This window comes from Neoarius graeffei, chromosome 9 (genome assembly GCF_027579695.1).
Source record: "Neoarius graeffei isolate fNeoGra1 chromosome 9, fNeoGra1.pri, whole genome shotgun sequence".
In the NCBI taxonomy this organism is placed as follows: Eukaryota; Metazoa; Chordata; class Actinopteri; order Siluriformes; family Ariidae; genus Neoarius; species Neoarius graeffei.
This window is the reverse complement of record NC_083577.1, coordinates 89,548,457-89,620,545: the sequence shown is the minus strand read 5'-3', so window position 1 is coordinate 89,620,545 and position 72,089 is coordinate 89,548,457. Positions and strand designations below refer to the sequence as shown.

At 43.2% G+C, this 72,089-nt stretch overlaps 1 protein-coding gene across 1 annotated transcript; it reads right to left on the bottom strand.

The window, feature by feature from the left end:
• Nucleotides 1-15,751: 15,751 nt before the first annotated feature.
• Nucleotides 15,752-63,938, bottom strand: wnt6b (wingless-type MMTV integration site family, member 6b). The gene is made up of 4 exons (XM_060930437.1): nt 63,441-63,938; nt 42,068-42,288; nt 19,986-20,293; nt 15,752-16,672 (listed from the first exon to the last, which is right to left on the bottom strand). Exons 1-4 carry the CDS (start codon nt 63,509-63,511, stop codon nt 16,211-16,213), a joined length of 1,062 nt encoding a protein of 353 aa, XP_060786420.1. The 5' UTR covers nt 63,512-63,938; the 3' UTR covers nt 15,752-16,210.
• Between the last annotated feature and the right edge of the window lie 8,151 nt (nt 63,939-72,089).

Here is a 72,089-nt window from a genome sequence, read left to right as displayed (position 1 = left end):
ATCTGGTGGGTTCGACTTGGTGAGCTTCCCCCAAGACCTTTTGCATATCCATGCAAGCCCTTGTCCTACCTGTAGCCAAATACTGTGCCCCTGCCTGGAGCAGAAGTCCACACATGAACAAGGTAGATACTGCCATCAACAGCGCCCTCTGGCTAGTAACTGGTTGTCTGAAACCCACCCATGTCCCACCTGCCAGTCCTTGCTGGAATCGCCCTGACCAGTCTCCGATGGGATGCAGCTACCCTCACCCTGGCAAGAAAAGCCTGGAAGTACGACTGGCACATCCTGCACAAAGCTACAATAACACCGGCTCCACCAGGCAGGCTCAAGTCTCACCATCCCTACAACAAGGCAGCACAAGAGATGCTACAGTCTATCCCTGAGGACTTGTCCAGAGACGCCTGGCTGGCAGCATCCTGGAAACAGATGTGAATGAATGAATGAACCCTTTATTATCACTGTACCAGCAAAATTGACCATCAACCTGTCCTTACATACATACACATATTTGACAGAGGGGGAGTAGACAGGACAGGAAGACAGGGATAAAAGAAAATTACAGAGTAACATGAGGAGATGGGAGAAGAAAAAAAGCAACCCCCACACTATGCTCCTCAAGGAGTACAGTGTGGGAACATTAAAAAAACCTCAGCACATCACATCACACACATCACATTATCTCTAGCCGCTTTATCCTTCTACAGGGTCGCAGGCAAGCTGGAGCCTATCCCAGCTGACTACGGGCGAAAGGCGGGGTACACCCTGGACAAGTCGCCAGGTCATCACAGGGCTGACACATAGACACAGACAACCATTCACACTCACATTCACACCTACGGTCAATTTAGAGTCACCAGTTAACCTAACCTGCATGTCTTTGGACTGTGGAGGAAACCGGAGCACCCGGAGGAAACCCACGCGGACACGGGGAGAACATGCAAACTCCGCACAGAAAGGCCCTCGCCGGCCCCGGGGCTCGAACCCAGGACCTTCTTGCTGTGAGGCGACAGTGCTAACCACTACACCACCGTGCCGCCCAAACCTCAGCACATAAGCACAAAATAACACAAGTACACTTTACAACATGAAAACTCGGGACTTGGGGGGAAGGGGGGGCGATCAGGGGTGGGGGTAACCCAGCACAAGTAAGCAGCCATCTGCTCCTGCAGCCATGATGGCGCTGGTCACACACCTGCTTGTCACTCTGGGGGTGAAGCAGCGACCACGGGAAGAGGGGGGAGGAATACGAGAGAGTCTAACAGCAGTGTTCTCCAGGGGAATTGTTGTCCCAGCAATGGCCAAGGCCAGTGCTGGCTAAGGGAGCCAAAAATAGATAAGATTGGAATTTGTTTGGTCTTAGCAAGCAGATGCATTCTTTTTTGCATGCCTACTCTGTATGTCCATTTTGTCCATTTTGGTCTCCAAAACGACCCAATTTCCATTGCAAAGCCGAAAGCTTCTCCATGATGTTATCCACGTTGCGGTTCAAGTTCTGAATAGCCACAGTCTGAGTGCCGACAGCTCTGCCCACTGCTTCAATCATGTTGGCCAACTTTATGGGGCTTTGAACAGCTGTCACCGTTTTCTGATTTCCTCGATGAACCAGGGCAATGCCTAATCCAATCAGCAAATGTCCTGTAATCATGGTTCCGAATAGGTAGATGTCTTCAATGTCCTCCACAGAAAGAACCGCCAGGCACACAACCCGCCACCGCTCCCACACATCCATCGTGTAGCCGGCTGCAAATGTTCTGGCGGGACAGGCTGGTTCCCCTGAACCCAGGCTTCTCGTCGAGAAGATTGTATCAATTGCGTGAAGAAACCAGTTTATCAATTCCATGTTTTTTTAGTTCGGAGAGCAGTGTGGAAAGAGTCTCTCAAAAATATAGACACTAGACAGATGAGACAGCAGAAGCAGGAAAGATAAGGGAAGGGAGAGGGAGAGAATGCGACCACCATCCGTGAGAGCATGGAGAGAAAAAAAATGTGGGCTGGGCCCTCCCACATCCAATGATATATCAGGGACCCAGGAGGCGGTGTAAAAGGAGAAGACCTGCCACGCCACCTGTGGACCTCGCTGAACTGTCTCCTCACTGGGGTCGGCCGCTTCAAGTCATCTCTGAAGAAGGGCCTATCGGACAGTGCAGCATGCGAGTGTGGTGAACCTGAACAGACTGCCGAGCACATAATCACCGGCTGCCCCCTATACAGCCCACCCTCAGAAGCTGGCCTCTTCGACTTAGGACCAGAGATGAGGCCGTGGCTGCACGACACTGAGTTGGCAATCTGATGATATACAAAAGAGAGAGAGAATGCATATTTTGACATTTTTGCGACATTTTTGGCCACTCATGAGGTAGAGACACACCAAAAATCAACCCGCGGAATTCAGAGAACAATCACTGTTCATCGCATGATTGGTGGTGATGCTACCAATTTTTCATCACCAAGTATTTACTAAACCATTGTGAGTTGTAGTGTGACCAGGGCCTTAATTATGTGCAACCCAAACCAACTAGCAAGCGAACCAAAATAATTCATTTTTCTCTCAGTATTATCAGGTATTATCTTTTAATACCTGATAATACTGAGGTACTGAGGTACAGAGGACCGGAAGATTTTAATTATCTTCCGGTCCTCTGCTGACGGTGTCTACATTCATACTCGTCATGATGGCAAGCTATTCAACCTGACCCACTTACGTGCAAAAACCAAGACAATCCGTGTCCTCCTCAGGGAGCTCCTCTTTGCTGATGACACAGCTCTGGCTAGCCACTCAGAACAAGGCCTTCAGCATCTCCTGGACTGCTTTTCAAGTGCATGCCATGAGTTCTCACTAACCATCAGTATAAAGAAAACTGTGGTTATGGCCCAGAATGCTCCATGTCCCCCTCTCATAACAGTCAACAGCTCCAGGCTTGTTGTAGTGGACAGGTTTACCTACCTTGGATCGACGGTCACCCACAACCTGTCCCTTGACATAGAAATCAACACCAGAATAGGCAGAGTGGCCTCTGTCATGACCAAACTCAAACTTAGAGTATGGGAAAACAAAAATCTGTCCATACAAACAAAGCTCAGGGTGTACGAGGCTTGTGTCCTTGGCGCTCTTCTTTATGGAAGCGAAAGTTGAACAACTTATGTGGTACAAGAAGCCAAACTCAATGCTTTCCACATGAGATGCCTACGAAGGATCCTGGGCATTACCTGGATGGACAGGATCACAAACTCAGAGGTCCTCAGGAGGTCAGGATCTTGGACTATGTATGCAATTCTCAGCGAGCGTCGTCTGAGATGGCTAGGCCATGTGCACCGCATGGACCGAGACCGCATACCAAAGGACTTGCTGTATGGCCAACTTGAGTGCGGAACCCGGCAAAAAGGCCGCCCACATCTACGATACAAGGACGTCTGTAAGAGGGACCTCAGGGCAGCACATATTGACATTGAGTCTTGGGAGAACATCGCTCTAAACCGCACCTTGTGGAGGTCCACCATCAAAACCGGGGTGAGAAGGGCAGAGGAGGATCGCGACAGACTGCGAAAGGAAAAGAGAGAAAAGCAAAAAACACAAACAGCTCAACATACTCAGACGTTTATCTGTGAGGGCTGCAGCAAGGATTGCAACTCGAGAATTGGACTGTACAGTCACCGGAGAACCTGCTGCAGGAGGGGGCGCGTGCCATCGTCTGTTCAGATGGAGGGAGGCCAATGATGATATCTTTTAATATGCATTGTCACATTAATTAAGCTATATGGATGGCTAAATATTTTATGACATAATGCAATCAAATGGCGATTGGAAAATTATTTACTGGAGATGTTAGCCAGGATTTTTCAGAGTTTTAAATAAGTATCCAAAATGAAACTACAGATCCAAACTCCAACTTCTCCCGTCATTCCACTGAACCCACCTACCTCCATGAAAACCTGTGCCTAAGGATTACTCCAAGGATTTTACCAAAGCTATTGTGGAAAATATAAACAATCTTAAACATCATTTGATGTGCAGTAGGTTCTGTGGATTTTTTTTTTTTGTGATTGAAGGATCATACTTCAGTCATCAAGGTTTTCAAGGTTGTGCTCATATCAGAAGGTTCATCACATAATTCTGGGTTATTTGGGTATTTTATGGCTCAGATCGGATCTGTTGGATCATTGTTGGAATTTTGATGGTTCACATTCACAATGGTAATTGACTCTGAATGATCTATTTTAATGTGAATTCATCTAGAACCTGAAATGCCCTACATGTACACATCAGTTTCTCATGCAGTTTCTTTTGAATGTTACTCAGTTTCAATTCCCTCCAGTTTTGATTGATTAAATTCTACAAATATGACGTAAATCACCAATTTCTACACTTTCTCTCTAATTACTGTTGATAGTGGATAATGACACTGACGGTGATATAGTGGCTGTGTTCCAAACAGAAGGTTGCCTCACTGCTGTGTTACACCTAGATAATAAGGCTGCCAGCACCTTTGATCTAAAGGTGGGGCTATTAAATATTAGATCTCTTACATCAGGGTTGTCCAAACTGATCCATAAAGGGCCGTGTGGCTGCAGGTTTTCATTCCAGCCATGCAGCAGCACACCTGACTTGGCTCATTCAATCAACTGAACTGTCTTCACATAGTCAAATACTTGCAGCCACACCCACCCTTGATTAAAGGGTGGGTGTGTCAGTTGATTGAATAAGCCAAATCAGGTGTGCTGCTGCATGGCTGGAATGAAAACCTGCAGCCACACGGCCCTTTATGGATCAGTTTGGACACCCCTGTCTTACATCGAAAGCGCTAATGGTTAATGAACTCATTACTGATCAGGAGTTTAATGTACTTTGTTTAACTGAAACATGGATTAAGCCAAATGAATATATAGCATTAAATGAAGTGAGTTCTCCTGGATACAGTTATATACACCAGCCTCGTCTAACTGGCAAAGGAGGAGGTGTCGCGGTTATTTATAATGATTATCGAGATGTAACACAAAAACCTGATTATAAATTTAATACATTTGAAGTTCTTCATGCTCATATAATGTATGAAGCCTCGAAAAATAAGTCTACCCAGTTAATTCCATTACTTATTATTTACAGGCCCCTGGGGCCATATTCTGAGTTTCTTTCTGAATTTGCAGATTTTATCTCAGATCTGGTTATTTCCTTAGACAAAGCTTTAGTTGTCAGAGATTTTAATATTCACTTCAATAACCCAGAAGACCCTTGAAAACAGCGTTTGTGTCCATTTTAGATTCAGTAGGGATTAATCAGAATGTCATAGGACCGACCCATAATTGTGGTCACACCCTCGATCTAATACTAACATTCGGATTAAAAATAGAAAATATAGTTACACTTCCACAGTCTGAAGTTACAGTGGGGCAAAAAAGTATTTAGTCAGTCACCAATTGTGCAAGTTCTCCCACTTAAAAAGATGAGAGAGGCCTGTAATTTTCATCATAGGTACACCTCAACTATGAGAGACAAAATGAGAAAAAAAATCCAGGAAATCACATTGTAGGATTTTTAAAGAATTTATTTGCAAATTATGGTGGAAAATAAGTATTTGGTCAATAACAAAAGTTCATCTCAATACTTTGTTATATACCCTTTGTTGGCAATGACAGAGGTCAAACATTTTCTGTAAGTCTTCACAAGGTTTTCACACACTGTTGCTGGTATTTTGGCCCATTCCTCCATGCATTAATTCTTTGCTTTACACAGATCAGTCGTCCTGGTCCCTTTGCAGAAAAACAGCCCCAAAGCATGATGTTTCCACCCCCATGCTTCACAGTAGGTATGGTGTTCTTTGGATGCAACTCAGTATTCTTTCTCCTCCAAACACGACAAGTTGAGTTTTTACCCAAAAGTTCTATTTTGGCTTCATCTGACCATATGACATTCTCCCAATCCTCTTCTGGATCATCCAAATGCTCTCTAGCAAACTTCAGACGGGCCTGGACATGTACTGGCTTAAGCAGGGGGACACATCTGGCACTGCAGGATTTGAGTCCCTGGCGGTGTAGTGTGTTACTGATGGTAGCCTTTGTTACTTTGGTTCCAGCTCTCTGCAGGTCATTCACTAGGTCCCCCCATGTGGTTCTGGGATTTTTGCTCACCGTTCTTGTGATCATTTTGACCCCACGGGGTGAGATCTTGCGTGGAGCCCCAGATCGAGGGAGATTATCAGTGGTCTTGTATGTCTTCCATTTTCTAATAATTGCTCCCACAGTTGATTTCTTCACACCAAGCTGCTTACCTATTGCAGATTCAGTCTTCCCAGCCTGGTGCAGGTCTACAATTTTGTTTCTGGTGTCCTTTGACAGCTCTTTGGTCTTGGCCATAGTGGAGTTTGGAGTGTGACTGTTTGAGGTTGTGGACAGGTGTCTTTTATACTGATAACGAGTTCAAACAGGTGCCATTAATACAGGTAACGAGTGGAGGACAGAGGAGCCTCTTAAAGAAGAAGTTACAGGTCTGTGAGAGCCAGAAATCTTGCTTGTTTGTAGGTGACCAAATACTTATTTTACCAAGGAATTTACCAATTAATTCATTAAAAATCCTACAATGTGATTTCCTGGATTCTTTCCCCCATTCTGTCTCTCATAGTTGAAGTGTACCTATAATGAAAATTACAAGCCTCTCTCATCTTTTAAAGTGGGAGAACTTGCACAATTGGTGGCTGACTAAATACTTTTTTGCCCCACTGTATCTCAGATCATTATCTCATCTCATTCAAAATATGTCTGAGTAATAATATATGCACCTCACCACACTACTGTATTAAGCGTACATTCAAGTCAACTATTGCACAGAGCTTTATAAATGATCTCCCAGAGTTATCAACTTTGATTGGGTCACTGTCAGCCCCTGCAGAATTTGATCAGGCAACTGAATGCTTAGAGTCAACATTCCGCCATACCTTACATAATATAGCTCCTCTTAAAAGGAAAATGGTCAGACACAAAAAAATTAACACCCTGGTATCATGATGAAACTCACACATTAAAACAGACCACTTGAAAATTGGAACGTAAATGGTGTCAAACAAAGTTGGTAGTGTTCAAATTAGCATGGAAGGAGAGCTTCCTGAAGTATAGAAAAGCTCTTAGTGCTGTGAGATCAACATATCTCTCCTCCCTAATAGAAGATAACAAAAATAATCCTAGATGCCTATTTAATACTGTAGCAAAATTAACCAGGAATAAGTCCACTATAGACACATGCATACCTGTAGTATGTAGTAGCAACGATTTCATGAATTTTTTTAATGACAAAATTGAAAATATCTGACAAAAAATTCAAACTACTAATGTAAGGTCAGACAATGTAAGTGACCCTGTAGTTAACAATATAACTGTGTCAGATCATCAATTAGAATGTTTTACTCCCCTAAAAGAAATTGAATTACTTTCATTAAAGTGCTGATGACACGAACATGACTCTATGCAATTTCTTAAATAAACTATACAACATGGCAAACATGTTAGATTTCTGTTATAATTATGTGAAAAGAAGCTGTTGTTATGCGAATATCCAACTTTTAATTGCACAGCGCAAGAAAACTGGGTCCGTGGCTCGCGGCCATGTTGTGACATCAGCGGAAGAACACGCTGCGGTTCACTGGCTGTTCTACTCTGGTTCTACTCAATGGAAATGGCGCATGAAAATGCTGGTGAACTCTCTAGTGCTAGCTCTTCCTCTTCTGGGAGTCTAGAATTGTGTTGATCTCTTCCGAATAGAATCTATGATAGCCTACCCTACCCTTTGCCTCTTGTTGCTAGGCAGCAGTTACATGAAAGCCGCAAGCTTTCACAAGCAAATACATGACTGATATCACGCCGACTTTATGATTACATTTATGATTATCATGTAGAATCTATAGCTCTATGTACCTTTATCTTATGTCATTTCACAAGACATGTTCTGACAGGAGGACTGTCTTTGGATCCGGCATAGCTACTAGTAGACCCCCTCCAGAATACTGGCAGTGTTGCCAGATTGGGAGGTTTCCCGCCCAGTTGGGCGGTTTCAAGTGCATTTTGGTGGGTTTTGAACATATTTTGGGCTGGAAAACTTCAGCAGTATCTGGCAACAGATACTGTTGATGTTTTCCAGCCCAAAATATGTTCAAAACCCACCAAAAAATGCACTTGAAACCGCCCAACTGGGCGGGAAACCTCCCAATCTGGCAACACTGTGTAGGCACTGCTGATGGTAGTAACACACGTTTGTGCTGAACTGAACACCCAAGAGATTCTTTTAAGCTGGGAAGGGTGTCAAAACAATCCAAATCGAAGTGTTCAGAGCACAGGACGGATGTTGGTGAGGGCTCCCACTTGTCACGAGTGCGCCTGACTTGCTTCACCCACTTCGCATGCAGCTCGGGATCTCTGGGAAACTTGAATAAACTTACCACATCCTTGTGGGTTTTGGAGCAAAAGCCGGCAACACAACACGAAGGCATAATAACTATATATACAGTGGGGCAAAAAAGTATTTAGTCAGCCACCAATTGTGCAAGTTCTCCCACTTAAAAAGATGAGAGAGGCCTGTAATTTTCATCATAGGTACACTTCAACTATAAGAGACAGAATGGGGGGAAAGAATCCAGGAAATCACATTGTAGGATTTTTAATGAATTAATTGGTAAATTCCTCGGTAAAATAAGTATTTGGTCACCTACAAACAAGCAAGATTTCTGGCTCTCACAGACCTGTAACTTCTTCTTTAAGAGGCTCCTCTGTCCTCCACTCGTTACCTGTATTAATGGCACCTGTTTGAACTCATTATCAGTATAAAAGACACCTGTCCACAACCTCAAACAGTCACACTCCAAACTCCACTATGGCCAAGACCAAAGAGCTGTCAAAGGACACCAGAAACAAAATTGTAGACCTGCACCAGGCTGAGAAGACTGAATCTGCAATAGGTAAGCAGCTTGGTGTGAAGAAATCAACTGTGGGAGCAATTATTAGAAAATGGAAGACATACAAGACCACTGATAATTTCCCTCGATCTGGGGCTCCACGCAAGATCTCATCCTGTGGGGTCAAAATGATCACAAGAACGGTGAGCAAAAATCCCAGAACCACACGGGGGGACCTAGTGAATGACCTGCAGAGAGCTGGGACCAAAGTAACAAAGGCTACCATCAGTAACACACTACGCCGCCAGGGACTCAAATCCTGCAGTGCCAGACGTGTCCCCTGCTTAAGCCAGTACATGTCCAGGCCCGTCTGAAGTTTGCTAGAGAGCATTTGGATGATCCAGAAGAGGATTGGGAGAATGTCATATGGTCAGATGAAACCAAAATAGAACTTTTTGGTAAAAACTCAACTTGTCGTGTTTGGAGGAGAAAGAATGCTGAATTGCATCCAAAGAACACCATACCTACTGTGAATCATGGGGGTGGAAATGTCATGCTTTGGGCTGTTTTTCTGCAAAGGGACCAGGACGACTGATCCGTGTAAAGGAAAGAATGAATGGGGCCATGTATCGTGAGATTTTGAGTGAAAACCTCCTTCCATCAGCAAGGGCATTGAAGATGAAACATGGCTGGGTCTTTCAGCATGACAATGATCCCAAACACACCGCCCAGGCAACGAAGGAGTGGCTTCATAAGAAGCATTTCAAGGTCCTGGAGTGGCCTAGCCAGTCTCCAGATCTCAACCCCATAGAAAATCTTTGGAGGGAGTTGAAAGTCCGTGTTGCCCAGCGACAGCCCCAAAACATCACTGCTCTAGAGGAGATCTACATGGAGGAATGGGCCAAAATACCAGCAACAGTGTGTGAAAACCTTGTGAAGACTTACAGAAAACGTTTGACCTCTGTCATTGCCAACAAAGGGTATATAACAAAGTATTGAGATGAACTTTTGTTATTGACCAAATACTTATTTTCCACCATAATTTGCAAATAAATTCTTTAAAAATCAGACAGTGAGATTTTCTGGATTTTTTTTTCTCATTTTGTCTCTCATAGTTGAAGTGTACCTATGATGAAAATTACAGGCCTCTCTCATCTTTTTAAGTGGGAGAACTTGCACAATTGGTGACTGACTAAATACTTTTTTGCCCCACTGTATAATAATGTATAATAATGTCTAATAAAAATACTAATAATGATAAACTGAACACCTGTCGCATCAACAACAAACTGGTAAGTTAGGAGGAAGGTTCTTTTGCTGACGTCATATAGCTCCTACTCCTCCTTCATCTCCTGGGTGCTGCAGCCCAGTCAAATTTGCCCAAATAGCCGCGTTTTTTATCATAACTTGTAAAATAGGCGCCTTCATGAAATAATATATGGATCATCGGGAATTACTTTTTATGTTATAAAACATTGCCAAAGATGTCAAAAACGTGTCATCAGCACTTTAATCTCGGCATCAAAAGCCTCAAATTGTGTACTAGATCCCTTACCTACACGTCTATTCAAACAGATAATACCTGAAGTAATTGAACCACTTCTAAAAATAATTAATTTTTCTCTTACGATTGGCTATGTACCCAAATCCTTTAGACTAGCAATTATCAAACCCCTGATTAAAAAACCTGACCTTGATCCCTGTCAGCTGTCCAATTATCGGCCAATATCAAACCTCCCCTTTATCTCCAAGGTCCTTGAAAGAGCTGTGGCACAGCAGTTATGCTCATATTTACATAGGAATAACATCCATGAAATGTATCAGTCAGGCTTTAGACCTCATCATAGCACAGAGACAGCTCTGGTTAAAGTAGTAAACGACCTACTGTTGGCGTCTGATCAGGGCTGTGTCTCGCTGCTTGTGTTGCTTGACCTTAGTGCAGCATTTGATACCATTGATCATTCCATTCTTCTGGATAGACTAGAAAACGTTGTGGGATTTAAGGGAACGGCCCTCTCCTGGCTCAGCTCTTATTTAACTGATCATTATCAGTATGTTGATATAAATGGTGATATTTCTAGACAGACCGAGGTAAAGTTTGGTGTTCCACAAGGTTCTGTCTTGGGTCCACTGCTTTTTTCTTTATATATGTTACCTCTGGGTGATATTATTCATTAACATTGTATTAGTTTCCACTGTTATGCTGATGACACACAGTTGTATGTTTCTGCAAAACCAGATGAGAGACACCAGCTTAATAGAATTGAGGAATGTGTAAAGGACATTAGACACTGGATGCTTATTAATTATCTTCTGCTTAACTCTGACAAGACTGAAGTACTTGTACTCAGACCACATGCAGCTAGAAGTAAGTTTTCTGATTCCACAGTAACTCTGGATGGCCTTTCTGTTTCTTCACGTGCAGCAGTAAAAGACCTCGGAGTGATTATTGACCCCAGTCTTTCATTCAAAACTCACATTGATAACATTACCTGGATAGCTTTCTTTCATCTCAGAAATATTGCTGAGATAAGAAATTTAATGTCACTACATGACGCGGAAAAGCTAGTTCATGCTTTTGTTACCTCCAGGTTGGATTATTGTAATGCCTTACTGTCTGGATGTTCCAATAAGTGCATAAACAAGCTCCAGTTAGTTCAAAATGCAGCAGCAAGAGTCCTTACTAGAACTAGAAAATATGACCACATCACCCCTGTCCTATCCACACTGCATTGGCTCCCAATCAAATTTCATATTGATTATAAAATACTATTATTGACCTTTAAAATACTGAATGGTCTCGCACCACAGTACCTGAGTGAACGACTGCTCCTCTATGACCCGCCACGCCTACTTAGATCAAAAGGTGCAGGCTATCTGCTGGTACCTCATATAGTGAAGGCTACATCAGGGGGCAGAGCCTTTTCTTACAAAGCCCCACAGTTATGGAACAGCCTTCCAAGTAGTGTCTGGGAATCAGACACAGTCTCAATGTTTAAGTCTCGGCTGAAAACATATCTGTTTAGTCAAGCCTTTTGTTAATAGTGTTTATGAGGTAAAGGTGTAGATCTGGAGGGTCCTCAGACATAGAGTGTTTTGGTAAACTGGGATGTATGGATGCTGTCAGTCCCCACTCACTTGCTCACTCAAGTTTGTTGATGGTGTAGTGGCTGGCTGCTTTATGTCCCGGGGCTCCCTCATGCCTGTGTTACCTTCTGGCTCTCCCCTTTTAGTTATGCTGTCATAGTTAGTTGCCGGAGTCCCTGCTTGTACTCAGTGCAATATGTATACTGTTCCTACTTATTCAGGTGACATTGGGCATACCTAACAACCTGTGGTTTCTCCCTCTTCTCTCCTCCCCTCCCCCCAAATCTGTCCCTCTGAGTTACATGCCGATCCTGGGATCAAGATGCTGACCTCTTCTGTTCCTCGGACCTGCCTGATCCATCCTGGTGCCCTGTGTCTGGTTGGAGTCTCATTGCATCGCTCCTGTGGAGGGCAGCCCCATGTGGACAGTTGGGGGTCGCACCTGGAGGATGCTCTGGACTCTTGTAGTGGTGCTTTTGTGGCTGGGGACTGCAGTTGACTTGCTGACTTTGGGACTGCAGTTGTCGTGAACGGTTTTGCGCTCGGGTTTCCGTCGGTCAGGGGTTTATAGCATCAATGAAGCTGACTTTGTTACTGTAGGACTGTTAATGTTCTAGTCATGTTGTCTGTTGTTGCCCGGATGGGGATGGGTTCCCTTTTGAGTCTGGTTCCTCTCAAGGTTTCTTCCTCATGTCGTCTGAGGGAGTTTTTCCTTGCCACCATCGCCACAGGCTTGCTCGTTGTGGATAGATTAGGGATAAAATTAGCTCATATTTTAAGTCATTCAAATTCTGTAAAGCTGCTTTGCGAGAATGTTTATTGTTAAAAGCGCTATACAAATGACTTGACTTGACTGCAATAGACAGGTGTCTCATAAGGCAGGATTTTCAACTGAAGGCATCTTCTAAGGACATTGGTTTTGATCAACATTTTAGGATCACATTTACAGAAACATGTAACATCAGCATGCTGTGTTTACATGGTTACAGTCACAGGGTTAAAAGATAATCCATCCATTCATTATCCATAACCGCTTATCCTGTGCAGGGTCGTGGGCAAGCTGGAGCCTATACCAGCTGACTATGGGCGAGAGGCGGGGTACACCCTGGACAGGTCACCAGATCATCACAGGTGATATGATAGTATAATGTTTATTTCTCCATTACTTGAAAAAGCCCCCAAAACTTATCTTTGTATATGAAATCACTTTTTTTATGAAGTTTGGTCCACCATCATTTTTTAAAAATGTTTTTCCATTGCTTAATGGAGCTGCTGCACAGATCTATGGGTAATACACAGAATTGAAGATACATTGATGTTGCCTTCAACTGGGGACAGTTTGAAGGCATCTTAGAAGACAAGAAACAAGAGTTCGAACAGTTTCAAATGGTCTTTGATGCTTCACTGTCCTGAGACAGCAGAAAGAAAGAAGAAATTAGACCTGTATCATGTGGCTTTTTCCCTTGCAATATTGCTACAATTTCCTCAAGAGAAGGATGAATTTTTTTTGTCTTTCTGATCTTCTCAAATCACTCCTGAGCTGCTTTTGTACATGGTCCTAGATTGGCCACATGGCCGATATGTGGTTATGTGACATGAAGGAAAATGGTCAGCTTGGGATTCATGTGCCATGGCTTAAAGGTTAGAGAAGCAGCTTTGGAACCAAAAGGTCACTGGTTTGATTCCCTGGACCATTAGGAATGGCTGAAGTACCCTTGAGCAAGGCACCTACCCCCAACTGCTCCCTGGACTGCTGTGGGGATGTCAGGGTCCTGTTGTACTAAATGCCTGTAATGTAACATTAAATGAGACAATCAGATTCATGTCACTTCAACTTAGTAATTTAAGCAAAGATTCTCTTGCACTCAACATTGTTTTGACTTTATGAGATACAGTTTCCTTTTCTTGAGGAAATTGTAGCAATGACTTTGTTGGACTGAATACAATAAATGTTATATCAATTTTTAAACACTAATTTTTAAGTATGTATGACATTAAACAGGAGCTCATGGGAATTCTTCCACATAGGGAATTGTGGTTCTGGATATCAAAATGCAACATTTACACTTCAATGTTCTTCTATTTGTAGCAACAACATACATAATAGTGTGAGTAGTGTCAGATTTGCTTAAGTGACATGAATGTGATCTCAAATATATCATAAAAATGGATAAAGGTTTGAAAAGAAAGCTGCTGTAATGACAATGCATAATAAAAGCTCTATGTATTAAATAACTGAATATAACAGTAATTTAAAAAATGATAAAAATAAAGTGGTGTTTACATATTGCTGTTTTAAAGAAGAAAAATATTAAACACGAGAGTACAATATGTTTAGTTCTCATATTCAAAGTGCTTTGGACAGAATATTCCAGAGACATCTCATTCTGTTAGTAGTCGCCGTGTTATTGTGTATAAATAGAAGTCTTTGTTCTTTGTCTTGTCGCTGCACATTCTTCACACTGCCACAACAAATGTTTTCTCATCATGTCTCTTGATGTTTGTTTTTATTCCACAGAACATGCATGAAGAAACCTATGCATAATTTTTAATGTCTGGCAGAACCAATGCTGCATTCTGCATCATCACTGATGGCTCTAGAACTGGATGTGGACTGCAAGGGTTTATCTGTTTGATTAACTATCAAACAGATAAACATTGGTGTTTCAAAGGTCTTTCTTAGGAGAACAGTGCAGTGTTACTGTTGAAGTATTAAAAAGTCTATTTACTCCCAGTTCTACTGCAGAACATTCTAGAAAAAAATCAGGTTCTGCATTGAAGTCAGTGAGCTAGAATTTTAACAGTATAGGTTCTTGTGTTCCACTTTGAATGTCAGTCAGCACTGGAAATTCTCCATCTGGTAAATCAGACTTTGAGAATTTTAAGATAATTTTTTCTAGATTTCCATCTAGATAAGTTAGGTTGGTAATGCTCCATTAGAAGATTCTGGGTTCAAGAGATCAGTCAGCTGAGTCTGTGTTTTAGAACTTGAGCAGAAGATGTTTCAGCGTGATCTAGAACTTAAAGTGAAGAGTCCATCTTTGGTCATCCCTCTGCAGAAGTCACATTCTGTAATAATAGTTCACTTCTAGATTCTCCACCTACTGAGTCATTGTTATTGAATATCCATTAGGTAAGACAACACTCTAGAAATTATTCAGAAGAGTGTGCATTTCAGATGATTCTGCAAGTATTGCGGAACATCATCTCAGCGATCTTGATTCAGTGCCCTTGGAGTTCTTTAACAAAGCTAAATGGTTTCTTCCAGCCCAGTCAGTGACCTGGAACTTCAACAGTCCATAGTTGAGATCTTTGTAAATCATATTCACAAAAGTGAGTCAGCATTCAGAAAACATCCACCAGCTGAGTGAGTGTGGACAAGCTCCATCAGAACATGCAGTGTCATAGAATGTTGAAAGGTGAGTCTAGAACGTGAGCAGAATTGTCTGGATTTGAATGTTACTCTACCACAAGCCAGCCTATATATCTATGTTCCAGATTCTCCAGGGCGGCATGGTGGTGTAGTGGTTAGCGTCGCCTCACAGCAAGAAGGTCTGGGTTTGAGCCCCGTGGCCGGCGAGGGCCTTTCTGTGCGGAGTTTGCATGTTCTCCCCGTGTCCGCGTGGGTTTCCTCCGGGTGCTCCGGTTTCCCCCACAGTCCAAAGACATGCAGGTTAGGTTAACTGGTGACTCTAAATTGAGCGTAGGTGTGAATGTGAGTGTGAATGGTTGTCTGTGTCTATGTGTCAGCCCTGTGATGACCTGGCGACTTGTCCAGGGTGTACCCCGCCTTTCGCCCGTAGTCAGCTGGGATAGGCTCCAGCTTGCCTGCGACCCTGTAGAACAGGATAAAGCGGCTAGAGATAATGAGATGAGATGAGATGAGATTCTCCAGTTGATCAGTTAGTAAAATGGAACTTTTTCAAGACAGCATATGTTCCAACAATGTCCTCAGTGTTCTAGATTCCCCTACAATAGAATGGTTTATCTAGACCCATCAATGGAACAGTTCACATTTCATGAATCCTCTGCAGGCTAATCATGTTCTGGAACAGTCCATGTTTTTGATTCTCCAACTGATGAGGCAGTAATCTGGAACTCCATCAGGAGGGTATACAATTGAAGTTCTATAGCAAGGCAGTCAGTGTTCTCGAGTCAGTGATCCAGCCCACAAGCACACAAGCCAGGTGATCTGGGACTGCAAACACCAACAGGATGGTGTAGTTTTAGAATGTCCACCGGATAAAAACTTAGTGACAGAGGCTGAGCTCCTTGCGGACTGAACACTTTTTACACTGGACAACGCAACACCAGTGGAATCGACAGAGGCAGTTCTCCTCCAGAACAACAACTTCATCTCGATACCCTCGCTCACAGCACAGCAGGTCACACCCACTCACGTCCAAAGCTGTGCTGTTGCAGGTTCTCCCCCTGGTTCCTGGAGAACCTGTCTTCCTGTTTGGAAGACAGAAGTCAGGTGACTCAGCCGAATAGATCAGATCCTGTTTATCTGGAGCTTTTATGTTCTGGCCAACAGGGATCAGTGTCTTTCCATCATTGCCTCCCATCACCTTTGATGCACCATTGAAACGCTCGAGAAGACGGTTGCCCACTTCCCGGAACCGAGGCAACTTCTTCCAGCAGGTACGCAGTGTGCAGGAACCCGACAGCCCATGGCATTTGCATTCAGTCCTCATGTAGTTCTTCACTGCCTGCAGTTAAACACACACACACGCACAAAGATTAAAGTGATAAAAGACGATGCACTTCAGAAGGAATTTGCCCTCCTGTACCCTCCTGCTCTGTAGCCTTGAGCTACTCAAGGGCTTAAAGAACCTGACAGCAGGGTTCAGTCCTGAATGTCCCTCAGGTAATTAACCAACCATTAATGCCAACACAACATTTTCATCCTTGACGATTAATGACTCCTTTACTGTACAGTTGAAAAAGAATGCCATTACATATAATTATCATCTCAAAAAAGGCTGAAACCTGCTGCACATCTCTGCCTGCTCTTTCCACACCCACCTGTCTATCTCATTCTGAAGGAGCTCAAGGTCACACACTCATACACACATGTCATTTTAAAAGAATTATCTGTAGTGTCTGTGTCGATTAGCAAGCTTTTGTTGCCTTTACTCTACCTTTAGTTCTAACAGGATCTGTCTGCAGATAGCAGAAGGTGATGTCAGTGAATTCATATCTGAAAAAAAAATTGTCTCTCATTGGGACTACACAACCATCAAACTGATTTTATTTCTTTTTTCATAACTGAGACCTGATGTTACTGTAATCACAATCTGGTTGGAATGAATGCAATCTACAAGCACACACTTTTGGCCCTTTACTGCAGTCTTCAATTTTCCTTTTTCTCCTCCTCCTTCTCTTCTTCTTTTTCTTCTTTTGACAGTTCCCATTAGGAGTCTCCACAGTGGATAACATCCCTCCATCTCCTCCTGTCTTCCATATCTTCTTCTGTCACATCAACCATCCTCATGTTTTCCTTCACCACATCCATAAATCTCATCTTTGATCTTCCTCTTTTCCTTCTACTTGGCAACTCCATCTCTAAACCATCGTGTCCAAACCATCTCAATCTCGCCTCTCTCACTTTGTCTCCAAGCCATCCTACATGTCCTGTCCCTCTAATATACTAATTTCTCATCCTGTCCAAATTTGTCACTCCCAATGAGAATCTCAGCATCTTCAGCTCTGCTATCTCCAGTTCAGCCTCCTGTCTTTTTGTCTCCAAACCATACATCACTGCTCTTACTACTGTCTTGTCCACTTTCCCTTTCACTCTTGCTGGTACCCTTCTGTCACAAATCACTCCTGATGCTCTCCTCCATCCATTCCAACCTGCTTGCAATCACTTCTCTTCCACACTCACCACTACTTTGTACAGTTGACCTCACATTTTACTTTTTGAAAGCAATAATAAAACTATGTTCCCTTGCCAAATGTCCTTCTGAGCTCTACTATCCACTTCACCCTTTCAGATTCTGTTTGTGAAGTCTACAAGCTGTTGATACTATCCTGATCCTACTTTTGAGGTCAGCAAGCTTGTTCTACCATTCTATTTACACTCTTGAAATCTGCATACCCTTGCTCCTGGCTGGATTCTGCATCTGTGATTACAGCTCCTACTACATTTTGAATGCTGCTACTGACAAGGCAACACGTGCCAACATTTTGCTTTTGAAGACGTGCAAGCTCTTCATCCCTTCTAGATCCTGCTTCTAAGGTCTACAAGCTTCCCTTTGAAGGTCTGCAAGCTCCTCATCTCTTCTTGTGCCTGCTTCTGAGGTCTACAACCCCCATTTTGCAGGTCTGCAAGCTCCTTATCCATTCCAAATCCTACTTCTGAGGTCTACAACCCCCGTTCTGGAAGTCTGCAAGTTCCTCATCCCTTCTAGATCCTGGTTCTGAGGTCTACAAGCCCCCTTCTCCTGCCTGGATCTTACCCCTGAGGTCTACACAAGTATGGTGCTCTGATGTGCCTGTTCCTGAGGTCTAGAAATACCTTCTGATATCTTGATCACACTCTTGAGGTCTGCCAAGCCACTCCTGTGATCCTGTCCCTGTGGTCTACATGTGCCTGCTTCTGGCCAGATGTTGTCTGAGGTCTAAAGCACCTGCTACCATCCCATGACACCATCCCACCTCCACCCCCAAGGTGTACAAGCCCCTGTTGCTCCTCTTAATGTCTGCAAGCCACAGTACCCTGCAGATTCTGGTTCTGAGGTCAACAAGCTCCTCATTCAGGACAGATAATGCATCTGAGGTCTGTAAGCATAGACTACCACTCTACTCCTACTCCTAAAGGCTACCCCCCCCCCCCCCCAAGTCCTCCTGATTCTGGCCATGCAGGAGTGGATGGGGCCGTGCTTCTGGCTGGATGTTGCGCCTGTGGTTCTTGCCAAGGATCCTTCATCCTCAGCTCCACTTTAGAGGCATTTACCCTGGAATCCTTGTCTTTTATCTTGGGCAGTGGTATTTTATTCTACTGTTAAAAAAACAGTTTTTGAGGTGTGGATGCTCCTCAGAAATATTAGAAGGATAATGCCTATAACTGAACCCAATGACATGTGATCTCCTTAATGAGATTAGTTTGGCTTCAGCTCAGTGCAGGATTGATTTTTTTTTTTTTGTTTGCTGTTGAAGGCTGCTAACTGCTCATTTAATCCTGCCCATCACTGATCTCTCTCTCTCTCTCTCTCTCTCTCTCTCTCTCTCTCACACACACACACACACACACACACACCCTTCAACTGAATGTGTGTTTAAACAGATATCACATCTCATGTTGTTCTTCACCATATCTAACACATCACATCTCTCTTCTAACTAAAAACACCTGAAACCTAATCTGATCATCTGATCTTTAACTCTTATCTCACACACACACACACACACACACACACACACACACACACGCACCATGTGTATACAACACAAAGCATCTGATCTAACAATAGTACATGCTGTAATTCTACAGATACTGTGTGTGTGTGTGTGTGTGTGAGAGAGAGAGAGAGAGAGAGAGAGACAGGAAGAGGATGCTGGTAATAGATTTATATCTACAGGTTATTATTATTATTGGGTGGCACGGTGGTGTAGTGGTTAGCGCTATCGCCTCACAGCAAGAAGGTCTGGGTTCAAGCACAGTCCAAAGACATGCAGGTTAGGTTAACTGGTGACTCTAAATTGAGTGTAGGTGTGAATGTGAGTGTGAATGGTTGTCTGTGTCTATGTGTCAGCCCTGTGATGACCTGGCGACTTGTCCAGGGTGAACCCCGCCTTTCGCCCGTAGTCAGCTGGGATAGGCTCCAGCTCGCCTGCGACCCTGTAGAACAGGATAAAGCGGCCAGAGATAATGAGATTATTATTAGTAGTAATAGTAGTAGTAGTTAGTATTAAAAAGAAGAAAGAATATAAATGAAATATAGTAAAATAAAATTAATAAATATAAATAAAAAGTATGTTAAATTATAATATTTCAGTATTGTGAATAATAATATTTACCAGGCGTCCGGCCTCATTGTTGTGCAGGTCGATAAGAGTGCGGATATCACTCTTGCCCTTCTTGCGCTTGGCGTCCATAAACTGTTTCGATTTGTCGTACCCGAACTCCACGTCATCTCCACAACCGCCCCACTCCCAGGCCCCACCCCCATCCCATGCCCCATCGACAATGGGTGGAACTTCAGCCCGGCGAGGAGGAGGAGCCTCACAGCCACACTGCAGCAGCTCCCCCATGCTGCAGGCTTGAGTTACTGCATGAGTCACTCCAGCCGCCGTGATGGCGTACACGAAAGCTGTCTCCCGGATATCTGTCTCACACACACACACACACACACACACACACACACACACACATATATATACATAATATATTAATTCCAGTTGCATGTTTGCATATCCAGTGCCAACTGTCAATGCCAAGCTCGTTATCAGATTTCTTTCTTTCTTTCTTTCTTTCTTTCTTTCTTTCTTTCTTTCTTTCTTTCTTTCACTAGCTCCACAGACTCATGCTCTGTTAAATTGAGTATTAAAACTATTTGCAAATTCTGCTCGACATGCTTGTGTGTGTAGTGAATTTATCAGAATATTCATATCAGTACTTATGTTATCTACAGGTCAGAGTGAATCAGTTGTAAAATGTGAAATACTGAACAGAAACCAGAAAGTTAAACACAGTTGGTTTTGTGATTTGTGCATTAAATGCTTGTCTTCAAATTATCTTTGTTCTCAGGTTATATTAACAAAGTGAGCTAACTGTCCTAGCTACTTACACTCATGAGAAACACCAACGATCTCTGTATAATGAAATGGGAACTTGACAGGAACTAGAGCTATAAGTGGGGAACTGAGAAAGCATCGGACCACACACGCCATCGGACTGGTCCCAGGAATAACCAGGGACAGTTGTTTGGCTTTGTTACTTCTTTACTGTATCATAGCTAATTTCTATAGGATTGAGAAAATGGCAGTTGAAATGTCTCTTGTTGCTGAAATTGTGGCTCTGACTTTTCCTTGACTTTTCTCTGACTTGACCTCAAAGTCCTCAGGGATATTTTCAGTTTTATTTTCTTACTAATCTTCCACACCTCCTACTGTAATCCCACTGTACTGTAGAAATAAAACTGAAGTAGCAGGCAACACAATACATGTTACATAGCTATCATTTCTGAGTTGTTATAAGCACTCAATTACAGCTCCGAGAGAGCAAAAGAGAAAATCTTGGCATTGTGAGGCTAGTGCCTCGGGCCGAGGCCGTGTCGGTGCTGTTTGGCATGTTTGAATAGTGCAGGAAAACAGCTGGCGGTTATTTGTGCAGGAGCAGAAATATGCAAGTCTCCATTGTGCACCCAGGTACCTTCTGTAACAGGAAGTGGACCTGCCTCGGCAGAGCCGCTTGCACTCTTAATGGCCGTGTCTCACTGTAATTATGGCAAATGTTTCAAAACACAAGAGCACTTATAGACATGAATCCTCGCCTGTAGACATGGAGGAATTTATGATTAATTTCCATTTGGAGAGGCAGTCAGTCAGTCTCGCGCCGTGGGGAGTCGAGTTGCAGCCCATGTGCAAACACGTCAGTTCACCACAGGCAAAACTCATCAATCCTGTTGCAGATCATGGAGATGACATGGCTGACTCCCTGCACACTGAAACCCTAATGGAGTGGTCTCAATACAAACAGGACATCCAAATTCTGTCCATCAACTGGCCACTGGGTCTCTGCAAACTGATACTGAGGGCATGAGATTACATAGTCTGCCCTCTACTGGCAAGAACACTCACTGACACAATTTGAAACACCATCGAGCACTGCTGCTCTAACGATGCTAGAAAAATGAAAGTCGGAAATGGTAATGCCCTGGTTCGAGAAGGATGTCAGAAGTTTATTATACTGTATCATCATGCACTAAAAGTTCATAGTAAAGAGAAATGCTAGCATGACTGACAACAGGTTTCATATATCAATAATTTTGTGCAGTTTACAAATATTTTTCTAGCCCTAACTCAACTAAACATGACACAGGTAATTTATACTGAGCCACACCCACAAAGTGCCATATAAGGCAAAGCTCACAGAGAGCTGAAAACAAGAAACTGGTGACCAAATTGTGAAAGAGTGCCTGCGAAGCATGGCATGTGCTAAATTTACCAGTAAAACAGCACAGCCATTGCAGCACATCAGCTACCGTAGATTAAGACCAACTCTTCCTTCTTTTAGAGGGTGCAATTACTTTAATTGAATCACAAGTTTTATTTGTCTTCATTTATTGATTTGTTTTGGAATCACATTCTTTCAAATCACTGATATAAAGCTATGGAGTTTTACAAAATGTTCATTTAATTGGTTTGTCAGTAAGTGAAGTGAATAAATAAACATCCATATATATATATATATATATATATATATATATATATATATATATATAAACAAATAAATAATCTTTGTTTAAATGATTCTTGATTAAAAATGAATTAATTTGTATTTAGTTTGATGAATGAGTACCAACAAATGGAAATTATTAGGTCAATGAGGATCACATATCTATCTATCTATCTATCTATCTATCTATCTATCTATCTATCTATCTATCTATCTATCTATCTATCTATCTATCTATCTATCTATCTAATCTATCTATCTATCTATCTATCTATTGGGGGAAAAATGCCAGCACAGTGAATAGCAAATGGAAATTCTTATCTATGGATCTTATGTTTTTTACAAATATTCACATTCTGAGACAGAAGTGATTCAGGACTTGAACCCTTTATGTTCCTTAAAACCTGGTCCTGAGATTGGATTGCATTCAGGCATGATATCATCACACGTGTAAGGTAAACAGAAGTACATAAACATTTCTGCTCGCTCCTGCTGGAACAGTCTCATTCAAGAACCTACTGTACTTCTAGAAAGGTTGACAAAAACAGTCTCACAGCTGGTAATTTTTACATGCGCAGCATTTTTTTGTTTGTTTGTTTTTGTGAAAGAAGATAAATGTTTCTAAAAGTGTACAGAAAAAGGTCTTGGAATGGATTGTGGTCTGTGGTAAAATCCTAGGTATACTGCAAAGAGGTCTTTGAGTGAACATAAGGACATGCTGTGAGGCGATCTCTCAGGTTTAAAGACGTTCCAAGTGAAGTTTATGCAACAGGAGGGAATGAGCTCGAGCTCAGTGACAGCAGCCGGAAAGAGCAGCAGTCATGTGTAGTGTTTACAGACAGCAGTGATTACAGAAGGTTTATTAACGTCTTCAAATATCTGAACAATCTGAAACTCACACTCACACTCTCTCTCTCTCACACACACACACACACACACACACACACACACACACACAGCCAACCTTGTTCACATGTCCATACTGACCACACATCTTCAGCACAGAGGACTGTACAGAGTATTACCTACAGTGCATTAGCAGGTGAACATCAACCAGGAATTTTATGAATCAGTTTATATTCATTTATGTTGATGCGAGCTACTAAAAGCACAGATTCATCCTCAGACAAAAAACAGCAACACAGCCACACACTCTTGTCACACACCATCACACAGCACCACACTCCCATCACACACCATCACACAGCAACACACTCTCATCAAACACCATCACACAGGACCACACTCTCATCAAACACCATCACACTCTCATCAAACACCATCACACAGCACCACACTCTCATCAAACACCATCACACAGCACCACACCCTCATCAAACACCATCACACAGGACAACACTCTCATAACACAGCACCACACTCTCATCAAACACCATCACACAGCACCACACTCTCATCACACAGCACCACACTCTCATCAAACACCATCACACAGCACCACACTCTCATCAAACACCATCACACAGGACCACACTCTCATCACACACCATCACACTCGCATCAAACACCATCACACAGCACCACACTCCCAGCAAACACCATCACACTCTCATCAAACACCATCACACAGCACCACACTCTCATCAAACACCATCACACAGCATCACACCCTCATCAAACACCATCACACAGGACAACACTCTCATCACACAGCACCACACTCTCATCAAACACCATCACACAGCACCACACTCTCATCAAACACCATCACACAGGACCACACTCTCATCACACAGCACCACAGTCTCATCAGAGAGCACCACACTCTCATCACACACCATCACACACCAACACACTCTCATCAAACACCATCACACAGCACCACAGTCTCATCACAGAGCACCACACTCTCATCACACACCATCACACTCTCATCAAACACCATCACACACCAACATACTCTCATCAAACACCATCACACAGGACCACACTCTCATCACACAGCACCACACTCTCATCAAACACCATCACACAGCACCACACTCTCATCACACAGCACCACACTCTCATCAAACACCATCACACAGGACCACACTCTCATCACACAGCACCACACTCTCATCGCACACCATCACACAGCACTACATTCTCATCACACACCAACATACTCTAATCAAAAACCATCACACAGGACCACACTCTCATCACACAGCACCACACTCTCATCGCACACCATCACACAGCACTACATTCTCATCGCACACCATCACACAGGACCACACTCTCATCAAACACCATCACAAAGCACCACACTCTCATCACACGGCACCACACTCTCATCACACAGCACCACACTCTCATCACTCGGCATCACACTCTCATCGCACACCATCACACACCAACACACTCTCATCAAACACCATCACACAGCACCACACTCCCATCAAACACCATCACACAGCACCAAAATCTCATCACACACCATCACACACCAACACACTCTCATCAAACACCATCACACACCAACACACTCTCATCAAAAACCATCACACAGCACCACACTCTCATCAAACACCTTCACACAGGACCACACTCTCATCACACGGCACCACACTCTCATCACACAGCACCACACACTCATCGCACACCAACACATTCTCATCAAACACCATCACACAGCACCACAATCTCATCACACACCAACACACTCTCATCAAACACCATCACACAGCACCAAACTCTCATCAAACACCATCACACAGCACCACACTGTCATCAAACACCATCACACAGCACCACACTGTCATCAAACACCATCACACAGCACCACACTCTCATCAAACACCATCACACTGTCATCAAACACCATCACACAGCACCACACTCTCATCAAACACCATCACACAGGACCACACTCTCATCACACTGCACCACACTCTCATCACACAGCACCACACTCTCATCGCACACCATCACACACCAACACACTCTCATCAAACACCATCACACAGCACCACATTCTCATCACACACCATCACACAGCACCACACTCTCATCAAACACCATCACGCACAACACACTTTCATCAAACACCATCACACAGCACCACACTCCCAGCAAACACCATCACACTCTCATCAAACACCATCACACAGCACCACACACTCATCAAACACCATCACACAGGACCAGACTCTCATCACACAGCACCACAGTCTCATCACACAGCACCACACCCTCATCAAACACCATCACAAACCATCACACTCTCATCAAACACCATCACACAGCACCACACTCGCATCAAACACCATCACACAGGACCAGACTCTCATCACACAGCACCACAGTCTCATCACAGAGCACCACACTCTCATCACACACCATCACACACCAACATACTCTCATCAAACACCATCACACAGCACCACACTCTCATCAAACACCATCACACAGGACCACACTCTCATCACACAGCACCACACTCCCAGCAAACACCATCACACTCTCATCAAACACCATCACACAGCACCACACTCTCATCAAACACCATCACACAGCACCACACCCTCATCAAACACCATCACACAGGACAACACTCTCATCACACAGCACCACACTCTCATCAAACACCATCACACAGCACCACACTCTCATCAAACACCATCACACAGCACCACACTCTCATCAAACACCATCACACAGGACCACACTCTCATCACACAGCACCACAGTCTCATCACAGAGCACCACACTCTCATCACACACCATCACACACCAACATACTCTCATCAAACACCATCACACAGCACCACACTCTCATCAAACACCATCACACAGGACCACACTCTCATCACACAGCACCACACTCTCATTGCACACCATCACACAGCACTACATTCTCATCACACACTAACATACTCTAATCAAAAACCATCACACAGCACTACATTCTCATCGCACACCATCACACAGGACCACACTCTCATCAAACACCATCACACAGCACCACACTCTCATCACATGGCACCACACTCTCATCACACAGCACCACACTCTCATCACTCGGCATCACACTCTCATCGCACACCAACACACTCTCATCAAACACCATCACACAGCACCACACTCCCATCAAACACCATCACACAGCACCACAATCTCATCACACACCATCACACACCAACACACTCTCATCAAACACCATCACACACCAATACACTCTCATCAAAAACCATCACACAGCACCACACTCTCATCAAACACCATCACACAGGACCACACTCTCATCACACGGCACCACACTCTCATCACACAGCACCACACACTCATCGCACACCATCACACACCAACACATTCTCATCAAACACCATCACACAGCACCACAATCTCATCACACACCATCACACACCAACACACTCTCATCAAACACCATCACACAGCACCAAACTCTAATCAAACACCATCACACAGCACCACACTCTCATCAAACACCATCACACACCAACACACTCTCATCAAACACCATCACACAGGACCACACTCTCATCACACTGCACCACACTCTCATCACACAGCACCACACTCTCCTCAAACACCATCACACAGCACCACATTCTCATCACACACCATCACACAGCACCACACTCTCATCAAACACCATCACACACCAACACACTCTCATCAAACACCATCACGCACAACACACTTTCATCAAACACCATCACACAGCACCACACTCCCAGCAAACACCATCACACTCTCATCAAACACCATCACACAGCACCACACTCTCATCAAACACCATCACACAGGACCAGACTCTCATCACACAGCACCACAGTCTCATCACACAGCACCACACCCTCATCAAACACCATCACAAACCATCACACTCTCATCAAACACCATCACACAGCACCACACTCGCATCAAACACCATCACACAGGACCAGACTCTCATCACACAGCACCACAGTCTCATCACAGAGCACCACACTCTCATCACACACCATCACACACCAACATACTCTCATCAAACACCATCACACAGGATCACACTCTCATCACACAGCACCACACTCCCAGCAAACACCATCACACTCTCATCAAACATCATCACACAGCACCACACTCTCATCAAACACCATCACACAGCACCACACCCTCATCAAACACCATCACACAGGACAACACTCTCATCACACAGCACCACACTCTCATCAAACACCATCACACAGCACCACACTCTCATCAAACAGCATCACACAGGACCACACTCTCATCACACAGCACCACAGTCTCATCACAGAGCACCACACTCTCATCACACACCATCACACACCAACATACTCTCATCAAACACCATCACACAGCACCACACTCTCATGAAACACCATCACACAGGACCACACTCTCATCACACAGCACCACAGTCTCATCGCACACCATCACACAGCACTGCATTCTCATCACACACCAACATACTCTAATCAAACACCATCACACAGGACCACACTCTCATCACACAGCACCACACTCTCATCGCACACCATCACACATCACTACATTCTCATCGCACACCATCACACAGGACCACACTCTCATCAAACACCATCACACTGCACCACACTCTCATCACACAGCACCACACTCTCATCGCACACCATCACACACCAACACACTCTCATCAAACACCTTCACACAGCACCACAATCTCATCACACACCATCACACACCAACACACTCTCATCAAACACCATCACACACCAACACACTCTCATCAAAAACCATCACACAGCACCACACTCTCATCAAACACCTTCACACAGGACCACACTCTCATCACACGGCACCACACTCTCATCACATAGCACCACACACTCATCGCACACCATCACACACCAACACATTCTCATCAAACACCATCACACAGCACCACAATCTCATCACACACCATCACACACCAACACACTCTCATCAAACACCATCACACAGCACCAAAATCTCATCAAACACCATCACACAGCACCAAAATCTCATCAAACACCATCACACACCAACACACTCTCATCAAACACCATCACACACCAACACACTCTCATCAAACACCATCACACAGCACCACACTCTCATCAAACACCATCACACACCAACACACTCTCATCAAACACCATCACACAGCACCACACTCTCATCAAACACCATCACACACCAACACACTCTCATCAAACACCATCACACACCAACACACTTTCATCAAACGCCATCACACTGCACCACACTCTCATCACACAGCACCACACTCTCATCACACACCATCACATACCAACACACTCTCATCAAACACCATCACACAGCACCACACTCTCATCAAACACCATCACACACCAACACACTTTCATCAAACGCCATCACACTGCACCACACTCTCATCACACAGCACCACACTCTCATCACACACCATCACATACCAACACACTCTCATCAAACACCATCACACAGCACCACACTCTCATCAAACACCATCACACACCAACACACTCTCATCAAACACCATCACACAGGAGCACACTCTCATCACACAGCAACACACTCTCATCACAACACACCACACTCTCATTGCACGCCATCACACACCAAGACACTCCCATAACACCCCATCAAACAGCAAGACACTCCCATCACACACCATCAGAGTGCATCATACTCCCATCACACATCACACAGCACCTCACTCCCATCACACTCCATCACACATAACCAAACTCTCAACACACAGCATCACACTCTCATCACACACCATTACACTGCACCACACTCTCATCAAACACCATCACACACCAACACACTCTCATCAAACACCATCACACAGCACCACACTCTCATCAAACACCATCACACACCAACACACTCTCATCAAACACCATCACACACCAACACACTTTCATCAAACGCCATCACACTGCACCACACTCTCATCACACAGCACCACACTCTCATCACACACCATCACATACCAACACACTCTCATCAAACACCATCACACAGCACCACACTCTCATCAAACACCATCACACACCAACACACTTTCATCAAACGCCATCACACTGCACCACACTCTCATCACACAGCACCACACTCTCATCACACACCATCACATACCAACACACTCTCATCAAACACCATCACACAGCACCACACTCTCATCAAACACCATCACACACCAACACACTCTCATCAAACACCATCACACAGGAGCACACTCTCATCACACAGCAACACACTCTCATCACAACACACCACACTCTCATTGCACGCCATCACACACCAAGACACTCCCATAACACCCCATCAAACAGCAAGACACTCCCATCACACACCATCAGAGTGCATCATACTCCCATCACACATCACACAGCACCTCACTCCCATCACACTCCATCACACATAACCAAACTCTCAACACACAGCATCACACTCTCATCACACACCATTACACTGCACCACACTCTCATCACACACCATTACACTGCACCAAACACTCATCAAGCACCATCACACACCAACACACTCTCATCAAGCACCATCACACACCAACACACTCTCATCAAACACCATCACACTCCAACACACTCTCATCAAACACCATCACACAGGACCACACTCTCATCACACTGCACCACACTCTCATCACACAGCACCACACTCTCCTCAAACACCATCACACAGCACCACATTCTCATCACACACCATCACACAGCACCACACTCTCATCAAACACCATCACACACCAACACACTCTCATCAAACACCATCACGCACAACACACTTTCATCAAACACCATCACACAGCACCACACTCCCAGCAAACACCATCACACTCTCATCAAACACCATCACACAGCACCACACTCTCATCAAACACCATCACACAGGACCAGACTCTCATCACACAGCACCACAGTCTCATCACACAGCACCACACCCTCATCAAACACCATCACAAACCATCACACTCTCATCAAACACCATCACACAGCACCACACTCGCATCAAACACCATCACACAGGACCAGACTCTCATCACACAGCACCACAGTCTCATCACAGAGCACCACACTCTCATCACACACCATCACACACCAACATACTCTCATCAAACACCATCACACAGGATCACACTCTCATCACACAGCACCACACTCCCAGCAAACACCATCACACTCTCATCAAACAACATCACACAGCACCACACTCTCATCAAACACCATCACACAGCACCACACCCTCATCAAACACCATCACACAGGACAACACTCTCATCACACAGCACCACACTCTTGTCAAACACCATCACACAGCACCACACTCTCATCAAACACCATCACACAGGACCACACTCTCATCACACAGCACCACAGTCTCATCACAGAGCACCACACTCTCATCACACACCATCACACACCAACATACTCTCATCAAACACCATCACACAGCACCACACTCTCATCAAACACCATCACACAGGACCACACTCTCATCACACAGCACCACAGTCTCATCGCACACCATCACACAGCACTACATTCTCATCACACACTAACATACTCTAATCAAACACCATCACACAGGACCACACTCTCATCACACAGCACCACACTCTCATCGCACACCATCACACAGCACTACATTCTCATCGCACACCATCACACAGGACCACACTCTCATCAAACACCATCACACAGCACCACACTCTCATCACATGGCACCACACTCTCATCACAGAGCACCACACTCTCATCACTCGGCATCACACTCTCATCGCACACCATCACACACCAACACACTCCCATCAAACACCATCACACAGCACCACAATCTCATCACACACCATCACACACCAACACACTCTCATCAAACACCATCACACACCAACACACTCTCATCAAACACCATCACACACCAACACACTCTCATCAAAAACCATCACACAGCACCACACTCTCATCAAACACCATCACACAGGACCACACTCTCATCACACGGCACCACACTCTCATCACACAGCACCACACACTCATCGCACACCATCACACACCAACACATTCTCATCAAACACCATCACACAGCACCACAATCTCATCACACACCATCACACACCAACACACTCTCATCAAACACCATCACACAGCACCAAACTCTCATCAAACACCATCACACACCAACACACTCTCATCAAACACCATCACACACCAACACACTCTCATCAAACACCATCACACAGCACCACACTCTCATCAAACACCATCACACACCAACACACTCTCATCAAACACCATCACACACCAACACACTCTCATCAAACACCATCACACACCAACACACTCTCATCAAACACCATCATACACCAACACACTCTCATCACACTGCACCACACTCTCATCACACAGCATCGCACACCATCACACACCAACACACTCTCATCAAACACCATCACACAGCACCACACTCTCATCAAACACCATCACACACCAACACACTCTCATCAAACACCATCACACACCAACACACTCTCATCACACACCAACACACTTTCATCAAACGCCATCACACAGCACCACACTCTCATCGCACACCATCACATACCAACACACTCTCATCAAACACCAGCACACAGCACCACACTCTCATCAAACACCATCACACACCAACACACTCTCATCAAACACCATCACACAGGAGCACACTCTCATCACACAGCAACACACTCTCATCACAACACACCACACTCTCATTGCACGCCATCACACACCAAGACACTCCCATAACACCCCATCATACAGCAAGACACTCCCATCACACAGCAACACACTCTCATCACACACCATCAGAGTGCATCATACTCCCATCACACATCACACAGCACCTCACTCCCATCACACTCCATCACACATAACCAAACTCTCAACACACAGCATCACACTCTCATCACACACCATTACACTGCACCACACTCTCATCGCACACCATCACACACCAACATGCTCTCATCACACAGCATCAAACAGCAACACACTCTCATCAGACACCATCACACAGCAAGACACTCCCATAACACTCCATCAAACAGCTACACACTCTCATCAAACACCATCAAAAAGCACCACACTCCCATCACACACCATCAAACAGCAATATACTCTCATCACACACCATCACACAGCAAGACACTCCCATAACACCCCATCATACAGCAAGACACTCCCATCACACAGCAACACACTCTCATCACACACCATCAGAGTGCACCATACTCCCATCACACATCACACAGCACCTCACTCCCATTACACAGCACCACACTCTCATCACACACCAACACACTCTCATCACACACCACCACAGAACAACGCAATCCCATGACACACCATCACACAGCACCACACTCTCATCGCACATCATCACACACCAAGACATTCTCATCACACACCATCACACACAACACACTCTTGTCACACACCATCACACAGCACCACACTCCCATCACACACCATCACCCAGGAACACACTCATCACACACCAATAAACTCTCATCACGCACCATCACACAGCAAGACACTCCCATCACACAGCAACACACTCCAATCACACCCCAACACACAACCCTCACACTCCATCACGCAGCACCACACTCCATCACACACTATAATACTCCCATCACACAGCACCACAGTCCAATCACACACCATCAAGCAGAACCACACAGCATCACACACCATCACACTCTCATCACACAACTCTCCATCACACACTCTCATCACACACCACCACTCTTTAATCACACAGCACCACATTCTCATCACACATGATCACACACTCTCATCACACACTCTCATCACACACCACCACTCTCTATTCACACAGCACCACATTCTCATCACACACCATCACACACTCTCATTACACACCATCACACAACACCACACTCCATCACACACCATCACACAGCACCACGCTCCATCACACACCATCACACAGCACCACGCTCCATCACACAGCACCACGCTCCATCACACACCATCACACAGCACCACGCTCCATCACACAGCACCACACTCCATCACACACCATTACACAGGACCACACTCCCATCCCACACCATCACAGAGCTCCACACTCTGTCACACACCATCAAACTCCAATCACACAACACTACATCACACACCATCATCACAAACCATCACACAGGACCACACACAGTCACACACCATCATACACTCTCATCACACTCCATCACATACCATCATCACACATCATCACACAGGACCACACATAGCCACACACCATCACACAGCACCACGCTGCATCACACACCATTGCACAGGACCACACTCCCATCCCATACCATCACACACAATCACAGAGTACCAAACTCCCAACACACACCATCACAGAACACCACACTCCCATCACACACCATTACACTGCACCATGCTCTCATGACACAGCACCACTCTACCATCACACAGCACCACACTCTCATCACAAACCATCACAGCGCACCACACTCCCATCACACAACATCACCCATTACCATATTCTCATCACAAAACATCACACAGCACCAACCTAAAATCACAATCCATCACACACCATCACACAGCACCATACTCCATCACACCCTTCACACTGCTTCACACAACATCATCCAGTACCGCCCTAGCATCACACAGCACCACGCTCTCAGCACACACCATCACACAGCACCAACCTATCATCACACAGCACCACTCTCCATCACACACCATCACACTCCCATCACACACCATCACGCAACACCACACTCCATCATGCACCATCACACTCCCATCACACAACACTCCATCATACACCATCATCACACACCATCACACAGGCCCACACACAATCACATACCATCACACATTCTCATCACACATCATCACACAGCACCAAACTCTCATCACACATCATCACACAGCACCACACTCCATCACACACAATCACAAAGCTACACACTCCATCACACACCATCACACAGCAACACACTCTCATAAAACACTATCATACAGCACCAGACAATCATCACGCATCACCACAATCCATCACGCACCATCACACTCCCATCACACAGCACCACACTCCCATCACACAGGACCACACTCCATCACACACAATCACATAACACCACATTCCATCACACAGCACCACACTCTCATCACACACAATCACACAGCACCACACTCCATCACACACAATCACACAGCAACATACTCCATCACACAGCACCACACTCTCATCAAAAACCATCACACAGCACCAGACTATCATCACACAGCACCACACTCTATCACACACCATCACACTCCCATAACACAGGACCACACTCCATCACACACCATCACATAACACAACTCTACCATCACACAGCACCACAGTCTCATCACACACCATCACACAACCCTCACATGCCATCACGCAGCACTATACTCCCATCACCCACCATCACAGAGCACCACTCTCCCATCACACAGCATCACAGACCACCACACTCCAATCACACACCATCACACTGCCCCACACTCTCATCACACACCATCACACAGCACCACACTCCATCACACACAAAAACACAGCATCACACACCATCATGAAGTACCACCCTACCATCACACAGCACAACACTCTCATCACACACTATCACACAGCACCACCCTATCATCACACAGCACCGCACTCCATCACACACCATCACACAGCACCAAACTCCATCACACAGCAACACACTCCCATCACACACCATCAAACAGCACCAAACTCCATCACACTCCCATCACACAACACTCCATCACACGCCATCATCACACACCATCACACAGGCCCACACTCCATCACACATCATCACCCAGCACCAAACTCTCATCACTCATCCTCACACAGCACCAAACGCTCATCACACATCATCACACAGCACCACACTCCATCATACAACATCACAGAGAACCACACTCCCCTCACACCATTACACAACCCTCACACTCCATCACACAGCACCACAGTCCATCACACACAATCACACAGCAACACTTCATCACACACCCTCATACGGCACCACACTCCATTACACAGCAACACTCTCTCATCAAACACCATCATACAGAACCAGACTATCATCAAAGAGCACCACACTCCATCACACACCATCACACTTCCATCACACAGCACCAAACTCCATCACACTGCCATCACACAACACTCGATCACACACACCATCACACAGGATCACACACAATCATACACTCCATCACACACTATCACACACACTCATCACACCCCATCACAGAGAACCACACTCCCATCACACAACCCTCACACTCCATCGCACATCACTACACTCCCATCAAACACCATCACAGAGAACCATACTCCTATTGCACACCATCACACTGCACCATACTCCATCACACACCATCACATAACACCACATTCCATCACACAGCACCACACTCTCATCACACACCATCACACAGCACCGCTCTCCATCACACACCATCACACTCCCATTACACAACACTCCATCATACACCATCATCACACACCATCACACAGGACCACACACAATCACACGCCATCACACATTCTAATCACACATCATCACACAGCACCAAACTCTCATCACACATCATCACACAGCACCACACTCCATCATACAATATCACAGAGAACCACACTCCCCTCATACCATCACACAACCTTCACACTCCATCACACAGCACCACACTCCCATCACATACCATCACAGAGAACCACACACCATCACACTGCAGCACACTCTCATGACACACCATCACACAACACCACACTCCATCACACACCATCACACAGCACCACTCCATCACACTCTCATAAAACATCATCATACAGCACCAGACAATCATCACACAGCACCACAATCCATCACACACCATCACACTTCCATCACACAGCACCACACTCCATCACACAGGACCACACTCCATCACACACGATCACATAACACCACATTCCATCACACAGCACCACACTCTCATCACACACAATCACACAGCACCACACTCCATCACACACAATCACACAGCACCACACTCCATCACACAGCACCACACTCTCATCAAAAACCATCACACCGCACCAGACTATCATCACACAGCACCACACTCTATCACACACCATCACAAAGCACCACACTCTCATCAAAAACCATCACACAGCACCACACTCCATCACACACCATCACACTCCCATCACACAGGACCACACTCCATCACACATCATCACATAACACAACTCTACCATCACACAGCACCACAGTCTCATCACACACCATCACACAACCCTCACATGTCATCACGCAGCACTATACTCCCATCACCCACCATCACAGAGCACCACTCTCCCATCACACAGCATCACAGACCATCACACTCCAATGACACACCATCACACTGCCCCACACTCTCATCACACACCATCACACAGCACCACTCTCCATCACACACAAAAACACAGCATCACACACCATCATGAAGTACCACCCTACCATCACACAGCACAACACTCTCATCACACACCATCACACAGCACCACCCTATCATCACACAGCACCACACTCCATCACATACCATCACACAGCACCACTCCATCACACACCATCACACAGCACCAAACTCCATAACACAGCAACACACTCCCATCACACACCATCAAACAGCACCAAACTCCATCACACTCCCATCACACAACACTCCATCACATGCCATCATCACACACCATCACACAGGCCCACACTCCATCACACACAATCACACATTCTCATCACACATCATCACACAGCACCAAACTCTCATCACACATCATCACCCAGCACCAAACTCTCATCACTCATCCTCACACAGCACCAAACGCTCATCACACACCATCACACAACCCTCACACTCCATCACACAGCACCACACTCCAATCACACACCATCACACTGCAGCACACTCTCATGACACACCATCACACAGCACCACAGTCCATCACACACAATCACACAGCAACACTTCATCACACACCCTCATACGGCACCACACTCCATTACACAGCAACACTCTCTCATCAAACACCATCATACAGCACCAGACTATCATCAAAGAGCACTACACTCCATCACACACCATCACACTTCCATCACACAGCACCAAATTCCATCACACTCTCATCACACAACACTCCATCACACACACCATCACACAGGATCACACACAATCATACACTCCATCACACACTATCACACACACTCATCACACCCCATCACAGAGAACCACACTCCCATCACACAACCCTCACACTCCATCGCACATCACTACACTCCCATCAAACACCATCACAGAGAACCACACTCCTATTGCACACCATCACACTGCACCATACTCCATCACACACCATCACATAACACCACATTCCATCACACAGCACCACACTCTCATCACACACCATCACACAGCACCACCCTATCATAACACAGCACCACACTTCATCACACACAATCACGCAGCACCACACTCCATCACACAGCAACACACTCTCATCAAAAACCATCATACAGCACCAGACTATCATCACACAGCACCACATTCCATCACACACCATCACACTCCCATCACACAGGACCACACTCCTTCACACACCATCACACTCCAATCACACAGGACCACACTCCATCACATAACACCACATTCCATCACACAGCACCACACTCTCATCACACACCATCACACAGCACAACTCTACCATCACACAGCACCACACTCCCATCACTCACCATCACAGAGCACCACTCTCCCATCACACACCATCACAGACCACCACACTCCAATCACAGACCATCACACTGCCCTCCACTCTCATCACACACCATCACACAGCAGCACGCTCCATCACATACAGACACACTGCATCGCACAACATCATGAAGTACCACCCTACCATCACACAGCACAACACTCTCATCACACATCATCACACAGCATCACCCTATCATCACACAGCACCACACTCTCATCACACACCATCACACACAATTACACTCCCATCACACACCATGAAACAGTACCAATCCAGCGCAAGCAAGCAGCCATCCGCTCCTGCAGCCATGAAGGCGCTGGTCATGCACCCGCTTGTCACACTGGGGGTAAAAATGGTGACCGCGGAAAGTTAGAGTAGGAATGCGAGGAATGCGAGAGTGTCTCCCGGCAGTGACCTTCAGGGGGAAATGTTGCCTCAGCAACGGCTTGAACCGAGGCCGGTGCTGTCTCAGGGAGCCGAATGTCGATAAGATACAGTATAAATTGTTTGGTCTTTCCAGACGCAGTCTTTGCACGTCCACACCGCTCGTCCATATCTGTCCATTCCGTCCATTCTATTCAAATTCAAATTGGTCTCTGAAAAACGTATTCCTTGCAAGGCTGAAAGCTGCTCCGAGATAACAACCATATTGTGGGTCAAGTTCTGAATGTCCACAGTCTGAGTGCCAACAGTTTTGCCCACCACTCCAATCATATCGGGCAGCTTTGTGGGGCTTTGAACAGCTGTCACCGTTGTCTGATTTCCTCGATATACCAGGGCAATGCCTAATCCAATCAGCAAAAGTCCTGTAATCATGGTTCCGAATAGGTAGATATCTTCAATGTCCTCCACAGAAAGAATCACCAGGCACATAGAAACACACTTCCATCACACACCAGCACACAGCACCACACTCCCATCACACACCATCACACACCATTACGCAGCTTAACACACCAACTCACAGCACCACACTCTCATCGCACACCATCACACAGGAACACACTCTCATCAGACACCATCATGCAACACCAAATTTCATCACACTCTCATAACAAAGCACCACATTCCCATCACTCACCATCATACAGCACCACAGAACACCACACTCTCATCATGCGCCATCACACTCCAACACACACTCATCGCACACCATCACACAGCACCACACTTCCATCACACACCATCACACAGCTTCACACACCATCACACAGCACCACACTCTCATCACACAGCAACACACTCCCATCAGACACCATCACGCAGCACCAAACTTCATCACACACCATCACACTCTCATAACACAGCACCGGATTCCCATCACAAACCATCACGCAGCACCACACACCATCACAAAGCACAACACTCCCATCACACACCATCACATAGAACCTGACTTCCATCACACACCATCACACAGCACCACAATCCCATCACACACCATCACACAGCTTCACACTCCAACTCACAGCACCACACTCTCATCACACACCATCACACAGCACCAAACTTCATCACGCACCATCACACTCCAACACACTCTCATCACACCATCACACAGCACAACACTCCCATCATACACCATCACACAGCTTCACACTCCAACTCACAGCACCACACTCTCATCACACACCATCACATAGCACCATACTTCTATCACACACCATCACACTCCCATCAAACACCATCACACAGCTTCACACACCATCACACAGCAACACACTCCCATCAGACACCATCATTCAGCACCAAACTTCATCACACACCACCACACTCTCATCACACACCAACACACTTCCATCACACTCCCATCTCACTCCATCACTCGGCACCAAACTCCCATCACATACCACCACACTCTCATCACACTCCCATCACATACCACCACATACCAACACACTCTCATCACACACCATCACACGGCACCACACTCTCATCACACACCATCACACTCCCATCTCACTCCATCACTCGGCACCAAACTCCCATCACACAGCACCACACTCTCATCACACATCATCACACAGCACCTTAATCTCATCACATACCAATGCACACCCTCAAACACCATCATACTCTCATCATCTCATCCCTTAGGCTGCACTCAGTTCATACAGCTTAAAACTTTCAAATCTGACCCCTCTCCTGTCACTTCAGGTGTGCCCCAGGGTTCTGTCCTGGGGTCCCTTCTCTTTATCACCTACCTCCTTCCCCTTGGCCACATTTTCCGCAAATGCAACATTCATTTTTACTGCTTTGTGGATGACACTCAGCTCCACTCATCCTGCAAACCGGACTCCTGTCTCCCTTCTTCCTCCCTCACCTCCTGCATATCTGAAATAAAATCCTGGTTCACCTCAAACTTCCTAAACAGCACAACACAATTAAACAGCAATAAAACTGAACTCCTTATCGGCACCAAATCCATACCGTCTAACACCGACACCATTTCCCTCACCATTGACAATGTCTTAGTTTCCCCCTCTCCTCAGGTTAAGAGCCTGGGTGTCATCCTCGATAGCATATTATCTTTCCAATCCCTTATCAATAACATTACCTGCTCTGCTTACTTCCATTTACATAATATTAATTGACTTTGCCCCTCTCTTACCCCCCATACTGCCTCCAACCTTGTTCACAGCCTTGTGACCTCCTGGATTGACACTGCAACGCTCTTCTTTTCGGCCTTGCTCAAAAGTCCCTCCATAAACTCCAACTGGTCCAGAACTTTGCTGCCCGTATCATCACTAAAACCCCCTCTTATCACCACATCACCCCCATCATCCAGCAACTTCATTGGCTTCTGCTCAAGTAACACATAGAATTCAAACTCCTCCTGTATACCTTCAAGGCCATCCATAACCTCGCCCCTTCATATTTGTCTGACCTTCACATTGTCACTCCAGCCCATTCCCTTCGTTCCTCCTCTTCCATCCACCTCACTGTCCCCTCTGCCCGCCTCAGCACCATGGGGAGCAGAGCTTTCAGCCACTCTGCTCCCCACCTCTGGAACTCTCTGCCTCCTCAACATCCGCAACTCTGACTCTCTCTCCATCTTCAAGTCTAAACTCACAACTCACCTGTTTAAGATTGCTTACTCACTTTAACTTCTATTACACTCTCCATTGTTTCTTTGTATGTTGATTTTATGTATTTGTTTTTTATTCATTGTACAGTGTCCTTGAGTGTCTTGAAAGGCGCTTATAAATAAAGTGTATTATTATAGGGTGGCACGGTGGTGTAGTGGTTAGCGCTGTCGCCTCACAGCAAGAAGGTCCGGGTTCGAGCCCCATGGCCGGCGAGGGCCTTTCTGTGCGGAGTTTGCATGTTCTCCCCGTGTCCGCGTGGGTTTCCTCCGGGTGCTCCGGTTTCCCCCATAGTCCAAAGACATGCAGGTTAGGTTAACTGGTGACTCTAAATTGACCGTAGGTGTGAATGTGAGTGTGAATGGTTGTCTGTGTCTATGTGTCAGCCCTGTGATGACCTGGTGGCTTGTCCAGGGTGTACCCCGCCTTTCACCCGTAGTCAGCTGGGATAGGCTCCAGCTTGCCTGCGACCCTGTAGAACAGGATAAAGCGGCTAGAGATAATGAGATGAGATGAGATTTTCACACACCATAACACTCCATCAAACAGCACCACACAGCACCACACTCTCATCACATACCATGAAACACCAACACACTTTCATCACACACCATCACACAGCACCTCATTCTCATCACACACCAACACACTCTCATCACACACCATCACATAGCACCTTACATTTTACTCTCTCCCCTTCCTACTGTCTTTCTGCTTTTTCTACATCTTATGTTTTTACTCTCTCTCTCTCACACACACACACTCACCCTGTTGTAGGATTTTTCCAAAGTACTTGTTGTGGCTGGTGCAGTTCCAGCGTCGGAAGCGGAACTGGTACTGACACTCTCTCACTCCGAGCTTCGCTCCTTTCACAACTTCTGTCACAATTTCCGGATGGTTCTGACAAAGATCGGCCTGCTTACTTCCCAAACGCTTCGTCTTTCTGCAGATACTGTTAGGGTCCATGACCAGGGGACTGCCTACTGCCCTGCAACACACACACACACACAAATTTCCCAAACTCTGATACACATTTTAATTGAATAATATAAAATGAGGTCCTACCTAATAGCGGAGCTTCCATTCAAATGAAAACAAACATGCAACAGATGATGGACTTTGATGTGTTTCAATTTCAATTTTATCACAAGAAGATAAATTTCTCCAAACTCACATGTACATTATTCTTTTTATTCCTATAAACTACAGTGTGCTTTAGGGATTTATAGCAAAATGTTTTGAAAACAAAAGAGAGACGATTCATGAAACACTGAGTGGATTCAGGTCAACGTGTCAGATCCCCAAGGATTTCGCAGTGATTTCAAAATCAACATCACTATTTAGAATTAAATTCCTACAACTCATCATTTCTATTCATTCATTTTTTTACCCGTTTTCTTTCTCTTTCAGCTTGTCGCTTTTCTTATGAAAGATTTATTCGCCTTTCTCTCGCTCTTTCACCACTTCTTGCCTTTTCTTCCTCTGTCAAAACTCTTTCTCTTCCCGGGTTTCACTTCATCTTTCTCTCCTTGGTGAACTTGTTCTGACATCTTTTTACAGTTTGTATTAAAATTTGTAAAAATGATTATTTTGTTGCGCTGTTTGAGTTGCTCTCGGTGGAAAAAAAACATAAATATTAAATTATCTGGAGACAAAAATAAGTTCTGTAGGCACGCTCGCGCTTCTAGTTCCCGCCAAAATCAAACAGCCAATCAGAATCGTGAGGGGCGGGGCCAGACAACGGACACGGCTGGGATCCCTGTGTGTCCATGAAACATCACCTCGATGGGTTTTCAGATTTTCTTAAGTATGGAGCTCTGCTATTAAATATTTCTTTCATAAAATCTCTGCACCATATAAACAGTGCTGAGATAAACTGAGCTGTGAACAGGTGAAATTGATGCACTGAAATTTCAGACATTAAAAATTCAGTTAAAAATCTTTTTTTTTTTTGGTTAGCCAAATAAAATATTTGCTATTAGATTCCATTACTGTGTTTACTCTCCACCTGAAACCATCAGCAGCTGATTCTGACTCATTTGCCTCTGTCACAGCTCTTAGCCAATCGGAATGTACCGTTCCTATTCATGCTCTAGACATAAAACACATGTTACATATACTGTTGTTATTCTTTTTTCATTCCTCTGTCACTCTTAAGTCTTTAAGCACACAGTGTTTCCTCTTCAGGAAATGGGCGTCTATTTGTAACGTAATGAAAAAGTGAGCTTTTAGTTTCAGCTGAAAATCTTTTTTATTGTTAATGTACTTTATCATTAGGCAACTGTCTGTGCTGTGAAAGGACACCTCATTGCTCTCGCTCCACTCCTGTCAGGCCTAATCTCTCAGAGTAATAGCGTTTATCCGCCACGCTGAGTTTATTTTTAAAAGTCAAGCTGAGTGCTCAGGCCAGGTGGTCCGAATAAGACATACGATGTTGGAGATAGCAGGCTCGCTGCCGATGCGTCCCATCTGATTGGCCAAATGTTTCGTTTAAAACACAGCATCTTACTCCATGGCGCTCTCACGACCCTGCTTGCTGTACATGACTCCTGGCAAGGTTGTACTCTCTTGTGTTACCTCATGAGAGCATCTAACACACACACAAAGAGGGAAACGAGTCTACTGCGTGAGAGTGTTACTCAGGACATGCAAGAGAGAAATCATTTTATTACTAGCGTTGGATCAGCGGGTTATAAAACTCTACTCATGTTCCTCGGCTCTGTAAAATGCCTTACGACTTTTGGATGGTTTTCATTATTGACAGCGTTTCCATGGAAATGGCGCGCTGAGGACAACATCATCATCATTGTGTCTTTCCCGGCTCATGCACCCTGTGCGTGACCCAGCTGATTATCTGGTGTTTGTGTGGGTGTGTGTCAGAGTGATAATCCGGAATAACAGTACGACTCATAAAAAACAAAACGAGCCTCTCTCTCGCTCTCTGAGGGGCGAGGCCGAGCTTTTAAACTGTTTAAAACGAGATTTTCAAAGAACACTCCAGAATCCTAGTGTTAGGAAGATGATGGGTGTGAGGATACATCATAACATACCAAGATATTCCAAAGAAACTCCTTCTTCTTCAGTGTTCTGCCTGATGGCAGGTCCGAGTTTCTCCGGAAAAAATTACAGTAGTGGTTTCCCATTGCCTTCTATTTTATAGAGGTTTTCTTCTCAGTCATTCACACACACCTCTGGGCAATTTAGAGTAGCAAACTCCACACAGAAAGGCCCCCCCCCATCAGCCACTGGGCTCGAACCCATCTCCAATGAGTCTGTATACCACCCCAAAGATATTCCAAAGCAGCTATATTCTCAGTGCAAAGACTTTCCAAAACTATCTACATGGAGAATTTTGAAAATGTCAAAGCAAAGAATTCCCAAATTTTCAACATAGTTAAATTGTGAACTTAAAGCATTCTGGAATCGATACTGATATAAATAATTATTTTAAAGTGTGGCGTGTCGTCTGAAACATGCAACAGCTAGGAATGTCAATAACAAATATTTCATTTTTATGTCACAATCATCACTTACACTATCAGCTCATTTTCTTGCTTCTTGAATAGTTCTTTGTGCGGTTAAAGCTTCTACACTGAAAAAAAAAAGAAAACTGAATTTGAGGAGAAAATTCCTTAATACTAGTGAAATTATCTTGCTGCATGGACAGATAATTTTACTTGACAAGACATCTTGGAATAAGTTGGTTACAATCTAGAAGTAATTTTAATCATCTCAGAGTTGGTGTCTTGTTTTCTTCTACACTGCAAAAATGATATCTTAAGTTAAAATATTTTGAATATAGTTGAAACAATCTAGCATGTCCTATTAGAATAATACAAAACACCAACTCTGAGATTATTAAAACTACTTCTAGATTGTAACCAACTTATTCCAAGATGTCTTGTCAAGTAAAATTATCTGTCCATGCAGCAAGATAATTTCACTAGTATTAAGGAATTTTCTCCTCAAATTCAGTTTTTTTTGCAGTGTAGCTTTCTCATGCCAGTTGCATACTACATGACTGTTGAAGCTACTGGATGGCTCTACATTTCACACTACACAACCTGTCTTGCAATCAGGAACCTTGCAATTGTTTGGTTTGTACATTACATGACTGAGCAACAAGGGGTCACATGACCAGTTATAAGATATTTCACCAGTCGGAATCTCCAATGAGTCTGTTTGGTCTCTGAATTACATTTTGTCATGAAAACACACATGAGAAGTGACATGGGAAATGACGTGATATCATGCAAGAGACGGTTTTATTCTCAAATGGATGTCTGCAAGAAACCAGTGGAAAACCGAAGAAGAAGAAGAGAAGAATGTGGGTGAGAGAATGGATTGGGATACGTGAGCAGCAGGGATTGGTCTTTCTTCAGACAGACCTCAACAAGGTATGGGTGTTCCTGCCAAAGTTTAACAAAAGTTTCCTCCATGTTGTGTGTCCAAACAGACTGTGTAACTGGTCTTGCTTGTTGATATTGTACAACTCCTCTCCCGTTCTTCTCCTCCCCTTGCACTCTCATTGACTGTAGCTCATCCCTGCACTCATTGCCAGTCACAACCCTTTTCACACAGCAGGATTTGGACGGGTCCAGATATTTAGCCTTCTAGATATCTTTTGGAGATCTGCAATGCATTGATGAGTCCCTTGGAAAACATATTTGAACATTTCACAAATAGTGATCAAGTGCTGATTTGCCTCTGATCTGGAGCTTTTTTCAGTGATCTCCAAGAACTGTCACAAAGTGTGGAACATCAGGGCTAACACTGTGTAGCTTGAACTTCGCCTAAAGAGGTTCTACCAGAAACAACTTCTGAAGAGCAAAACTGTTATCATACTCCATATAGAAGCTGTAATTGGTTTCCTCTAAATCAAAGAACATGTTGCTAATCACCATAAGAGTATATCTACAGCACTGATTAAAGATTAAGACCTTCATTTGCTAATCTAATCTAATCTAATCTAATCTAATCTAATCTAATCTAATCTAATCTAATCTCACAATGTACAAGCACTAGAAACAGTTGATTCATGTTTCTTGTAATAATAGTTTTCTCCTGATAATACTAAATGGTGCCACACTTTTGACATATAGTGCATATAAAGCTATGCTATTGCTAACAGAAATAAATTAGCATTGTCTGTAAGGAGGGTGGCACGGTGGTGTAGTGGTTAGCGCTGTTGCCTCACAGCAAGAAGGTCCGGGTTCGAGCCCCATGGCTGGCGAGGGCCTTTCTGTGTGAATGGTTGTCTGTGTCTATGTGTCAGCCCTGTGATGACCTGGCGACTTGTCCAGGGTGTACCCCGCCTCTCGCCCATAGTCAGCTGGGATAGGCTCCAGCTTGCCTGCGACCCTGTAGAACAGGATAAAGTGGCTACAGATAATGAGATGAGATGAGAAGTTATCACTATTGTAACAATTTCACTTCAGGGCAGGTTGATCCTCTAAGTGAGCAAAACAACTTTCTGTTAATATTTTGGATAAAACTATAGTCATTCTTCCTTTAAAAAAAGGTGAAAACAGCACAATAAAAGGTTCTTTGGTTTGTCTCTGTGTGGCTTCCCTTTGTCTTGTCTCTGCCTTTTCCATGTAGAACCACTTTAGGAAGCTAAGAACCCTCAACTATCCAAAGAACCTTCAAGAACTTTTTTTTTTCCACCTGAATGAGGCAGGACACAAGTGTGGACACTCAGAGTGCATTTTATTTAGAGCAAATCAAGAAGCTTCATCAATGTCACTGGTGGGGGTCAACACCACAGCTGGAGTACTTGGTCTTCATTTGTCTACTTAAGTACCTTTTTAAGAGCTGTATTTTACTGATTCTAATCAGTTCTGTTCTTACTTTTTAAAGACAAATTTACAATCAAATTTACAGTTAGCTTTGAGCTTTGGAAATGTGCTTGCTAGTTTTGTTTTGTTGCTAATGCCACCTTAACTTTCTTTTCAGCTGGATTAATTTTGTTCAATTCAATTTTATTTATATAGCATTTTAACAATTGACATAGTCACAAAATAGCTTTACAGTAATCCAGATGTACAGCTGTGATCTGAAATTTACATACAGGGACATGTCATGGCACCCCCCCCCGAATGATTTGGTGCACAAGTTTTAATTTATTTTTGGTTTTCTGATATCAGCACAGGGTCAGAATTATACATATAGGGTCAAAAATACACACATGCCCATTTAGATTATTAATTCAGTGGTGCTGAAACTTCCAAAAATATCTGTAAACTCTCAGTGGCCAAAGCATCTTAACTTCCTGTTAGTGATGCTTGACTGCAGCTGGTAGCTTCTCTATGCGCAACATAAAAAGGGTTTGATTGACACTCATTGGATTGACCAACACACAGTACAATGGGAAAGTCCAAGGAGCTCAGTGCAGATCTGAGAAAAAGGATCAGAGATTCACACACTCCGGAATGTCTCTTGGAGCCATTTCTAAGCAACTGCAGATTCCAAGATAACCGATTCAAACAATTCTACATAAGTACAAGTTATTGGGAGGTGTAGACACTTTACTAAGCCACATCACTGGAAGAAGACCCAAACTGTCCCCCTCAGCTGAGACAAAATTGGTCCAGATGGCCAGTAACAACCCAGGAACCACCAAGGCACAGGTCTACCATGAACTGGAAGCTGCTGGAACGCTGTATACAGTTAGGTGAGTTTTACATGACCATGGACTGAGAGGTTGCTGTACAGGAAAGAAGCCCCTGCTCCAAAATCCACACCTTCAAGCTTAACTAAAGTTTGCAGCTGACCACATGAACAGAGAAAAAGCCTTCTGGAGGAAAGTTTGATGGTCAGATGAGACAGAGATTGAGGTGTTTGACCACAATGACCAGATCTACAGAGAAACACTGTACCAACTGTTCAGCATGGTGGTGGTAGTATCATACTCCAGGGCTGTTTTGCTGGGAGTGGAAGTGGATGGAATAATGAAGTACCTCAGAATTCTTCAGCATAACCTCAAACCATCAGAAACTTGGACACAGTTGTGTGTTCCAATAGGACAAAAACCCCAAACACACATCAGAGCTGGTTGTGGAGGACAAAGCAGGAGAACATGAAGCTTAAAACAAGTCCTAAACTCAGCACTATGGAAAATATGTGGACTGTGTTAAAAAGTTGGGTCTGTACCAGGAAACACACACATTTAATTGCACTCGACCAATTCTGAAGAGAGGACAAACATCTAACCAGAATTCTGACAGAAGCTTGTTGATGGTGACCAAAGACATCTGGTGAAGGTGAAACTTGTTAAGGGACCTTTAACCAAATATTTGGAGGGTGGATGAATAATTTTGACCCTGTATTGATTTCAGAAAAGCCAAAATAGATTAAAACTTGTGCACATAATTTTTTTTGTATCCCAAATAGGCAATGTCAGAGGTGATGGTGGTGAGGAAAAACTCCTTGTGATGACATGAGGAAGAAACCTTAAAAGGAACCAGATTCAAAAGGGAACCCATCCTCATCTGGGTAACACCAGATAGTGCAATTATAAATCATTACTCACCCGCAGCTGTGTATGATCAAGTCATCCAGGATTATGGGTGCTGAAATCATATTAAACATTAACTAAGCAACAAACCAAATTCTCACTTTGCCTGAGTTAGAAGAAGATTTCAATGCAATGCTTATACCTTGGTTTGATTTAAGTATGTTTTTTTTCTGTCCTTTTTCTATGCCTGGTCAGTATACAGCAAGGCACATAAGGGCTATCCATAATCAATCAACAAGAATCAATACCATGAAACAGGAAATACACAGAATCACGACATGAAGAAAAGATCAGGCTTGGATTTAATCATGGACTAAACACAGAACAGGTGCAAATACTGAGGGGCAATGACAGGAGGAGGGGTAGGGGTGGGGGTACAGGTAGGGGTGGGACCAAAACAGAAATCAAAGCAAGCATTAGCACATGGCACTTGTTGCCAAGGGGGCTGCAGTGGTGACCAAGGTATAATTAAAAATGAAGCCTGACTTATTGGTCTTGAACATCGACTATAGAAAACATGGAAGGTGTGGCTCCATCGCCTCCCATTCTATATAAAAAAAAAGTCAAAGTCCCTCCCATGCCAGGACCTGGTCTTCCCAGACAGTCTCCTGTCGCAGTCCTCACCAGGCATTTAAGATGCATTGGGAGGTGCTGATCTCCACTTCTATAGCCCTCGACCTCTCGCCTATTATACAGCTAGGGTTACAGTGGGGAGCGAGTCCTCTGATAACCGCAAGAGTTCCACTCCCCACTCACATCTGTATCGCAGCATGCCTTGCCAGACGGCAGTAGGTACCATTTTTATGATAGTCTTTGGTATGACCCGACCAAAAGGTCTCCCAGTCTCCCAATCAAGAGGTGGATATGCTAACCACTAGGCCAGCTCGCGGTGCATTCTAGAGAAATGAAGCCAAAATTCCTCCACAATGTTATCAAATTTGGAGACCAGAGCTGAAGTCAGGTACACCTGCTCATTTGGCAGGCTTCTCCCAATGTACAGTGGTAGAAATGATCAGGTGAATATGGTCACATTCTCCAATTCTTTTGATTATGTTGATCCTGATAGATGAAATAGTTTCAGCTGGAGATATTTCACTAATACAGATGTGTCTAGGAAGGACATTTATTACACAAACTGGAAATTTGCTGAGAGTGATGTGAATAATATTACTCATTTATCATCACCGGTGAGTTAATAACTCATTATTTGGGACACATGGATATTCTGAGTGCACTGTAGACTAACTCACCATCTTATAAATGCTTATGCCTAGAGATGTGCTTAGCAATATGTGCTTATGGCAGCCTAATGCTTAGAGAAACAGCTTTGGCGCTGGAAGGTTGCTGGTTTGATTCCCTGGACAAGCAGGAATGGCTGAAGTACCCTTGAGCAAGTCATCTAACCCCAGGCTGCTCTGGGTGTGTTGTATAGTGCTCTGGATAAGAACATCTGCTAAATGCTTGTAGTGTGTGTTCACTGACAAAATTTTGATAATTGGATGTCATTAATACTGAAATAATATAGTTATGAAGGTGGCTGGGCGGCACGGTGGTGTAGTGGTTAGCGCTGTCGCCTCACAGCAAGAAGGTCCTGGGTTCGAGCCCCGGGGCCGGCGAGGGCCTTTCTGTGTGGGGTTTGCATGTTCTCCCCGTGTCCGCGTGGGTTTCCTCCGGGTGCTCCGGTTTCCCCCACAGTCCAAAGACATGCAGGTTAGGTTAACTGGTGACTCTAAATTGAGCGTAGGTGTGAATGTGAGTGTGAATGGTTGTCTGTGTCTATGTGTCAGCCCTGTGATGACCTGGCGACTTGTCCAGGGTGAACCCCGCCTTTCGCCCGTAGTCAGCTGGGATAGGCTCCAGCTTGCCTGCGACCCTGTAGAACAGGATAAAGCGACTACAGATAATGAGATGAGATGAATAATAAAATCACCTCTAATATCCAAAAACCAAAAGCTACATTAGTCACATCATTTCTAAATGTTGGACCTTGTACAGTTTAGAAGATTATTACACCATGCAGGTGCTTTAACATGGGCTCAGAAAACAAGATGGTTCATCTCAAGGGGTTTATCCTTCCAATAAATATTATTTCATGATTTCTTACTGTTTTCTTAACTTGATAAAGGGAATTAATTCCACAGATGGAATTCTCAACAGGACAGACTTTATCTCAGGACACACAGTATCATCATGTACTTCATTTAATCGATCATCAGGACATCGGGACATGTTTAGATCCAAGATATCTAAAGCCCCAGTATCAGATTCAGTGATTATTAAACCGGAAATGTGTTTGAGCATCCCCACTCTAATAGCACGCTGAAATAAAATGTAAACACTGCAGATAAACGCAGCCGCTGATCTGATTCTAACTCATTTACAGGGACGAAGATCAGCTTGTCTTCAGATGATGGAGTGTGAAGATAACACAGAATGTAACAGAGCAGATAAAAAGCTCGGAGATCCACCAAAAGTGTCCTATTATAATGCTTATGATATTGCAAATATTTGCACAATATATGTACAGTGTGTGTTACAATATTTACACCAGATGTAGAGCTGCATTTTAAAAGAAGACTGGAACTTCCATGATTTATTTTTATTTTATTCCTTCAGTGGTTCTGTTTTTTCCCTTCAAGTCAAGTTGAATTCCAGTAAAGTTGTGCGATATGAGAAAAAAGACAAACGAACAAACATTACACCAGATAATACTCAAAGACATTTCTGTGATCTACGGATATATTCTGTTTCAGAACATTTAGTTTTGCTGTTATTTATTTTTTTAGTTAATAATTTAGTCAGTAATTTAAATAAGATAACTTTATTATTATTATTATTATTATTATTATTATTATTATTATTATTATTATTATATTTAAAAACCTTTTAACTATGGTAACATTTTATTTTCAAAATACAAATTTAACATCAAATCTTGAAAAAGATATCTTGATAGCTCCAATATCTCATTTTAAAAAATGTGCTATACTTTATCAAGACGGACAAGATGATAAAATATATGGATAAAATAAGATGATAAAATATCAGTCTTAGGTCACACACACACACACACACACACACACAGTCTTCACTCTGTAAGGAGCTATTATAATATCAGTGTTTAAAAAGTATGAGATAGCGCTTTCTATAATGAGTCTGTTATGATTACTGACAAATTCCTAATCTGAAATTTCATGAAAAATCAGAAATAAAGCTGTACTTAAACAGCTACATCAAAAATTATTCTATCCACATTCACTGGATATGAGCAATTGCCACTCTGATTGGCTACTCTACTAGTAGGATATCAGCTCATTTACTGTGAGTAGAGGAAAAACAAAATGGCAGAGCTTGTTGCTGAACCAACTGAGGATGAAATAAAAACTCTACTCGAAAACAAAAACAAAAAGCAATAAAATATGGAATGAAAGTATTTGATGGTAAGAACATATCTTTTTTATTTTTCAAGAATGATTCTTTTCACATTTTTCACAAATTGCTCCTGTCATTTCGCCGGTTTGTTTACATTCTAAGCTGAAATGAGTTTGTTGGACATTTTGTATAAAGGTTTTGTTTATCAAATTTGTAAAAAAATAAAAAAATAAAAATGCTCTGTTTCTCAAAATCCAGTGAATGTGGATAGAATAAAACAGTTATTCCACTCAATCTCGTCATACATGGATTATAGACAACTTGGTGCTACGCGCCTCGTCGGCTATCAGCTCATGTATTTCGTGGAATAACTGTTAAATATCTCAGAGATATTATCATACTTTGTGGAAATACTCTTACACCACCTTATACAGAATAAACTCATACCTTCAAAATTGGATTGAAATAAAATAATATTTTGTTTCGGTCTGTGTATTTGTTCCTAAAAATATTATTATATCTGGGATTCCACAAGGTTCAGTAATTGGGTCACTTTATTTAGATTAGATTAGATTAGATTAGATTAGATTAGATTAGATTAGATTAGATTAGATAAAACTTTATCTATTGTTTATTATTTATTTATTTCATACAAAGTCATTCTTGTTCCCATTATCTCTATCTACAGTAAATTGTTATGATTAACATTAAAATCTACTCAATGTTATCCTCTGCTCATCTCGTATCAGTGATTTGTACAGAATCTTACAGCTCGCTATCGATCAGTTGTGAGTGCCAGTTATATAAAACAAACACACTGATTCAGCACAGGGTTTTGTGTAGAAGAGGGAACTTTACTGTAGGACATTATTTAATTCAATGTGTTTACTTCATTAACATTTTTACTCTCAAAGAAAGACATGAGAAATTGATCGGATGGTTTGGGAATGTCCTTAAATGACCTCATGCAAAGTAAACTGATTTTTCTGACTGTTTGTGGAAAAAAAATATTAAAATTTGATATTTGCCAATTTTCACTTTGACTAATTTTTTATTCACTTAAAAAACACAAAACTTTATTCAATATTATTTCTGGTATTGCCCAATTATTTGCCATTTCTGTAATTCCTCAAGGATGGTTTTGTTTCCCTTTGTAAATTTGTATAACAAACAAACAAACAAACAAACAAACAAACAAACAAATAAATAAATAAATAACAATACTTCCAGAATTGCCCAAAGGTAAATTTTGTTAGCATTAATTAATCTCACAAGGTTCAGTATCAGGTTTGCGTTGAATTATTTTCACATGAAGTCACTTTAATATGTTATGAATAAACTTCAATTTGAGAAAACATGTACATTTGCAAAAATAAATAATAGCCTTTAGTCCCAACGTCCAATCAGATTATTTTCCCTTCCTCACTGATTGTTAAATCGCTCTACATCTTCTTTTATGACTTCAGTCTGGGAGGTTTATGTCACAGACATACGGAGGAAACCCTCTGAAAATTCTCTAGTGATTTACTGCACCATTGATATCACACACACACACACACACACACACACACACACACACACACACACACACACACACACACAGAGTGATCTCAGGTTTCATGATGGAGTGTGCAGTTGCAGATAAGCGTCGTCTCCTCCACTTGGAGAAAGAGTGAAACTCATCCTCTTCCTAATCCTCAAACTATGCTGGATATGTAGTCAATCACAAGCAGTGTGTGTGTGTGTGTGTGTGTGTGTGTGTGTGTGTGTGTGTGTGTGTGTGTGTGTAAAGTGAAGCTGAGGAAATGCCAGGCTCCTGTCAGCTCACCTTTATCTCATCTCATCTCTCACAGATGCTTGATTGGAAGCATTGCCATCATCCAGAATAAGAAAACGAGATTGTCCCTCTCTCTCTCTCTCTCTCTGTGTGTGTGTGTGTGTGTGTCACTCTGCACGAAACTTCACAGAGGTGTGTTAGGAGTGTTCATGCATTATTATTTCCATTAACTGTATAGTGTCACAACAATTAACAAATTAATCCATATATGTTCATTTGGGTGTCACGGTGGTGTAGTGGTTAGCGCTGTCGCCTCACAGCAAGAAGGTCCGGGTTCGAGCCCCGTGGCCGGCGAGGGCCTTTCTGTGTGGAGTTTGCATGTTCTCCCCGTGTCCGCGTGGGTTTCCTCCGGGTGCTCCGGTTTCCCCCACAGTCCAAAGACATGCAGGTTAGGTTAACTGGTGACTCTAAATTGAGCGTAGGTGTGAATGTGAGTGTGAATGGTTGTCTGTGTCTATGTGTCAGCCCTGTGATGACCTGGCGACTTGTCCAGGGTGAACCCCGCCTTTCGCCCGTAGTCAGCTGGGATAGGATCCAGCTTGCCTGCGACCCTGTACAGGATAAGCGGTTACAGATAATGGATGGATGCTCATACAGAGATTTTGTACTAACGAGTCCAGCAGAGCCGTTCAGCTTTACTGCAGAAAATTATTATTATTATTATTATTATTATTATTATTATTATTTTTATTTTTTTTTTTTTAGTATTAGTATTATTAGTATTATTATTGTTGTTGTTGCTGTTATAAATATAAATTATGACAATACATTATTAACAACAACAGCAATAATAATAATAATAATAATAATAATAATAATAATAATAATTAATATTACATGCATATTAATTTTTCTGTTAATTTTTATGTTAATAATACAAAAGTAGAAATGTGTAAAAGTGCTTTATCACAGTATAAGAACTTACCAATAAATAATGAACATAATCTCAACTCTTTTATAATCAGACGCATAAATAAAGTCGAGGATTGAAATGATTTATGATCAGTTAATATGATTAAATATTTGAGAGAATTTCTGTTTGTTCAGTCTGTAAAAGTTGTGTAACAGTAAGACTCAGGTCCATGGAGTGTGACCTGCCGATACCGATTTTGGCCGATTCCGATTTCATTTTTTCAAACCACTTCACAGCACACACAGACTATTTTCTTTTTATCTTTTCTTTAATAGAACATTCTGCCAGATTTTCAGTAATAAATTTAACACCTCAAAGGTTGAAAACAAACAAAAAGACATTGTTCTTTGTAAAATCTTTCTTCATGTTTGGTATTAACATTAATTCCTGAAATAGGAAATTCACACAAACATTTTTTTCTTTTCCCATCCAATATCTGGCACAAAACCAACTTCCCCCTCATATATTATTTGCCTACTGCTATGGAACACACTTTCATAAGCCTGTTTAGATCTGAAAACTTGTGCCTTATAGAACAACCCATTTCTTCATTCAGTATCAAAATACAAAAATAATTTCCAGTCATACTTATACCATAGCCATTCTATCATCTTTGTCAAATGTGTATTTGTAGAGTAATTTCCAATGGAATCAAGTGCAACCAAGGCTGTAAAACAAACAAAAAGACATTTTTTTTCTTTCTCTCTTTGTACAAATCTAACTAGATGTTTGGTAATAGGCTAACATTCCTGTAATGGGAAATTCACACAACCACAAACGTTTTCTTCTTTTCACATCCAATATCTGGCACAAAAATAATTTCACTATATGTGGATATCCAAATATAGTGAATTTCGTTGTTGTTAACGGCGCGCGCACCGGAGCTCGTTAGGCGCGCAGGACTGGCACTGTTCTGCGCAAGCGCAACACAATCGGACTAGAAAGCATGTTCAAGCTGCCAGTGGAGCTGCAGCCTTTTAGTTGCGAATTACGAGTATTTCCACTTTCATCTCTATGTGATACACAAGTTTTGATCGGCAGAAAATCGGCATATTTTAATTTTGACCGGCCGGTCGCCGGTCATGGCCGATCACGTGAAAATCGGCCGATTCCGATCGGCAGCCGGTCAATCGGTGCATCTCTGAGTAAGAGTGTGATGAGGACGTGTTCTACATGTGCGCTGGATGCTGACAGAATTCTATTATAGAGCTCGCTATTAAATATCAAACTCTACAGAGTTAAATTTATTACATATCCACTCCATACATTTTAATACCACTCTACACATTTCTGTACCATTCTCCACCATTGTACATATCCAGGCCACTCTACACATTTCTACACCACTGTACATGTCGACACAATTCTCCACATTTTTACACCACTCTACACATTTCTGCATCATTCTACACATTTCTGCATGATTCTCCACCATTGTACATATCCAGGCCACTCTACACATTTCTACACCACAATATATCTGCACCATTCTATAAAACTCTACATGGTTGTACACCATTCTACATCACTGTACATGTCTACACCACTTTACACATTTCTAAATCATTCACCACCACTCTACATATTTCTCTATCATTCTATGCCACTCCACACATTTCTACATCGTTCTACATGACTCTACACATTTCTATATCATTCTACACCACTGCACATTTCTACACTACATGTCCACACCACTCTATATGTTTCTACAGCATTCTAAAAATATTCTACACCATGTTTCCACACCATGTTACACATTTCTATGCATTGCTCTACAGCTATTCTATACATTTATTCAGTGTTCTACACCACTTTGCACATTTCTACACTGTTTTACAACCATTGTACACATTTTCTCTGCATTCTATATTCAGTGTACACATTTCTAGTGTTGTACACAACTCTACACATTTCTACAACATTTTCCATATTTCTGCAGTTCTCCAACATTCTACATGTTTCTACACCAGTTTACACCAATATAAGCATTCATACACAATTCTACATATTTCTACACACTTCCACACCATTGAATACATTTTTACAGTGTTATGCGCCATTCTGCATGTTTCTAGAACATTGTACACCCACTCTACACAATTGTAAACATTTCTATACTGTTTTACAATAATCTTACACATGTCTACATTGCTTTACACTGTTATGCATTTCTGCATTATTTTACACCATTTTGTACATTTATATACTATTCTACAGCCATTCTACATGTTTCTGCACCATTCCATATTCTACACAGTTCTACAACATTCCACATTCTACACAGTTCTACAGCATTCTACAATGTTCTACATTTCTACACCATTATACAACAGTTCTAGACATTTCTACATCAGTGTGCATGTTTCTTCACCACTTGACACATTTCAGTATCATTCTACACCACTCTACACATTTCTACACCATTCTATATGTTTCTACACCACTTGACACATTTCCATACCATTCTAGACTACTGTACCTGTCCAGGGCATTCTACTTGTTTCTACACTACTCTTTATGTTTCTACACCACTCTATACATTTCTACACCACTCTAAACCACTGTACATGCCCAGGCCATTCTACACATTTCCATACTACTCTATACATTTCTACACCACTCTATACATTTCTACAGTACATCATTCTACACCACTCTACATGATTGTACACCATTTTAGACCTTTCTACATCATTCTACACCACTCTACACATTTTACACAATTCTACACATTTCTACACTACTCTATGTTTCTAATTAACTGTACCTGTGTCAACACCATTCTACACTACACATTTCTACACCATTCTACACCTATGTCCAGGCCATTCTACACTACTCTATATGTTTCTACACCTCTCTACACATTTTTACATCACTGTATATGTCTACACCATTCTACACCACTCTACATATTTTGACATCACTGTACATTTCCACACCACTCTACACATTTCTACAGCACTCTACATGTTTATCCACAATTCTACAATATTTTACACATTTCTACACCACTGTACATGTCTCTACAGCATTCTAAAAACATTCTACATCACACTTTTCTACACAATTCTACACATTTCTATACAGCCACTTTCTCCATTTCTTCAGTGTTCTATGCCACTTTACACATTTCTACACTGTTCTACAACCATTGTACACATTTTCTCTGCATTCTACAACCAGTGTACACATTTCTAGTGTTGTACACCATTCTACACATTTCTACACACGTTATATATTTCTGCACTGTTCTCCAACATTCTAAATATTTATACACCAGTTTACACCAGTATAAGCATTTCTACACCATTCTACATATTTACAATAATTGTACACATCTACATTGTTCTACATGATGTTATGCATTTCTACATTGCTTTACACCATTTTCTACATTTGTATGCTGTCCTACAGGTATTCTACATGTTTCTACACCATTCCATATCTACATTCTACCCAGTTCTACAACATTCTACAATGTTCTACATGTGTTTACACCATTATACAACAGTTCTACACATTTCTACACCATTCAGACAACCATTCTACATATTTTTACAGCTGTTCCACACTGGTCTGCACCCCTTTACACATTTCTACATTATTATTCATGTTTCAATATTGTTTTCCACATAGGGTGACACAATACATGTACAGATAAAATCACACACACAGGAATACAGATGGACTCAATACTAGTGCACATACTAACACACACCAAAGTCAATACAAGTGCACACACATAAAAAGGAGACATACTCACAAAGGGGACACCCCCCCACACACACACACATACACACACACAAACATATATGAACACATACAAACGCACAGTAGCACATACAAATTTATATAGTATGAGGCACATTTACACTTGGTTGTACATTTACACACACACACACACACACACACACACACACACACACACACACACACACACACACACACCTGGTTGTGTGCCAGCACATGACTCTGCTCCCTCAGAGTATTTCTGGGCTCTCAGGGCCTTTCATCTGTCCAGCCATCCCGCTGTCCATCACACACACTCATCACACACTCGCAGATAACAGTGCACTCTACAGAGCTGCATTGTCCACTGGACCTCCAGGTGTGTGTGGGAGTGTGTGCGCGCGCGCACACACACACACACACACACACACACACACACACACACACACACACACACACACACAGCTGCAGTTGGATCTGAAAATCCCAGTACATTTCCCTGTCATGTTTTTGTTTTATTCAGCTAATATGCTAACTGTTCTAGAGGTTAATGCTGTGAGAACACAGCTGCTAGGCAAGTGGAAATGTGTACATGGAACATTAACGAGGTAAAGACTGAGAATAACAGTGTTTAGATCACTAATATGAAGCTGTGTGAAGGCACTGTGACCGTGGAAACAACAGAAATATCGCAAACCTCAGATATGTTGATACATTTCTGATAAATTACACTTTAATTACACTTAGCAGCAAATGTGAATGGAAACTCCCAAATAGTTCACTAAGGTTAAATACATTGTTATTAAATGGGCTAAACGTAGGAGCTATAAATTAATTTACAGTATGTTCACAAAAGTTAAACCACCATTTATAAATATAAATATAAATATAAATATAGCTAGCTGATTAATACTAAAACCCAACAGGCTTAGCATAAATATCTAGCTTTATAGTTTGCTGCTATCAGTCTATAAAATAAATTAAGGTAAATAAGGTATTGTTCACTGATAGATATTGTTTTCAAGAGCTCTCATGGGTTCTCCAAGGGTTATTGAGGTTTTTTAAAAGACTACCTCAGGAGAACCTCCACAGTAAAGGAATGTCAACACTACATCATAACTCATACATGTTCAGCTATCAAAAGCATCTCAACTTGCATGTGGAATCTTTTCAAAAATGGCATGAACACACACAAAACAACATTCATCCATCCCATAATTTCTTTCCATACAGTGGAATAGGATATATTTTTTAAAAATGGCAGGCAGAAATATAAAAAAAAAATGGATAAGATGCTGAAAGTCTGATCACAATATGATGAATCAATATCGGAGCACTACTTACAGAAGTTCATACTGTATATCACACACACACACACACACACACACACACACACACTTCGCAATGAGCAGCTGGTCTCCGCCTCCATTTAGGGACAAATGAGGTGAAAATGTGAAATGTGGAGAGATTTCGTTTAATAAATGAAAGTGTTGCTTTAGTCAATTGGTCTGTGTTTATTAAACACTTCTTTCCGTGTGTGTGTGTGTGTGTGTGTGTGTGTGTGTCTTTCAGACCGAGTGAACCGAGTGTGTGACGACACCCATCGCCTGCAGCGTTACCTCAAATTCCAACTGTGACCCCTTTAATGTCTCAACCTGCCAATTACGTCTTAGACCTGCAGCTACACACACACACACACACACACACACACACACTTTTAAAGTAGTTCTTGTCTGGAAATGTCAGTTTAGGTCTTTGAGTGCTGACTTACTGCTGATTAAATGATTAAATGTTGAAATATTAATGTATCTGTTTGTATGAAACAATTTCAATCTGTTCATTTAGGGTTCCATTTAAAAAGCTAGAAGTGGGTGACTTAAACTTCTGGGCGTGTCTCTGTGGATGGATGCCATCAGTATGTGTGTGTGTGTGTGTGTGTGTGTGTGTGTGTGTGTGTGTGTGTGTGTGTATTTGCCATCAGTATGTGTATGTGTGTGTATATATTTGTATATATCTCAATAACATGTCTAATAACTGGTAACATTACGATGATTGCAGATTACTAATGTCATAACATCATGATAATGTTGACCTAGTTCCTGTTTACAATGTTACATGTGAATGTGAAACTTGCTAATATTACTAGCTGCTAGCATGTTAGCTAACTCATCACATAAGCAATGTTTAATTATTTCATTTTTGTGTTATTGGCGATCTGAAGTAGAGCTGCCATACCCGTCACACAACACTGCAGCAGTTACAGAGTTTCTACAGGTGGTTCCGTTGTCTAGATACCATTGCTAGCCATGATTGGGCTGTTGCTGTGTCAGGCAAGGTTTGAGCAAATTTCAATCATTTTAACTCAATCACGGTGTAGTACATCTCTCCAGGCCATGCCTCCTTAACTTATTGGAGCTGTTTACCTTGCTCCATCCAAATTTTCCTGGATCATCTACCTGGCTCTGCCCTTGATCTTTCTCTAGAGTATTCCACCTGGCCCTGCAATTGATCACTCTAGAGCACTAACTGACCCCAAACCCTTGATTTTCTTGAGGCGTCCAACTAAACCCCATCATCTCTTGGATTCCCTAACCTGAGCACATTGTACTTCTTTAGATATATGTACCCATCCACTTACCCCACCCCTGATCTTTGTGGAGCCCCAACTAGAACTGCCAACTTGGTTTTCTAGACCCAGCCACCTAAACCTGTCCTCTCTGACTCTTTGGAGTCATCTACCTGAGCACCTAGAGCTATGGCCCTTTAGCTATCTGGACCTATACACCTGGCTCCACCCCTGACCTCTTGGGAGAACTCTATCCCCACCCCATCACCTCTCTCAAGCATCCACCTCACTCCACCATGATCTCTCAGGAGAATTTTAACCCCACTCCATCAACTCTCTCAGGCATCCACATGACTCCACCCCTGATCTCTCAGGAGAACTTTATATCTGCAATTCATCAGCTCCCTCAAGCATCCACCTGGCTCCACCCATGATCTCTCAGGAGAATTATATTTCCAATCCATCGACTCTTTCAAGCATCCACTTGGCTCCACACTGATCTCTCAGAAGAACTTTAACCCCACCCTATGAACTCTCCCAAGCATTCACCTGCCTCCTCCTGATCCCTCAGGAGGGCTCTATCCCCACCCGATCAACTCTCTCAAGCATCCACCAGCTCCACTCTGATCTCTCAGGAATATTCTATCCCCAACCCTTAAACTCTCTCAAGCATCCACATGGCTCCACCCTGATCTCTTGGGAGAACTTTAACCCCACCCCATCAATTCTCTAAAGCATCCACCTGGCTCCACCCTGATCTCTCAGGAATATTCTATCCCCACCCCTTCAACTCTCTCAAGCGTCCACCTGGCCCCACCCTGATCTCTTGGGAGAACTTTAACCCCACCCCATCAACTCTCTCAAGCATCCGCATGGCTCCATCCTGATCTCTTGGGAGAACTTTAACCTCACCCCATCCACTCTCTCAAGCATCCACCTGGCTCCACCCTAATCTCCCAGGAGGACTCTATCCCCACTGGTCAACTCTCTAAAGCATCCACTTGGCTCCACCATGAGCTCTCAGAAATATTCTATCCCCACCCCTTCAACTCTCTCAAGCATCCACATGGCTCCACCCTGATCTCTTGGGAGAACTTTAACCAACTCTCTCAAGCATCCATGTGGCTCCATCCTGATCTCTTGGGAGAACTTTAACCTCGCCCCATCAACTCTCTCAAGCATCCACTTGGCTCTATCCTAATCCCTCGGGAGGACTCTATCCCCACCCCATCAACTCTCTCAAGCATCCATGTGGCTCTATTCTGATCTCTTGGGAGAACTTTAACCTCACCCCATCAACTCTCTCAAGCATCCACCTGGCTCCACCCTAATCCCTTGGGAGGGCTCTATCCCCACCCATCAACTCTCTAAAGCATTCACTTGGCTCCACCCTGATCTCTCGGGAATATTCTATCCCTGCCCCTTCAACTTGCTCAAGCATCGACATGACCACCCCGATCTCTCATGAAAACTCTATCTGCAATCAATCAACTCTCTCAAGCATCCACCTGGCTCCACTCTGATCTCTCAAGAGAACTCTCACCCCACCCCATCAACTCTCTCAAGCATTCACCTGGCCCCACCCTGATCTCTCTGGACCCATTCATCCATCCACCTTCACCCCTTTAGCTCTCTGGACCTATCCACCTGGCTACACCTCCTGATCTCTCTCAAGCATCCACTTGGCCCCACCCCTTAGTTCTCTGGACCCATCTGCCTTACTCTGCTTTATTAGGAGATCTGGAGCAATCCATTTGGCTCTGCACCCAATTCCTCATAGCACTGCTAGTAGTGACTTGAATGATGCGGAAAATGTGAGAAATCATGTATACTGTATCTGTTACACACACACACAGACACACACACACACAATAGTATGCAAATAGCATTCTCCAACAGCTATTAGACCCAACATAGACGGACATATTAAGCACACACACACACACACACACACACACACACACACACACACAGGGTAATATATTGATTGTCTACCATCTCAACTCGCCTGTCTTGTGTTTAATAGCTGTATGGTGCATTGTATAGTGTTGTGTATAGTCTATTGTCTGACAGTTTGCACTGTTGCCTGCTGTTTTATGTTAATTGTAGCACCATGTCCTGGAGAAACTACATATCATCCCTCACTCAACAACTCTGGGATGAGAAGGAATGACAACAAAGCTGAGTTTGTTGGTACTCACCACCACATGCCGATGATGTTGACTGGGCAGAGCAGGATGAAGAAGAGTGCAAGCTGGCACTGAGAGCGCATGGCAGGAGTTAGAGATGGTGATAAGATGAAAATGATGATGATGATGATGATGATGATGAAGTTAAAGATTATGAAGATGATGAAGATGATAATCCAAAACTCCTGTGTGTGTGGTAGTGCAGGTGTGTGTGTGTGTGTGTGTGTGTGTGTTCAGCCTTTTGCACTAGCACTAAAAAAGTGTGTACTCTTTCTCCAATTTTCTTTTTCCTCCTACACACTCATTCTGCATGACAACCCATTTTTCCCCAGAAGAAGAAGAAGAAGAAGAAATTGAATGCAGAAATTTGCAAATAGTGCAAATGGGTAGAAATTAAATGGAATAAAAATAATAATAATAATAATTAAATAAAAAAAATAAACTCCACAGAAAAATTGAGTCTTCCAGCAGCTGTGTGGTTAAAGTGAGCTGCCCTCACACCGGCGCCGCTTCACTGTGAATCTGTCAGTGTTTCCCCAGCGGCTCTGTCTTACTCCACAAGCAGGGTTGCCAGATTGCACAAGGATCCACAGGGAGATTGCCAGATTTGATACCATTATACTTACTCTATCACAACAGGACAGATTATGGTTTAGAAAATAATACTCATTTATAAAGTTTCCAAATTATACGTTACACAATGTGAGGAAGTAGGGTTACTGTTAACACTGTGAAGTTGATTATTTTCCCATCACAGCACACCCCAACTGCAAGTGTTTTATTCCTCTTATCCCACAGCAATTTAACAAGAATTACAGTTCATTTTTATTCATTTAAAAAAACATCACACCAGACTTTTAAAAGCTTTTATATTTAGCAAGTTCTCACACAGGGGCAGCACGGTGGTGTAGTGGTTAGTGCTGTCGCCTCACAGCAAGAAGGTCCGGGTTCAAGCCCCGTGGCTGGCGAGGGCCTTTCTGTGTGGAGTTTGCATGTTCTCCCCGTGTCCACGTGGGTTTCCTCCGGGTGCTCCGGTTTCCCCCACAGTCCAAAGACATGCAGGTTAGGTTAACTGGTGACTCTAAATTGACCGTGAGTGTGAATGGTTGTATCTATCTGTCAGCCCTGTGATGACCTGGTGACTTGTCCAGGGTGTACCCCGCCTTTCACCCGTAGTCAGCTGGGATAGGTTCCAGCTTGCCTGCGACCCTGTAGAACAGGATAAAGCGGCTAGAGATAATGAGATGAGATGAGAAGTTCTCACACACATTATAGTAGCTACAAACAGACCCTCCTTTCCCCCCCTCCCCAAGTTTATAACAGCTTGTCGTGTTTCATTACCAAGAAGCCGCAAAGAAGTGTAAACCCCTCTGTCCTGAAGACTTACAGTTACAGATTAAAGTATTGACACTGGAGCCTCTGTCCATAAATGATAAATAAACCTCTCCTGAATTTAATAAAACTTCACACATTATTTTAATCTGTTTATTACCAGTAGAGTGTTATCAGTGTGCATGTCCCCGTTAATGAGCTGTTACTATAGAAATGATAAAATATTAGAACAAGAGCATTAATATAAACCTATCAGAGCTGCTGTTATAGAGAATTAATCAACACATTCTAGCTAATCACAATCCAGGAATCACCAGCATTGTGGTTGAGTTAATTCCAATCTGGCAACCCTGTTCGACTCAGCAATTCCAGGTGAAGACCAGATCTCCGTGCGCTCTGTGTGTGTGTGTGTGTGTGTGTGTGTAGCTCAGGACTTTTCCTGCAGTGAGAAATGTGCTTTATTCTCCCTGCTGAGGGACGAAATGAGACGTTCAGAGAGAAAATAAAGCCCTGACCTTCTGACTGATGAATCCGCCAATTCGATTCTGTGTTTATTATTCATATAATTCACACACACACACACACACACACACACACACACACACACACACACACACACACACACATAATTAAAAAAAAATAAAAAAACCCACAAAAAAACAGCTCATTCCTGTGACGCCCGAATGCAAGGAAAAATAAATAAAGATAAATAACAGATGAGTGAGACGTGTTTGCTCTTTTTTATACAGATGTCACTTGGTAATAAATCAGTGTTAAATGTGGATCTTCTGAAGGTTCACTTCATGTTCTGACATGATAAACAATATTGTGCAAGATGCAAATGAAGCAATGGAGCCTATAAATCACATCGCTGAGGATCAATACTCCAACAGGAACACAGCTGGACTGAAATATTCCTTTCTGAGAGCTTTAAAGACACAGGAACATTCCTCATCTGTCTGAAACAGCCAGAGGGGCTGAGATGAAACCCAAACCCTCTGTTCTCCCTGTAACTGTCTATCTCTCTGTCTCTCTGTCTTTCTGTCTCAAGTCTTCTTGGGTAATTAGCATTATGACACACTGACACAATCAGAACAGGACAGATGTTCACATCAAGAATATAAATCAGGTAATATACCTTTATTACACCTTTTACAAACTAAATCAGGCGTTTAACTCCTTCATTACACCTGCATTAACTGAAACAGGTGTCTTACAGTGTTACTATCCCTTTATGAACTTTATGCCTTGATTACATTATCAGATATTTCTGTGATTGATTACATCTATATAAACTGAACCTGCTCTCCGAATGCTTTATTACACCATTATGAATTGTGTTAATATATTTTTTATGTATTGGCATGCATATTAGAGTGCTTTGCTAAATCTAAAACACCTGATTAAGCTAATACGGGTGTAAAAACATTTAATTGGTTAATGACTTGCTGGATTGCAGGTAAATGAACAGAATCAGGCATACTAGTGCTCTCTGTCATACAGCAAAGCAGATGTTTTAATATGTTATTACAGCTTTATGACCAGAATCGCGTGGTTTACTGGTTTAATGCATGATGCAGGACATTCTGTGTGTGTGCGTGTGTGTGTGTGTGTGTGTGTGTGTGTGTGTGTGTGTGTATCAGATGGGCTGTTCCTTTCTCTGTGTGTTATCTTTGGGTCATGCCTCTTTGATGTTTTTTTCTTCCCCTCCAGATTCTAACAGTGAAATGTGGACCAGTTGTGGAGCGAGCTGCAGGGGTGTGTGTGTGTGTGTGTGTGTGTGTGTGTGTGTGTGTGTGTGTGTGTGTGCTCTGATTCATCATTACATGAAAGAGAAGAGAGATAACTCTGCTAATTACGGAGGAGCTGTAATCACATGACCCCACTCACCTGCGTGCTGGAGACGATGCAAACAACCCAGTTATTGGATTTATTATTAGAGTTATTTCATTACTTATAGTTACACAGAAAAATATTATTAAAATATTATTTGATTATTAAGTCATTATTTTCTTTCTATAATAAAATATTAACTCCAAGATGGCACCATGCGTGGATACAGTGTTATCTGTTGGATATTACTTTGCTAATTGTTGCTTTACTGATCCAGAAGATACACTCAAGCATTTCGAATGTGAAGCATTGGAGGCTATAGACTGACCGAGCCAGATATGGAAGAAACAAACATGGTGTGAATGTAAAGGTATAGGGGCAATGAAAAAGTGAGCAAGGTCCTTAACCAAGATGGCGCTCCCCTGTGTGCGACATAGCGTAGCCCTCTGAGTTAAGCTTCACATAATTCTTGCCTTATGAGTGTTGTTGCTGTCTTTTTGTGTGCATCATGTTAGAGCTCATGTTAAGTATGATCGAGAGATTATATTAATACTCAGAGAACTGAGTCATTAAGGACATTTTAACTTAAATGTTCTCGAGTCCTTCCTAGAGCTACAACTCCATGCTGAAGTGATGCCAGGCCAGGCTGCAGTAGGGGTTTTTCCTAGAGCCCAGAGGCTGACACGGAAGCGTGGCAAGCAGGGAGGAGTGGAAAGGAAACTCCGACGATTGGTTAGCAAAGGCCGGCTAACTCTCCCGAACATACTCTTCACCAACGTCCAGTCTCTGGCAAACAAGATGGATGATCTTCACAGTCAGATGGCTACACAGAGGTACATCCAGTAGTGTTCTGTTTTATGTTTTTGTGAAACGTGGCCTGGACAGAGGATCCCCGATGAAGCCATAACACCGACAGGCTACAGTGTTTACAGAGCCAACTGCAGCGCTACGGAATGCAGTAAAACATGCGGGGGTGGACCAGCGGTCCTCGTTAAACAATCCTGGAGCACCGACAACACGGTAATATCACAGTCATGCTCTGAAAACGTGGAATATATCACTTTGAGGTGCAGACCATTTTATTTGCCCAGAGAACTCCAGTGCATCATACTGAGTACTGTGTATATCCCCCTCTTGGCTAACGAAGACAGTGCACTAAAAGAACTGCATGATATGATCAGCAGACACTAGAATTCAGACCCAGATGCTGCTATTATTATCTTAGGAGACTTCAACCACTGTGATCTTAGAAAAAGCATCCCTAAATTTCATCAGTTTGTGAATTTTCCCACCCGGGTAAACAGTACTTTGGACAAATGCTACAGCAATATTAGAAATGCTTATACTGCAGTTTCCAAGCTGCATTTTGGGAAACGTGACCACCTTGCAATTTTGCTTCAACCCACCTATACCAGGAGGCTTAAAGCAGACCCAGTCACAGTCAGGACCATGAAGATGTGGTCTGAAAATGCCCTGGCAGAACTGCAGGGCTGCTTGGAGGCCACAGACATTAACATTTTTAAGGAGGCCACAGATAATAAATATACATGAATACACAGATACTATCAGCAGCTACATTGACTGGTGCACTTCCATATGCATCCCCTCCCGGAGTATTCATGTGTTTCCCAATCAGAAGCCCTGGTTCAGCGCAGATGTGCGCATCAAAATCAGGAACCGGTGCACGGCTTTTAAGTCAGGAGACATCACAGACTACAAGCATGATTGATATGAGCTCCAAAAATCCATCAAAGCTGCCAAGAGGACATACACCCAGAGACTTGAGAGCTGCTATAGGGAAAACAACATAAGAGAAATGTGGCAGGGGATCCAGTCAATCACCAACTACAGGAAGGATGCAAACAAAGTGGTAAACCAGGACATCCCTCGACTGGACAACCTCAACAGCTTCTATGCTAAATTCAACCAAGACAACAGAGACATTCCCTTAAAGACCCCTCGTGACCCAGTGGATACTGCACTCCAGGTGATACACACACACACACACACACACACACACACACACACACACACACACACACACACACACAGGTCCTCAGGGCTCTGAGGAAGGTGAACCCCTGGGAGGTAGAGGGACTTGACCATGTAGCACCAAGAGTCCTAAAAGCCTGCACAAAACAGCTGGTGGAGGTGTATACAGACATCTTTAACACCTCACTCTCACACAAAACAGTCCCCCACATCATTAAGTCTTCTGTCATAGTGCCAGTCCCTAAAAAAAAAAACACAACCACGAGGAATGGTTTTAGACCTGTGGCACTCACATTGGTTGCCATGAAGTGTCTGGAGAAGCTGGTTCTGCAACACATAAACTCTGTGGTTCCAGACACAGTGGACCCTCTTCAGTTTGCCTACTGCATGAACAGATCAGTGAACAATGCAGTGGCACTGGCACTTCACTACATTCTGCAACACCTGGACACTCAAAACACATACATGTGGCTATTGTTTCAGGATTATAGCTCTGCCTTTAACATGATCAGGCCGATGAAGCTGACCACTAAGCTGGCAAACCTGGGAGTACCAACACCCATCTGTAATTGGATCCTGGACTTCCTCATTGACAGGCCACAGGTGGTGAGGATGGGAAAGAAGGTCTCTGCTGAGCTTACAGTTAGCACAGGGATGCCACAGGGCTGCTGTCTCAACCCTAAACTTTTTGCACTGTACACATGACTGTGGATCCACCCAGGACAATACTGTCATCAAGTATGTGGATGACACAACCATCCTTGGCCTCATCAGAGCGGGGGATGAGTCGTCATACAGGGACTTGGTTCACAAGATCACCATCTATGGAGAGGACAATGATCTTGTCCTTAACATAGACAAAATGAAAGAACTTATAATAGATTTTAGGAGGAGAGCCCCTCCTCTGCAGCCTTTAACCATCAGGGGGACTGAGGTGAATTGGACTGAGAGCTATAAGTTTCCAGGCCTTCACATTTCAGAAGACCTCAGCTGGGCTAAAAACACTGCAACTTTAGTGAAAAGAGCCTAGCAGAGGCTGTACTTCATCAGACTACTGATGAAGGCTGGACTTAGATGCCAGACCCTCATCCAAGTCTACAGAGGACTTGTTGAGAGCATTCTCACCAGTGGTATCACAGTGTGGTATGGTAACATCACCCTGGCTGAGGGGAAATCACTGCAGCGGGTAATTATAACAGCAGAGAAAGTCATTGGCTCTGATCTCCCCTCTATTGACACTATATACACCCAGCCCTGCAGAAAGAAAGCACAGAGCATCCTTAAAGATAAACACCACCTGGCTTATGCTCTGTTCAAGTGGGTGAACACAGGCTACAAACTGAGACACCACAGGCCTGTAAGCATCAGCACTCATAGGGCCCGATTGTATAACAGCTTCTTTCCTTTTACTGTTAGGCAGGTGCCCCCCCCACACACACACGCAAAATGTCTCCATGTGCAATATAACTGGATTTTCTAACTTCTATTTCTACCTCCTCAACCAAAATGTGCAATACTCACTCAAATTGTGTAATATTCAATATGTGCAATATCACTTCAGATACATATTTATTACTTTTTTATATATTTATTCATACAGTTGTACTCAGTTTAATGACAGCCTTACATAGCTCTATCTAGTTCCCTCACTGTTTATTTCTTATTGTTATAATTGTGTATCATAATGTTTTTAAATTTTAGAATGTATGTTGTTTTGTATTTTTGTAATCCCCCCCTTTATAATAATGTCCATGAAGCTGACTCGTGGAAAATGCTCAAGAATTCCAATGTACCTGTAGTGCAGTGTATTTGTGTAAATGGCAATTAAACTCTAAACTAAACTAAACTAAACTAAACTAAACTAAACTAAACTAAACTAAACTAAACTAAACTAAACTAAACTAAACCTCTGTGCTCCAGGGAGCCATTGTAACATAGCGGTCTGATACTGAGCTCTGACCCCAGCTTCCTCACAAGCTGGGATGAGAAGCCATTTACTGGTTAGACCCTGGTCACAATACAGCTCCTGATGGGTTTGTAAATACTTGTCGAGAAAGACCTGGTAGCATCGCCACCAATTGTGCAATACATGGTGAATGTTCTCCAAGCTTCGCGAGTTGTTTTTTGGTGTGTCTCCACCTCAGAGTGGCAAAAAATGTGGCAAAAAATTTTAATGCATGCACTGAAATTTGGTGCTGATGTTTTCACTGGAAAATTAAGCAGTGAATACTCGCAGATGGGTTTGGGAATACTTCCCAAAGCTCAGGGAACCCTCGTCGAGCATCTTGAGATGTATTTCTCCCGAATCCATGTCCCAGATACTCATGGGAGCCTCATCAACACAGCGGCTAGGCATAGCCTAACCTTTCCTAAGACTTAAAAGGTGCATTTACATTTATGGATCCATCAGAGCGTGTTGTCTGCGCCCTTGGGACCCAGTCATTATGGGAAACACCTGATACTGATTTGAGTGCAATCAGCATGCACATACAGGGGTGCTTGAAAGTTTGTGAACCCTTTAGAATTTTCTATATTTCTGCATAAATATGACCTAAAACATCATCCGATTTTCACATAAGTCCTAAAAGTAGATAAAGAGAACCCAGTTAAACAAATGAGACAAAATATTATACTTGGTCATTTATTTATTGAGGAAAACGATCCCATATTACATATCTGTGAGTGGCAAAAGTCTGTGAACCTTTGCGTTCAGTATCTGGTGTGACCCCCTTGTGCAGCAATAACTGCAACTAAATGTTTCCGGTAACTATTGATCAGTCCTGCACACCGGCTTGGAGGAATTTTAGCCCATTCCTCCATACAGAACAGCTTCAACTCTGGGATGTTGGTGGGTTTCCTCACATGAACTGCTCACTTCAGGTCCTTCCACAACATTTCCATTGGATTAAGGTCAGGACTTTGACTTGGCCATTCCAAAAAAATAACTTTATTCTTCTTTAACCATTCTTTGGTAGAACAACTTGTGTGCTTAGGGCCATTGTCTTGCTGCATGACCCACCTTCTCTTGAGATTCAGTTCATGGACAGATGTCCTGACATTTTCCTTTAGAATTTACTGGTATAATTCAGAATTCAGTGTTCCATCAATGATGGCAAGCCATCCTGGCCCAGATGCAGCAAAACAGGCCCAAACCATGATACTACCACCACCATGTTTCACAGATGGGATAAGGTTCTTATGCTGGAATGCAGTGTTTTCCTTTCTCCAAACATAACACTTCTCATTTAAACCAAAAAGTTCTATTTTGGTCTCATCTGTCCACAAAACATTTTTCTAATAGCCTTCTGGCTTGTCCACATGATCTTTAGCAAACTGCAGATGAGCAGCAATGTTCTTTTTGGAGAGCAGTGGCTTTCTCCTTGCAACCCTGCCATGCACACCATTTTTATTCAGTGTTCTCCTCATGGTGAACTCATGAACATTAACATTAGCCAATGTGAGAGAGGCCTTCAGTTGCTAAGAAGTTACCCTGGGGTCCTTTGT

Bases quoted from the DNA above. Each gene is read 5' to 3' on its own strand.
- wnt6b (XM_060930437.1), bottom strand. From the start codon at position 63,511: ATGCGCTCTCAGTGCCAGCTTGCACTCTTCTTCATCCTGCTCTGCCCA. The intron at 42,289-63,440 runs GTGAGTACCAAC...TGTGTGTTGCAG, and splicing joins AACATCATCGGCATGTGGTG to GGCAGTAGGCAGTCCCCTGG. The intron at 20,294-42,067 runs GTGAGTGTGTGT...TGTGTGAGACAG, and splicing joins TGGAAAAATCCTACAACAGG to ATATCCGGGAGACAGCTTTC.